At 40.1% G+C, this 72,089-nt stretch overlaps 3 protein-coding genes across 3 annotated transcripts; all 3 read right to left on the bottom strand.

Annotated features, from left to right (window-relative positions):
• Positions 1-5,543: 5,543 nt before the first annotated feature.
• LOC124291517 (sulfotransferase 1C2-like) lies at positions 5,544-25,671 on the bottom strand. The gene is made up of 11 exons (XM_046728518.1): positions 25,537-25,671; positions 22,518-22,695; positions 21,589-21,909; positions 20,731-20,834; positions 19,220-19,382; positions 15,916-16,027; positions 12,664-12,742; positions 11,314-11,491; positions 8,961-9,064; positions 8,309-8,471; positions 5,544-6,581 (listed from the first exon to the last, which is right to left on the bottom strand). Exons 2-11 carry the CDS (start codon positions 22,687-22,689, stop codon positions 6,466-6,468), a joined length of 1,512 nt encoding a protein of 503 aa, XP_046584474.1. The 5' UTR covers positions 22,690-22,695; positions 25,537-25,671; the 3' UTR covers positions 5,544-6,465.
• A 4,475-nt stretch (positions 25,672-30,146) lies between these two features.
• LOC124291516 (sulfotransferase 1A1-like) lies at positions 30,147-39,764 on the bottom strand. The gene is made up of 7 exons (XM_046728516.1): positions 39,524-39,764; positions 38,382-38,485; positions 37,426-37,576; positions 35,848-35,925; positions 33,244-33,347; positions 32,601-32,763; positions 30,147-30,331 (listed from the first exon to the last, which is right to left on the bottom strand). Exons 1-7 carry the CDS (start codon positions 39,762-39,764, stop codon positions 30,228-30,230), a joined length of 945 nt encoding a protein of 314 aa, XP_046584472.1. The 3' UTR covers positions 30,147-30,227.
• Positions 39,765-43,239: 3,475 nt separating this feature from the next.
• LOC124291527 (sulfotransferase 1C2-like) lies at positions 43,240-51,352 on the bottom strand. The gene is made up of 6 exons (XM_046728529.1): positions 51,261-51,352; positions 49,002-49,179; positions 48,064-48,381; positions 47,135-47,238; positions 46,442-46,604; positions 43,240-43,687 (listed from the first exon to the last, which is right to left on the bottom strand). The coding sequence occupies exons 2-6, from the start codon at positions 49,171-49,173 to the stop codon at positions 43,572-43,574; spliced, it is 873 nt and encodes a 290-aa protein (XP_046584485.1). The 5' UTR covers positions 49,174-49,179; positions 51,261-51,352; the 3' UTR covers positions 43,240-43,571.
• Between the last annotated feature and the right edge of the window lie 20,737 nt (positions 51,353-72,089).

Here is a 72,089-nt window from a genome sequence, read left to right as displayed (position 1 = left end):
TTAGATGAGGCTACAGTTAGCCAAATAGATAACGGATTAGAAAGACAGCTAAAAGCTACAATTAAAAGAGATGAGCAGGAGGACGGAGGTGATTCTGCTCCCATAATTAGCCCACGGAACTATATGCACTGCGGTCTGTAAGACTACTCACCTTGGTGATGAATGGGACATTCCGTATCAAGATTTAACAGAACTTGAAGAAACATATGCCAGAATGATAGATTAGGAAAATATGATTGAAGGATAAGTTTGTTCTCTTTTAACTTTAACTGGCAACCACATATTATTATGTGAGCAGAGTGACAATAGAAATGGGCTTCACACATTGTATCCATGTGGGGATTCAAACCGCTTCTTCGGCATGACGAGCGAACGCTTTAACCACTAGGCTAACCCACCGCCCCCGTTATGTGAGCAGAATTGAGTGAACCCTTGCAAATATTTATAGTATAACTGGTATTTTTTTTATCTGATTTGAAATTATTTGAAAAACGGACTGAAATCTTCTTGCAAAAACTTGAAAATGATTCACATAACGTAGATATATAACACATATTTTTACTGAAAAACATCTGTTCCTTAAAATTGGAAAAATCATTAACTTAGGCTCCTTGTAGTGAGTGGGTTTAGGTTTACGCCGCACTCAGCAACATTCCAACTATGGCGGCGGTCTGTAAATAATCAAGTCTGGACCAGACAATCCAGTGATCAACAGCATGAGCATCGATCTACACAAATGAGATGCGATGACACGTGTCAACCAAGTCAGCGAGCCTTACCACCCGATCCCATTAGTCGCTTCTTCCGACAAGCATGGGTTACTGAAGATCAATTCTAAACTGGATCTTCACGGGTGCTGGGCTATTTGATCAAAGCTCTAGAAAGGTTTTGAAAGCACAACCAGTATTGTCCTTTACTGCTAGTAAAAAATTAATAACATAGGTATTTTTTAAACTGAAATAACAAATGGACACATACTTTAAGTATTTCAACTATCTTTATATTTTGCTCAGGAAACGAAAAGATCTCTGAATGACAGAGGGATGACTATATATCCCATGGTATTACATGTCGTTGGGGGTAACTATCATGAAATCAGGTACAATTCAATGTACCGGTAAGTGAAAAACTATTGCAAGCACCGTTGAATCAAATCAAGTTTTGCTTTGAATAGCATTGTCACCAAGCACGATACTCAAAATTAATTAAAATATACAGACTATGAGACCAAGGGTATCTCTGTCAAGCCTTGGTGTTCAGGGTCACCATCACTATAGTTCAAGCCAGCCGATATGTTAATTAATATCTTGTTCATTATTACAATCTCTAGTTACAGAAGAAGGGGCTAAGTGCACTGCTTCCGAAAATGGGTGTACACATGGTCAGTTCATTCAATTTGCAACAGAAAATGTAGATCAACCTGAGAATATGGATTAACGCATACCGATGACGTTTTTGCCAATTAGGTGACTGTTTGCCAAGAATGCTGAGGTGTTGATGCGCTAAAAGGGATTGGTTCATATGTCCTGGGTTCATATGTTACGGAGATACTGAATCAAATTGCTTGGTGTCTTGAACAAATCATGCAGAATATAAAATGAATCACTAGATTGTATCATTCTCAGTACTGAGTTATGTCACCTTCGTGCCTATGATCAACCTGAATCCCAGACCCAAAGCTATATTTGCTCAACTTACGTGTTTGTGAGCGGTCAAGACAAAGACGTACAAGTCGGTACACATTTCGACACACCACATATTTTAGGTAAACCAGAGTCAAGTGATCTACACAGGTTCATATTCACGTGGAAGAAAGCTAGTTGTATTTGACAGATAACATCTCACATAGGACACTGTAATGGATTTACTGTGAGAATTTGTCACCCATATGCTGCCATGGAAGTTCCACCATGCATGATCTGGTCCCCTGTACTTCAATCGGTTCCATGAGGTTAAAGCAGATAAATATTGATTTGGATTTCAATAAATACACTCTTCTCTTAGTAAACCTAAACCTAGTGTCATGGACAAATACCTGGAGAGCAAAGGCACCACTTTCTTAATTGAACTCCTATGGGCTTTGGATATAGCCGTTGCAAGTACATGTATACTACCATGGACAAAGTCAAACGTATTGCCAAGGAAACAATAAATACACATTTCAACATCTTAAAATATCACAGGGCTCAAGTTCATAACTTGACCTCTCTCTCTCTCTCTGTTCAAAGTTTCCCTTTCCCTCTCAGATTTATCATAATTTTGATGAGGCAAAAAGAGGAACTAAATTGCATGTTCCTGAGGTTGTGTTTATTTTACCCTTGAAAATAGAAAATATATGCTCTGAAAAGTCTTTTATTTATGGGTTTATTCAAATTATGACGTTTCCAGTCCATGTATTAGTAGTTCCATGTGTCCTCTTTGAAAGTATGCATATAAAAGTACACTTTGGTCTCAGTATGAGATTTTAAAAATTATTCTCTGAAAAGTTTAACAAATTTACCCCATAATAGGATTTAGCATACATCTATTTGACTTTTACAACCCATGTACAAGTAATACCTTGCGTGCTCTTTGAAATATCCATAAAGAGTACAATTGTGTCTCAATATGAATTTTTTTTATTCTCTGTACATTATATTTATTAACTTTTCACCCCAAAATAGGAATTCGGATAACATTATTTGACTTTTCTAATTCATCTATTGGCAGTACCTTGTGTACTCTTTGAAATATATATAAAAAGGTAAATTTGTGTCTCAATATGAGATTTTTAAAATTATTTACTGAAGATTTTAATTTTTAAACTTTTAACCCCCCAAAATAGGACTAAGCATCATATTTCAGGGGAGGGCTTTTTAGTACTCATCAGTTATAACTTAGCCATGTTGAAAACATTCAGATCATTTCTGTACCAATTATTTTGGAGGTTTTGTCACATTTTGATTGGACTGGTGTAATGAGTTGAGGTGGTGGTGGTGGAATTGGGTTGAACGTCGTGCTTGAGAATATTTCGCTCATATGACGATGTGCATGCGTGTGTATGTGTATGTGCGGCTGCTTGTACTAGCCCAGACTGAAACTGGTTTTATAGTGCTAGCCCACTGTGATACCATGCCGCAGAGAAGCATGAATACCCCATTCAGACACAGTATACTGACTCCGAGCCGACCAGTCCTTGATGTACCCATTAATGCCGAGCGCCAGGCAGGGACCAACAAGTACCATATTTTAACGTCTTTTGGTATGACGCAGTCGGGGACGGACGCTCTAACCACTACACCACGGAGGCGGTCGTAATGAGTTGAGAATGTCACCATTAGTTATGTAGTGGTCATAATCACTGGAAGTTACTTGAATGAACTGGTGTAATGAGTTCAGAATATCACTACTAGTTATGTTATGAGAAATAACGCTAATCATTGTTAAACAGTATATGTCATATAAACACGTTATTTTATGATCAAATCTGCCTGCTAAATTTATAAACGATAGCACTGAAATTAAAAATTCTTTGTCAAAACACATATTATCAAAAAATGAAAAATGTAAAGAAATTCACACAATACCATAATGCTATCAATATATCCCACTTTAATACAAATTTCACTCGTCTCCCTAATTTAGCATGTTGTGATACAGACTATGGCTCATCTGGTCTAGGTTTTATCAAAACACTTACCCAAGTCAGCCAAATCCCACTCTGGCTATGTCAGAGACCTGTTTTGACAGAATCTGGCTAACTGAGAGGACTCCGTTTCTACAATTCTACTTCATGGGTACTAACCAATAATGTGGTGACAATAAGAAGACGCCAGTGGTCCTTTAGGCAGAAACAAAATATACATGGCTGATAAGATTAATTAGCAATTATAGCTGGAGTGCTCTAATCTGTAGTTTTTATCAGTTCATTGTATGCAGAAGGGATGAGACATCCCTGGTCTCTGTTGATTGAGGGCTTGTGTCCCCGGATTTTAACTGCTTCTGCAAGCTTTCTTTTGGCGAAGTCCTGGTGGTTTCTCGATAATATCTGTACATTGTCTCACAGGCTTGTTACACTGAAATTCAACATTTACCATTTTAGACTTTGATATAGCAAATGCAATACCATGATTTAAAGTTTGTGTTGAAACAGTCATACTAAATCTATGAAAGATATCTGTCTGAGTGGATGCATCAATACCTAAAGGATGAAAGTCCTGTTCACACTTGTTTACCAGTGATATGATCTTTAATCTGTCCACAATAGTCAAGCATGACAACTGAAGGTTCCACACTTGATCCTGAAGACTTCATACTAATCTGCTGATGGCCTGACACAGAATCTTCAGCTGTTGGGTTGGCGGCCTTCTTTAGTATGATACTGTCATGAGAGTTTTGTTCACACTGAAATTTTGACAAGTCACTGACACACCTTTTTGGAATGGTGATCATTATCAGGATTAACAAGATAATTGTGTTCAATCTTGAATCAGGGCGAGATGCCAACTTATTTGTATGTATGTATGTGTATGTATGTATGTATGTATGTATGTATGTATGTATGTATGTATGTATGTATGTATGTATGTATGTATGTATGTATGTATGTAGTATGTATGTATGTATGTATGTATGTATGTATGTATGTATGTATTAATGTATGTATGTACATGTATATATATTATTAAAAAAAGAAGTATAATTGATCTCCCTCCCTCTTGGTAATTACGCATAATGTACTACTACTACTACTACTACTACTACTACTACTACTACTACTACTACTACTACTACTACTACTACTACTACTACTACTACTACTACTACTACTGACCCGTTCGTTAGAACTGCCCATGCTGTTGGTCACTGGGTTGTCTGTTCCAGACTCGATTATTTACATACCGCCGCCACACAGCTGGAATATTGTGCGGCGTTAAAGTAAACTCTCTCCCTCAGTAAACTACCTAGCAAACAGTTTCAAACATGATCTCATAGGTACTTGGCCTGCTGGGAACAGTGAAAACTTGACAAGAAGTAAGAATGTAAGAAACACCCTCGTGATATTTGTATCAAGTACAACACTGTATACAAACTTTTCCTGTTTCACGTTTGGTTCCCACAAATCATACTTGTATACTTTTCCTAACAGTACTACAGACTACATTGTCTACGAGTGACATTTTAGGGGTTGGAAAGTAGAACAATGACAAATTGTAAGGATAACATCTACTTTTATTTGGGGCGGTGGGGTAGCCTTATGGTTAAAGAAATAAAATCCGGGTTCGATTTCTCATATGGGTACACTGTGTGAAGCCAATTTCTGGTGTTCCCCGCTGTGATATTGCTGGAATATTGGTAAAAGCGGCGTAAAACTATTCTCACTCACTCTCCTTTCATTTCGTGACTGTGACGTTTCGACACAAATTCTAGTACAGTTGTCATCGCTGCTTGTAGCGACTCTCCGCATTCACTTAATAAAAGAAGTTGTTGTCCACAAAATCTGTCATAATAGAGTATTTGATTAAGAAATAGCCACATCAAGAACATGAAAATGAATACTGAGAGAAGTTGATATATTTTACTCAAATATCGTTTTCGGAAAAAGCTTGTGCATAATAGCGGTATTTGAAACAGAACCGTCCGCTCCATATGACAATTTCAGCACCATCTGCGTTTATATTATGAAAGTTATCATCTGATTGCACAAGCACCATGTCACGAATGATAATACTATTCCTGTAATTCCATTATTTCATTTTGAACCTGGTTTAACTGATTCTGTTCTCAGGTGCCTGACCTCTGAACAGGATCGACCGTCAACATTTTGGTTTTTGTTGGTACTGTACCACGTTTATTTCAATTTGTGAAGCAGTACATGTGTATATGCTTTAAAAAGGCTATAGAACACCCACAGCTCGATGTCTCTGTATATATACTCTTGACTGCGTTGTGCACGTGCATCCCATGCGTTGTGTTTAGGGGTGGTGATAAAGAGAAATGGCGGTGCGTTCATTAAATGGTAAACGTTAAAACATTTTAAACATTTATCCAAAATTCCCCTACTTTTGTTAACATTTACCATTGTACAACATCTACTGTCTCCCAGGAGATATCGATTGATCTCACACAGGCAATATCTCCTGTGGAACACAGTTTTGGATGATGAATTAATATCTCTCTATGCGCCGTTAGGTAAATGAAGGTTTAACACTGATATAGAAATATGAAAGCACATCCACTGTCTACACACCGGCACCTACACCAAAGCACCAGATATTCTCACGAACATCATAACTGACACAAATGGCACATTCGTTTTGAAAATATGTACAATGGAATTGGAATGGATGTTCAGTAAGTATTCAAAATGACATATTCTCTTTTGATAGATTTACTATCAGTCCTGTAGTACTCTGTAGTAATGTGTTCTTGTTCTCGTATCGGCATGGGTATACATTTCCCATCTGACACCTTTGTCTTCGTTCCTTACTTCAGCGAGTATCTAAAGTTTATGTCACAGCCAGCCATGTTTTCCATGTATAGTCTGTCAAAAGCCTCGTTCTGGGCTACGGTGAAGTAATTTTTCCAGTCGCCAACTTCACCTGAAACAAACATGCGTACAGACTCTTACTAATAAACTCATGTTTGTAAAAATGCAAGAATAACGTATTTCAACACATTTGGAAATGGCATTTGTCCACCTGTGATGTTAGCTGTCCTGCAACTTTTATTGAAAATATAAATATTTAGCAGATAAAACCGAAACATACATGAACGTCTTCGTTCCCTAGCAAGTTCTACTTAATAATGATGTGTCCATTTATATAGCGCTAAACTCCACACCAGGTATGCTTAAAGCATAGATTGATGCTGTTGATCACAGGGTTGTCTGGCCCAAACTCGATTATTTACAGACCACCGCCATATAGCTGGAATATTATTGAAAGCGGAATTAAACAACAAACCAACCAAAGTGAAACCACTCGTTGCTGAACTACAGTTCTCTGTTGTAGGTAGAGCCGTACTCTGTGGCAAGGACGAGTTTGATCAGTCAAATTGCCATCTCCGTCAAATCATCTGGCCCAAAGAACTTTCTGACACAGGCAGTTCTTCACCGTCTGATACCCAAATCAAATGAGATGCATCTTCTGCTATAAAGGTTTCAGTGGTGATCCTTGGTAGAAGGTGACAAGCCCGGTTGTAGCGTTCCAGGGCTGTACGCTCTTCACCCGTCTATCTGATCTGCGAGAGTCGGACATTCTCCCTTGTCGGCCAGAATGCTTGGTGAGGCGTGAACCGTGAGAGTATAATTTTACTCCACTTTTACAAATATTTCAGCAACGTTATTACAGGGCTTCAAACCTTGTACCCATGTAGGGAATTAAACCCGGGTCTTCGGAGCGAACGCTTTAACCACCAGGCTTTCCACAAGCCCCAAGACATGAAACGTTCTGACGTCCTAGATTCACCTGTTTCTAAGCAAGTGACAGCATTGTCTTCTCAACACAGTCTCGGTATGTGTTGCTGTTGTGTAATCGCCGAGATAAAGAGGCCTTGTAAACCACAACCCTCCATGTTTAAACACCTTGTCCTAATGTTTCATGTGGCAGATTGCACATGGCGAATTTGCAAGTTTGTGAAGAGCAATAACTTATATAATTTGAAATCCGAATATATCTGCAGTTCAGGGGAGTGTGACAGCACATCAAGTTCTTCAACGTCACCTTTTTCAGATAACCATCCAACAGAGGGACCTGTTTCGACATGACAACGCTACATTCACACGCAGCCTGTGTCATAATCGGCCTCGCAGTCCCTGAACCGCATCATATTCACTTCCGCCCTGCCCTTTTTGCAATGCTTACTCCCCAAATGAAACAACTCTAGATGTCCTCAGGTTTAGGCTCTGAATCTCTTATTCATTCAAAAAAGAAAGATTTGATTCTATCAATATCATATATATTCAGAGACTAAGCATTAGTTGACCTGGGTCAGTGTTGACATCCTTAATTCAAACTTAAATGTCATTCGATACATAGCCGATAGAACATCCATTGGATTAACTCGATAGATGTGTCCGTCAATGCCAACATACGCACCACATACATCACCAACGAGTTGTGGAAAGAATAAAGGAGAGATCCGCAAAACTAGTGGATCACCCTACCCCAACCAACCTAACCACCAATTGTTTTAAAGATAGCCTTGGGGTTTCTTTTCTTTCTGTATATATATATTTACATTGACACGCTTGGGATGCTCGATATACTGTTTTATCAATGAATACCATCACGTCAATAGATGTCGAGGTGCTGGTGTATGTACCCACCTTTTCTGTACATAACAGGTGAACCGTCAGGTGCTGTGACTAAGCTTCCTTTCTTTTCCTTCATTTTGTTGAAACTTGTCAACTCTTTTACTTTTAGGTAGAATTCCTCTGATTTCTCAGCATTCAGAAACTTAGCTAACTTTCTAATACCGGCAAGTGGATCCTGAAAACGACAAACCAATGGCCTACATGAACCTAGTGATAGAAAGATACAGCCAAGCAGCGATGTGTCTAATTTGCAGGGGGCCAACGTATATATTCCAGCAATATCACTGCGGGTTACACAGAAATGCGCTACACACATTGTTCGCATGTGTGGAATCAAACTCGGGTCTTTGGCATGATGTGCTAACGTTTAAACCATATTTCCCACCACCCCTTAATGTATTTAAGTTGCCTACATAATGCTATTCAGTATGGTAACATGAAGGCTTTGCGGGTTTTGGATGGTTATTGTGCTGATGATTATACTTCGACACTTGCAAGAGTTCGACGATAATAACCGTCTGTCATTCGGTGCGACCGTTGGAAATGTCTCTCTCTCTCGTTAGTGCAGCAAAACCTTAAAGGCGCAAATTCAAACTGATTATTTTAATGTAATTTCTTGAAAAGATGTAATTTGCCACGTGGCTACTTGAAAAGTAATTCTTACCTCTTTTAGATCTTCATACACCAAGGTCAGAGTCGGCACCTCGGGATGGTTCGTCCCAATTGCAGCCCAGTCCTTCAGGTATGTGGTAAACGATCCAGAGTCAACTGAAATTAGGGGAGTTAAATATTACAGGTTCATGAAACTCATCTACATTTTCTGCTGTATTTTCTGTTGTATTTTATATTCATTCCTACTATATGTGAGAAATAGCCGTGACCCATTTATTTGCAAATTGGTAAAACTATTATTTCATATAGCCATCTCCTGATTGAGTACTCCTTGAATAAATAGTATATACATGCCGATCCACGGACAGTGGTAAATTTTATGTATGGCTATGAGCAAACACACGATGAATGAAATTTGGCACAATATGAAAGATTATATATTTTCATGACCATGCAGTTGTGGTGCATCTGTTAAAAGCAAACGTACATATAGGATCTTAATAACAATTAGAATGTACCCTTTTCGTCAAATTATGACAAAGCATTTTGTTTGTTTGTTGTTCAACGCCACACTCCAGCTAATGGTGCCAGCTACATGGTGCCAGTCAGTAAATAATCAAGTCTGGACCAGACAATAGGTAATTGGGAACGATGACATGTGCCAACCATGTCAGCGAAGGTGAAAATCTTACAACAAGCATGGGTTGCTGGGTCTTTACGGGACTTTCTGATGCCTCTGGGATACCATAATTTGGCGATAGCGTTACGAGGATCATTGTTCGTATCAGTCAGCTGTTTGGCTGCCTGGAGCTGACTGTGGAATTAAATAAACTCACTGACTCTCTCACAACAGTTCTAACCTTTTCCATCCATCAGTAAAGATAAATGGTTTTCCCATTTCCCATCATATTCATAAGTTAACAGTTTCTTGTGGTGGTGGAAGAACGACACTGCCATGTCCTTGGGGTTTCGGAGGATGTAGACTATTTTGCACTTCTTCTAAAAAATACCACGTGGCATCTGTCCAACAAGACAGTGCGTGTTTAAGATTCGTGGAGAGGGATACGTCTCCAAGACATATTTTCCGAAAAACTCTAGCATCAATTTCTCCTTAATTATAACAGTTTCTGTGTCTCCCGACAAAAGAAGACGGGCCATTTCCCACACCCAGTGAGTGCCTGAAATATGACAACAAAGATCAGTCAATGAGAGGAGATGGAACAGTCGAAGAATCAATTCTCGATCACTACATGGGCACAATGGGTTCAGCCCATTCCTAGTGTCTGCTGATGATATTGCTTGAATATTGCTAAAATTGACGAAGTCGCCCTCAGTCCTATTTCTGATGGTTTTATGTGTACCCAGCACATGTGTCATCATACATACAGCTCTAAATAATGCCCAAACAGTGGAACACAGGTCAGCTGTGTGCGCGTGCGTGCGTGTGCGTGTGTGTGTGTGTGTGTGTGTGGACTCAGTGAGTATTGTTTTAAGCCGTTTTGTGTCCAATATTCAAGTAAAATCACGGCAGGGACACTAGAAATGGCTTTCCCATGGTATACCAAGGTGGTAATCGAACTCAGGTCTTCGTCCTGATATATGGATGCTTTAACCACTAGGCTACCTCAAAAGGACCTTATTAATGAGTGTCCATGATGCATAGCCGATAGCCTAAATCCCCTGACAATGGGTTCTTATTCAGCCGTCTTCCATCAACACCAGTATCCAATGCTCGTAGGTGTCACAAAAGACATATGCATTTTCTGTTGTATTTTCTGTTGTACTTTATATACATTCCTACTATATGACCACAAACACACGTGAATAATATCCCACAAATAAAAGTCAATAGGCCAAACACTAAATGGTGACTGGTTCTGTTTGAAAGCTTATGAATGAGTGAGTGAGTTTAGTTTTACGCCACACTCAGCAATATTCCAGCTATATGGCGGCCGTCTGTAAATAATCGTGTCTGGACCAGACAATCTTGTGATCAAATATCATCGGCATCGATCTACGCAATTGGAATATGATGACATGTATCAACCAAGTCATCGAGTCTGACCACCTGATCTCGTTAGTCGCCTCATACAACAAGCATGGTTCACTGAAGATTAATTCTAACCCAAATCTTCATGGGTCACAAGTTTGTGAAGATATTTTAAATATTTCAGCGAATCAGCCACATCATAACTGTAACAACTAATAACTAGCATATGTTGAAAATCATCCAGAATTTCTTCACACAAGGAAATGTTAATACGACGTGCTGTCTTTTGTAAACGAAGACATTTCCTCTCACAAAACTCTTTAAGAGATTGTTTGATTGAAGGATTAATCAATATTTGGTTTGTAAAAAGAAATGTTAGCAGGGGAAATATAGCACCTATTTCTTGACTGCTCACCACATTTAGGATAGGCACATATATAGACGTCATCCTCTCTGACGGGTAGGTCTCGGATCCCTCTGATGACGTCAGCTTGAGAATCAACGGAGGCCCTTGCGAACAAATGACCATCCACTTTCAGGTAAGTGATGCTCTCCCCACCAGCATCCGGGATCTTTATGAGTGACATCTTCACCTGCCAAAAAAGAGGGGAAAAAGACGCTTGTATTTTGCAATTTGATGTCCCACTGAAGAGTAGACGCCTCTTCTTATTTAAATTTGGAACCGACTGCATTGACCATTCATTTCTGTGACATGACAGTTTCTTGATATCTCGAATTTCGATGACACCATGATATGAAATTGAAATTATAGTTTACTTTTCGTGTGATTTGATTCATGTGGAAATTATAAAGTGTTTTATATACGTTAGCATTCCCATACAATCGTGAAACATGGAACAGTACACAGTAGTACTTTGCACTCATTGACTTAAAAACTCTGGCAAATATCATGTAGGCCTTGGCACTGATGTATGCAGACTTTTTGTTCCCCATGAAATATAATGTGTCCCGCTTACATATCTTGCAGGTTCTTGGAATATAAGGAAGTAAAACGTTAACCACTATGGTATTGATATTGATTTCTGATTTCATAAACAAACAAACAAATCAATAACATGATATTTTGAAAAAGGAAAAGTTGAGATTCGGAAGCAATTGCTGTACCGACATGTAACATGTGAACGCTGTTACTAGGACTAACTCTTACCAACAATCAATCACAGAATTGGTGAAGCCAAGTGCATCAGCAAGTTTGACCTAATGAAGGGATATTGGCAGATTCCACTGTCAGAGCTTGCCAACCGAATAAAGGCTTTTGTGATTCCAGATAGACTTTAGCAATACAAAAATATGCTGCAGCCACCTTCATGAATGTTATCAACACCATAACTAGCAATCTGGTGGGAGCTGGTGCCTGCATCGATGATACCATTACTCATGGGAGGTACACGTGGAGAGGATCCGTGAATTCTTTGAAAAGGTTCACAGAAGGCAAACGAACTGTGAATTTGCACTGACAGAGGTACAATAATACGGTGGGACACAGCTGGTTCAAGTGAAGCTGGAATCTATTTAAAAATTCTTGGATTTCTTGGAATGGCTGGTTCCTATCTTAAATCTTGTCTAAATGTCTCACTTGTGGCAGCCCCTCACACTAATTTGTTTGGCAAAAGAGAGAAATTTGTTTAGGTCCTCACTTGCCAGGCTGATCTTTTCTCCTTGCACCAGAATTTGAAAAACTTATCAAATTGGTCATAAATGCTAGTCACATTGGTGATGGACACGTCCTGCTGCAGGAAAATACCCCAGACTCGTCATCCTTTTTGTTATTTGTCATAGAAATTTCACAAACATCACAAAGATCAGAAAGGTTGTGCAGAAACCTGGAAAAAAAGAAAGGAACACTTGTGTTTTCATGTGATCCCTTATTTTGTTCCCTCAGTATGTCATTGAATGTCACCAATCTTAGCCACGAATAGGCATTGCCAAGATTGCCTGCTTCTTGTCAGTTTTACGAAATTTGGACCTATGTATGACGCGTATATAACGCTTACTACATGAAATAAAAATATTACCCATTTGGATAGAAATTCGATATTTGTACATCACGTCCAAAAATAGATGACATAACGTCATTCCTTTTATAACTCGCCTGCTGTATATAACACTGGTTAACAAGAATAAGATTGTATTAGACATCAAATACCATCAAGTGCCTGCGTATGCATTGCGGGTGTTAGTGGTACTAACAAATATTGAAAGCCCCCAATATTGCTGCACTTAATCGGCCGTGATGATTCAGGTTAGAATCGGTCGCATCAACCCATGCTTGTTGTGAAAGGCGACTTACGGGATCGGTTGGTCAGTTTCGCTGACTTGGTTGACACATGTCATTGTATCCAAACTGTGTAGATCGATGCTCATGCTATAAAATACACAATGCCATTTTAGAAAGTGGTCAAATGTAACAAATGATATATTGGGGATTACACTTTCTTAGCGAAATACTTTACTAAGAAAGTATATTTGGGATTACACTTTCTTAGTAAAATACTTTACTAAGAAAGTGTAATCCCAAATATAACATTTGTTACATTTGACCACTTTCTAAAAATGGCATTGTGTATTTCATAGCTTTCGGACGTGGGGGCCGTGCCAATTAACAATTATCAGAGGGGTACACAAAGTCCGCAGTCTAGACTACCAGTTATCCATTTTTGTGGAAGTCGCGGTGGCTGAGCGGTCTAGGCGTCTGACTTTGTGTGCTGGCGATTAGGTGCCTGACTCTGAGGGTGTGGGTTCGAATCCCGGATGGGACAAACCCCCAAAAGTACTAGAATCTGTACTTTACTAAGAAAGTGTAATCCCAAATATAACATATGTTAGATGCTCATGCTGTTTATCACATGATTGTCCCTACTCGATTATCTATAAATCGCCGCCATATAGCTGGAATATTGCTGAGTGCGGCCTTAAACAACAAACCAACCAACCAACTATTGCCCTTAATCAGTGACAGCATAGGGATAGCATATGTACACTCGATGACCAAAGTAAACCTGCTGCTTGGTAAACGTCACAGGCTGCAACACATTTCACAAATTAGGGGAGAGCGGAAGGTCGCGGGTTCGATCCCCGACCGCGTCATACAAAAAGACGTTAAAATATGGTACTTGTTGGTCCCTGCCTGGCGCTCGGCATTAATGGGTACAACAAGTCTGGGCTAGTACAAGCAGCCGCACATACACATACACACGCATGCACGTCGTCATATGAGCGAAATATTCTCAAGCACGACGTAAAACCCAATTTCACCTCACCTCACCTCACAAATTAGGGGTTTGTGACGTGTTTGTAATTTAAAACATTTTCGTACTGGAATCTAAAGTTAGGCTCTTCCACTTACCAAACGTCTGGTAGAATTCTCAACGACTCCTCACTGTCCCTAGGCTTCACTCACTGCCCTTCACTTTTGCACGCGTCACTAACATATCCCCTTGTGGAATGTGCTGAGTAATCTGTGTTGCGCCACTAGACTGTTACTGACGATCATGTGCAGCTGTCATTTCGATGCACCAAGTATGTCGTATATCATATATGTTCTCAACCCCACGTGTGCGTACATCGCATACGCACTCAGTAGAGATTCATGTTAAGCTAAGTGAGTGAGTTTAGTTTTACGCTGCACTCAGCAATATTCCAGCTCTATGGCGGCGGTCTGTAAATAATCGAGTCTTTACCAGATAATCCAGTAATAAACAGCATGAGCATCGATCTGCGCAATTGGGAACCGATGACATGTGTCAACCAAGTCAGCAAGCCTGACCAACCGATCCCGTCAGTCGCCTCTTACGACAAACATGGGTTACTGAAGATTAATATTCTAACCCGGGCCTTCATGGGTGAGGTTGAGCTGAAATCGGCAGACTTTTATTCAAACTTAGTACAAGAATGCGGCACTCCAAAACATTGGAAAGTAAAGAGTAAAAGTAAAATAAAATAATGTGTTTTTATTCTGTTGTTCATGTGTAATTAATGTGTTAACAAACGCATCTAAAAGGAATAAAACATATCTGGCTTCGACAATTGTCTCTGAGAATTTCTGTGTATGTCCCAAAATGTGAAGAATAATTATATTTGGATCATTTGGTGTTTGCCAAACGTCTCAGCCTCTAAGACCTCGCCCATTCACGTGTGTTGCACTTGTCACCAACATATTAAGAGTGAGTGGGTGAGTGAGTGTGTAAGGTTTTACCCCACTTTTAGCAATATTCCCCACAGCCCCCAACATATAAAGAGATAGCCTGAATCTATATTCCTATATGAGTTTTAAACAGTTTTACTAAACATTGAGTGGTTCTACAATTTGTCACGAGCAAAGCAGCCTGCACCCACAGGGTTTGAAAAAACCTATTCATATTTATTCATAGTTTTGTGTCAGCAAAGTTTCTCTGTATGTTTGACATTTCATTAATTTTCTCTTTAAGGGCGTGTGGGGTAGCTTGGTGGTTAAAACGTTCGCTTGTCACAGAAAAAAAACCGGGTTCGATTCTCCACATGGGTACAATGTTTGAAGCCCTTTTCTGGTGTCCCCGCTGTGATATTGCTAGAATAATGCTAAAAGTGGCATAAATCAAAACTCACCCACATTTTCTCCTTTCAATGACATTTTGTAATATAGAAAGCAGCCCATCCAAAGCTCAGAATGAATGCTGTAGCTCAATGGCCAATGAACAACACAATTTGTTTATTAACTACATTGAAAAATCGGGTGTAACGGTTGTTGTTTTTTGAAACATAGAAACATGAAAATATGAAAACACATCCATTGTCTACACACATTCACCTACACTAAAGCGCCAGATATTCTCGTGAAAACCATAATTGGCACAAATCGCACATTTAGTTTTGTAAATATGTACAATGGAATGTTCAGAATGTATTCAAAATCATATGCTAGACTTAGTCCTGTAGTACTCCGTAGTAATGTGTTTCTTATTCTTCTATCGGCATGGGTATACATTTCCCATCTGACACCTTGGTCGTCGTTCCTTACTTCAGCGTGTATCTAAAGTTTATGTCACAGCCAGCCATGTTTTCCTTGTATAGTCTGTCAAAAGCCTCGTTCTGGGCTACGGTGAAGTAATTTTTCCAGTCACCAACTTCACCTGAAAGAAACATGCGTACAAAATCTCACTAATAAACCAATGTTTGTACAAATGGAAGAATAACGTCACACCAGGTATGTTCATAGAACTAGCAATGAATCAAAGCACAGCACATTATTGCCCCGATAACCCAAGCTCCCTGTTAGGCGCTAGAAGGTTATAGTCATATGACTTATCCCACCGGGTACCCATTTTCTGCTGGGTGAACAGAGGCAATTTTGAACAAACACACTTGCCTAAGGTGAGACCACATGTATCACATGTGCTTCGCTGTGGAGCAGGACTGAAGTCCTAGAAACTCTCAGGACTCAATAGAAAGTACATGCAAACAAACTATAATACAAGTGCAGATTTTCATCTTTCAATGTTTGTGCTGCTAAGTTGTCCGTCCCGAACGTGAACCAGGCTGGCGCTGTGCGAGATTGCTGCTCACACCTCCGCTGAAATTGGTAGACGTCTACACACCTGATATCTTAATTTTGCACAAACAACAGACCCGTGAAGATCCGGGTAAGAATAGGTTTTTAGCAACCCATACTTGTCGTAAGAGGTGACTAACGCAAGCGGGTGGTCAGGCTCGCTGAATTGGTTGACACATATCGCGGTATCCCAATTGCTTTAGATTGATGCTCATGCTGTTGATCACTGGATTGTCTGGCCCAAACTCGATTATTTACAGACCGCCGCCATATAGCTGGAATATTACTGAATGAGGAGTTAAACAACAAACCAACCAAAGTGAAACCACTCGTTGCTGAAATACAGTTCTCCGTTGTAGGTGGAGCCGTATTTTGTGGCCTTGGGCGAGTATGGTCAGTCAAACTGACATCTCCGTCAAATCATCTGGCTCAAAGACCTTTCTGACACAGGCAGTTCTTCACCGTCTGACACAGGCCCTCGTGTCTTTGCGAAAATTATAGATAAAAAGCAACAACAAACAATCAAATAAAACAAAAATAAAAAAACAAACAAAAAACAACCCAAAAAACAAACAAACCATAAATAACTTTTTGGGATGACCCCAAACTCCAAGTGCTTCACAGTACACTAAATCATAAAATGATTTATTGTCCTGTGAAGGATTTCGAGTCGGGGGGCATCTCAATATTTTGTCTTTAATCGTTAATCCTCGCAAACACACGAGGGCCTGTGCGCCTGATACCCGAATCAGATACCCGAATCAGATGAGATGAGTCTTATGCTATAAAGATTTCAGTGGTTGTCCTTTCTAGTTGGTGACAAGCCCTGTTCTTGTGTTCCTCGGCTTCATCTGTCTACCTGATCTGCGAGAGTCGGACATCGATGATATCGTCCCTTGTCAGCAAGGATGCTTGGTGAGGCGTGAACCGTGAGAGTATAATTTTACTCCACCTTTACAAATATTCCAGCAGTATTATTACAGGGGACACCAAAATGGGCTTCAAACATTGTACCCATGTGGGAAATCAAACCCGGGTCTTCCGCGTGAGGAGTGGACGTTTTAACCACTATTCTACCCCATCGCTACAGACGTGAAACGCTCTGACGACCTGGATTCACTTGTTTCTAAGTAAGTGACAGCATTGTCTTCTCCACAAGGTCTCGGTTTGTGTTTGCTGTTGTGTAATCGCCGAGATAAAGAGGCCAGGTAAACCACAACCCTCCGCGTTTAGAGACCTTGGTCCCGTTTCACAAACCTCTCGTCACATAGCAGATCCAACAAATGGCAAAGGCGAATTTGCACGTTTGTGAACTGCATGTCGCTTCACCTGTTTATGCACATGTGATGATAAGTTTGAACCACTACAGTCCGTTTGACTCAAAAGCGGACCGATGAATTGCAATCTAACTAATAAACATGTTATATTCAATGAAACGCTGATCATAATCAAAACATCAGACCAACTCTGTGAGGTTTTTGCAGAATTTATGTCAAAGAATAAAACAAGTTGTTTAACAAACTATCATTAAAATATTTACACAGTTCACTATTTGTTACGAGGGAGGAGTACAAAGAAAGGGACAGCCAGGTGTGCGAGAAAGAATGGAGACGGCACAGCACAGGTAAATGAATCAATAACGTTGTCGGCACTTGTGCACGTTCTCCTCGAACACCTGGCTGTCCCTTTCTCTGCATTCCTCCCTCGTAACAAATAGTGAACTGTGTCAACATTTTGATGATAGCTTATTAAACAACTTTACTGCATAAATTCTGCAAAACCTCACAGAGTTGGTCTTATGTTTTGATTATGATCAGCGTTTCATTGAATATAACATGTTTATTAGTTTCGAGCTAGATTGCAATTCATCGGTCCGCTTTAGAGCCAAATGGGCTGTAAATTACATGATACTCATGAGTCATCGCTATGTGTAACATTCTGTCAAGAATTAATTCATTTTGCGTGTCTTCCTGTTTAGTGGGTGGGGCTAGGGGCTTTATATATTTAGCAAGGTGGCACACTGGAAACACACAAGCACCGTCAAAGTTCTAAGTGAAGACTGCTTACACTGTACTGACTCAGGTCAGAAATGGCACGTAACAGTATCTTAACGTTAACCCTGACCTAGGTATTAGAATAAGAAACGTACGAATGGGAGATAATGAGAATTATGATTTAGTATATTCATGAAACGTAATTATTTTCAATTGAACAATGTTATTTGCATGTTCGTTAACTTGTGTTGATAAACTAATAAAATAAGTTTACAGAGCAACATCGACCAACGCGTTAGGAATAAAGGAAAACTAGATATGACAGAATCAGTATGCTTATGGTGCGGAGTAATGATAATGATCGCAACTCTCTCTCTCTCTCTCTCTCTCTCTCTCTCTCTCTCTCTCTCTCTCTGTCGTCACGATATGGCTCTCTGACGTTAAATTAACTCACTCACTTTCTCTGTCTGTCTGTCTGTCTCTCTGTCTCTCTCTCTCTCTCTCTCTCTCTCTCTCTCTCTCTCTCTCTCTCTCTCTCTCTCTCTCTCTCTCTCTCTCTCTCTCTCTCTCTCTCTCTCTCGTGACTATAACCACGATAAATGTCACTCTTGTGTAAATAAAATTAAATTAAATTTCTAAATGTAACACTATTTTTCAAAGTCAGAATATAGGCGTCTCTTTCCTGTTCTGTATGTCTATTGACAATCTGCAGGGTGCTCGATATTGTTTTTAGCAATGAATACCATGAATGATGTCCAAGTGCAGGCGAGTGTACCAACCTTTTCTGTACATAACAGGGGAACCATCAGGTGTGGCGACTAAACCTCCTTTCCTTTCCTTCATTTTGTTGAAACTCGTCAACTCCTTTACTTTAAGGTAGAATTCTTCTGATTTCTCAACATTCAGAAACTTTGCTACCTTTCTAATACCGGCAAGTGGATCCTGAAACAGACCAAATTAATGGCCTACATTACCCCTGTGGTAGAAAGATAAGGTCAAACAGCATTGTATCGAAGGATGTGTGTTGAAGGTAAATACTTCGAGATTCGACACAACCGCAAAATGATGATATTATTATTTGTTCGTTTGTTGTTTCACGCTGCACATCCAGTGATCAACAGCATGAACATCGATCTACGCAGTTGGGATACGATGACATGTATTACAGTAATACTAGTTCGTGAATGATTCACGATTTTTCCCTCCAACGCCTAGATGAAAATAAATAGACTAAATAGAGTTCCTTTACGCGCTAGGTGTGGCATTCGAGCTCACACCGACTCAGTACCTCTCACAAATCCTACAACTCGTGAAGGTCCGGGTTAGAATATTGGCCTTCAGTAACCCATGTTTGTTGTAAGAGGCGACTAACGGGATCGGGTGGTCAGGATCGCTGACTTGGTTGACACATGTCATCGGTTTCCAATTGCCCAGATGGATGCTCATGTTGTTGATTACTGGATTGTCTGGTCCAGATTCGATTATTTACAGACCGCCGACATATAGCTGGAATATTGCTGAGTGCCTACATAATGCTATTTGGTATGATAAACATGTCTTACTTTGACACTCGCAAGTGTTCGACTCCTAATAGAGTCCGTCTTAGTGTTTCGTCTGTGAATCAGGCGCGACCATTTCAAATCAAGATAAGATAAGATGCAGTTCTCCATTTTTTCTTTCATAAAGCAGCCATATATAACATATATAACATAACAATATATAACAAAATAATCAGGATATGAATACATCAATTTAGTAAACATTGATATTGACTAGAATTTGGACAGTTGGAAGACAAGTCATTCATTGAGTTTGTTGTTAATACATCTAATACTAGCTGGAACAAATGAATGGCGAACCCTGTTTGATCTAAAACTCGGTATACACAGCCTGCGTCCAGAGGTAATGATGAATATACCGAAAAAGGTATGTGAGTAGGATCACTTAGAATTTTGTTTGCCTTTTTTGAAATTTGCTGCTCATAACAACTGCCGATACTTTCGATAGGAAGCCCAATAATTTTAGACACAGTGTTTACGATTTTTGAGAGTTTGCTTTAATTCTGGACAGACAGGTTCCCGAACCAACTCAAGAAATTAAAGGTCATGACACTTTGAATAAAGGTAATAAATATTTGAATAAATGGTCTCCCTCATTTACGCAGCAAAACCATGAAGGCTCAGTTCAAACAAAGCATCTCAGAGATCCAGCTAATGGATTTCTCTTTCTCATAAGCCCAAGTCGACTGCTCTGTGCAGTTTTAAGTAGATCACGTGAAGTTAATTGTTACCTCTTTTAGATCTTCATACACCAGGGTCAAGGTTGGCACCTCGGGGTGGGTCTTCCCAACCGCAGCCCAGTCCTTCAAGTATGTGAAAAACGACCCGAAGTCAACTGAAATGAGGGTTTAATATTACGGGCTTATGAAACTCATCTTATATTTGCTGTTGTATTTTACCTAAATACTTTCTATCGATTCTATGCATGAGAAATACCCTTGACCCATTTACTTTGTAAACAGTAAAACAATGATGTCATGTAGCTATTTCCTAGCGGAATACTACTCAAGGAGTAGGAATGAATAGCGTATACACGCCGATCTACGGACAGTGGTAATTATTATGTATCGCCACGGTGAATGAAATTTGGCTCATTAGGAATTATTATATATTCTACTGAAAACGCAGTTATGAATGTTAAGAGCAAACATATGTTGCGTCATATTAACCATAAGAATATACCCGCAGGGACAAATCATGACAAGCGTTTTTGTTTGCTTGTTTATTGTTTAACGCCGAACTCAGCAATATTCCAGGTATATGGTGGCAGTCTGTAAATAATCGAGTCTGGACAAGATAATCAACTGATCAACAGCATGAGCATCAATCTACGCATTTGGGATACGATGACATGTGTCAACCAAGTCAGCGAGTCTGACCACGCGCTTCCGTAAGTCGCATGGGTTACTGTTGACAGTGTGTAACCCGGATTTTCACGGGACCTTCCGATGTTTAAGGGATAGGGTAATTTCGAAAAACAGTCCACAACTCCCTGGCGATAGATTTTACGGGTATCATACTATCTGTCACCTGGAGCTGACTTCGGCATGAAACAGCTCACTCACTAACTCTCTAGCAATAGCTCTAACCTTTTCCATCCATCAGTAAAGATAAATGGTTTTCCCATTTCCCATCATATTCATAAATTTTTGGCAGTTTTGTGTGGTGGTGGAAGAACGACACTGCCATGTCCTTGGGGTTTCGGAGGATGTAGATTATTTTGCACTTCTTCTCAAACACACCACGTGGCAGCTGTTCAACAAGACAGTGCGTGTTTAAGACCCGCGGGGACGGGAAATTCTCCAAGACATCTTTTCCAAAGAACTCTAGCATCAATTTCTCCTTTCTTATAACAGTTTCCGTGTCTTCCAACAGAAGGAGACGGACCATTTCCCAGACCCAGTGAGTGCCTGAAATATCACAACAAAGATCAGTCACTGTTTTGAGAAGAGATGGAACAGTCGAGGAATTGGCATCGATAACATACGCGTTAACAATGGGCTAAGCCTGTGTCTGGTGTCCGCCGCCTTGATATTGCTAGAATATTGCTAAAAGTGACAAAATCACCTTCTCAGTCCTATTTCTGATGGTTTTATTTGTGCCCAACACATGTGTCTAAATAATGCCCAAACAGTGGAATACAGGTCGGCTCGGCATTCTGGAACTGGAATACTCACGCACAACTCACCCACTAACACATGAGAATGTTATCTACAAATGTAAATCAGTTGACAATATTCTTCAAGATAGGTGTTTCTGTTTGAATGCTAATGAAGATAGTATCAATTCAGACACATCATAACTGGAGGAACTAATAATTAGCTTATGGTGAAAATCATCTAGGATTTCTACATACAAGGAAATGTTAACTTGACGTGCTTGCTGTCCTTCCCCGAGACATTTCCTCTCACAAACACTTCTATAAGAGGAAAGTGTTTCATTCAAAGATTGATCAATATATTCTTTGTAAAAAGAATTTTTAGCAAGGGAAAAATAGAAGCTACTTTTGACTGCTCACCACATTTAGGATAAGCGCAGATAAATACGTCATCTTCTCTGACGGGTAGGTCTCGGATCCCTCTGATGGCGTCAACTTGAGAATCAACAGGGGACTTTGGGTACAAATGACCATCCACTTTCAGTAAAGTGATGCTGTCCCCACCAGCATCCGGGATCTTTATGCCTGACATCCTCACCTGCAACAAAAGGGGGAACAAAAACCCTCTTGTGTTTTGAAATTTGATGTCCCTTTGAAGAGTAGATACATCTCATTTAAATTTGGAACCGACCGCGATGACCATTCAGTGTTTCTGTGACATGTCAGTTTCTAGATTTCTCGGGTTTCAACTACGGTGTGAAAGAACTTTGACATTTGTGACCCTGGCACTTTTTATAACATCGTATTTTACTTTTCGTGTGGTTTGATTGAAGTGGGAAATTATCGAACATCGTTTTATCGTTTTAGAAACGTTAGCATTTGCATACCAACATGAAAGATGGAATAATACACAGTAGCACTTTGTATTCATTGATTCATAAACTCTCGCAATTATTACGTAGACCTTGGCACTGAAGCTGCAGACTTAACTTTACTTGTGTACCGGTGTTCTTTTTTTCTTCCCCCCTGAAAAGTCATTTCGCAGTTAATATGTACTGGTTACAAATTTTGAAGGTTCTTGGAATATAAGGAGGTAAAATGAGTCGATGATACAGACTTCTGATTTCATCAACAAGTGGACAAATAGATAGCATAAAACATTGACGTCACTGAGATCATATGTCTAGCTTAGCAGTCTGAGGTGCAGTGGTTGGATATGCTTCAGTTTGGCACCCCAGGAACTTGTTACAATGAGATGTCAACAGCAGTTGTGAATGTTTGAGGGGTCCCTTTCCTACAGGCATATCATTCGGAACTAATGTTTTGGACCAGCACATTCTAAAGTAATCTGCATATATTATTACCTTTTAATGAGGAGTCTCAGCAACAGACACTGGGAGCTTGTCAGGAATAGAACTTTATATCTCACTAAATTATTTGTCATTATTACTGGATGTTAATTGTTTTGTCTGACATTGAGTGAAAGCAAATATCACAGTGATGTTCACTATAGAGAAGTTTGTCAGCCATCCTCTAAAGAACAAGTCCTTTTGAGAAAGTAAAAAGGAAAAAGAATAGTTGAGATTGGAAGCAGATGCTCTACCGACATGAAACTTGTGAACGCTGTTACTAAGACTAACTCTTACCAACAGAATTGGTGAAGCCAAGTACGTCAGGAAGTTTGAAGTAATGAAGGGGTATTGGCAGATTCCACTGACAGCTTACCAGGTGGATTACAGCTTTTTAGATTCCAGATAGATTTTATCAACAGAAAGGTATGCCATTTAGTCTCAATAATGCTGCAGCCACCTTCATGCCTGTCATTAACGATATTGCCGGCAATCCGATGGGGAGTTGGTTCCTATATTTTTGATACCATCACTCATTCCATTGGATGGAAAGTACACCTGGAGAAGATCTGTGCCCCCTTCTAAAGACTCATCGAAGCCAACTGTGAATTTGCACAGACACAATTGTTAGGTGAGGTCAGGTAATACACAATTGGTTGAAGGTGGAATCTATTTCAAACATCCCAGTTCTCCAAAGCAAGAAGGAACTTGGATTCCTTGGAAATGTCTAAATGTCTCACTTGCTTGGCAAAAGAGAGAAATTGGTTTGGGACATCAATTGTCAGGCTGCTCTTGAGAAAAATTAAGGCCATTCTGACGAATGTTCCTTTACTCCAGGCACCAGAATTTTGAAAAAACTAGCCACATTGGTGCTGGACACATCCTGCTGCAGGAAGATTCACCAGGTTTTGATTACCCTGGGGTAATTTTTTTCAGGGCAATCATTCCACTGTTGAAAAGAAACTCTTTCATTGTCCTAAGGTCTGCAGCAGTTTGAAGTGTACCGTCGTCCTACATTATTTCCTATTCACGTACACACTGATCACAATCCACTGAGTTTATGCAGAACAATAAAACAACGCCCATTGGACTGTTCCTTGTCTTTGCAGGGATTTGATATAAGCATGGAACATATTGAAGGCAAAGACAATATTATAGCTGATGCATTATCACCAGTTGGCTCAGTGTAATCAGTTTGACTGCAGACATGATTTGAATTTTGTTTAAACATAAATCAATGCGCACTCCCTGCCATGCCCTCTTTTCCAGTTTGGATTTTGATTGAACTTCGTTACTTTGTGAATGTTTTAGTTAGTTACAGCACATGTCTTTGTTGTTTTTTGATTGTTTGTTTCACACTTCCCAGTTGACTGTTTAGTTTCAAATTTGGAGTCAACAAGATGCATGTCATCGTATCCGGATTGCTGAGCCTGGTGCTCATGATGTCAATCACTGGATTGTCTGATCTAGAGCACTCAAGCCCTAGATCAGACATCCAGTAATCAAGTAGACTTGATTACTTGCAGACAACACTGATATAGCTGAAATATTGTTGAGCATTCACTAAATGAGAAAGGTATGATACTTTATGGATAACAACTTTTTTATTATATTATCATGTCTCGTTTCCGCATAGATATACTGAAGAGTGAAGTAACAACACACAACCGACTTATGCACATCTAACAGGGATTAAGTAAGACAACATGAGGTCTCAAAGGGATTAACAACAACAACAACAACAATGGGTATTAGTAATAATGCACTAACGATAGAAGGAAGCCAGCTGTTGAAGAGGTGGAACAAAGTATATATACACAGCAGATGGCATTAATTAGCAAGGATGGCTTGAGTGCTCTGCTCCGTTGCTTTTATCAGTACATTGTAGGTGGCTGGGATGAGATATCCTTGGTCTCTGTTGATTGAGGGCTTGTAATCCAGTTGTTATCCATAAAGTATCATAACTTTCTTATTATTCATCAACTTCTAAAATGCCAATCAAACAGATCCCGACGTTGAAGAAAGAATGTTTTGTGGCAAGTTTGTAAACATTGTGGTACTGAAATCTCAAGTTATGTCCTTCTACTTACCAAATGTCTGGTAGAATTCCCAACGACTAAATCTCTAGGCTTTCGTCAAGGGTATATCCTCTTTTCATGAGTCACAAACTGTGATCATTCGTAATATGTGCTGAGTAATCTGTGTTGCAGATACGCATTGCATGACTAGACTCGCTGTTACTGATAATACAGGTAGCTGGCAGTCGATGCACCAAGTCCGTCACATATCTCACGGCCCTCTAATCTAAGTATACTCTCCCAAAAGAGAAACGCATCATGAAAAAAGCAATTTCATGTGGCAATGAATTAAAACGTGATTCATTTTACAAAAGGTTTTGGTCTGTTTATGAGTCCTATGGTGTTTATGTTTTGAAACATCACAACAAAACGCACCATCCGTGAAATACCCGTATTTAACAGCATGATTTTCAATTTCGGTGTGTAGTGTCACAGAATACTCAATTCACATGCAATGCACGTGAAAGTTGGGGATCATATTGTCTCAATGATGGGTATAAAAGGTTGATCGCTGTCTGTCGATTATTTGCTGTATTTGGAATATTGTTGACGAACGCAAAATGCCAAGTCTAAATGAAGCCAACCGTCATATCGCCATTGGTTTGCTTGATGCTGGCCAGTCTCAACGTGCAGTTGCCCGACGCATGAATGTTCACCAAAGCACCATTTCACGGCTCTGGGAGAGATATCGCTGGCAGAATGCAGTAGCAGATGCCCCTCGTAGTGGGCGACCTCGAGCGACCACTGCGGCGCAGGATCGCTACATCCGGGTACATCACCTGCGTCATCGAACAGCTATGGCAACCAGTACCGCTCGACAAATACCCGGATTGAGGAGGCTTTTTGCACAGGCCGTCAGGAACAGGTTGAGAGAGGCTGGTTTATGTGCCAGAAGACCTTAATTTGGCCCTGTGCTTCGACAACAACATCGTCGACATCGAGTTCATTGGTGCACCAATGTTCAGGCCTGGAACTTACCGAATTGGCGTAGAATCTGGTTCAGTGATGAAACACGATTTCTATTGGAACGACGCGATGGAAGAATGCGGGTGTACAGACGTCGACGTGAACGTTTCGCTGACGCTTGTGTTCCCTAGGTGGACAGATTCGGCCGGGGCAATGTTATGATGTGGGGAGCGATCACCTGCCATAGAAGTGATTTGGTGATGATCCAGGGCAACCTGACAGCTCCATGGTACTGTGACGAAATCCTACGCCCACACCTCCTTCGAATCATTGATCGCCAGAGGGAGTTGTTTCAACAGGACAATGCCAGGCCCCACACAGCACGTCACACTAGAGACTTCCTCCAGAACCACAACATCAATGTGCTCCCCTGGCCCTCAAGATCACCGGACTTCAATCCGATCGAACATCTGTGGGATGCCCTGGACAGATGGGTGCGGCGCTGTAACCCTCAGCCCCAGACACTTCAGCAACTCGCACAGGCACTACAGGCAGAGTGGGCTGCGACTGGGCAACACGAGATTCTGCGACTTATTCGTTCGATGCTGAGGCGTTACCGTGCAGTTCTGGATGCCCACGGTGGTCACACGAGGTATTGACTTCAGCGCCACCACACGTCTCCATGTGACACTCAAACTGACGTTCCTCGAGTTGGTGCCAAAGACGGATAAGTCTGCATTCCCAGTGTGCAATTTCGCTATATTTCATTGACTCATAAAGCCTACAAGATGTTTCAAAATAAACATAAAAATACAGTTGGAATTCCTATATGCGTTTCTTTTTTGGGTGAGTGTATGTCGTACATCGCACCTGTTCTCTACTCCAAGTATTTCATATGTCGCATCTGCTCTGTACTCCAAGAATGGGGTATATCTCATAGCTTTCTACTTCTAATATATTGTATATAGCATACGCTGACTACTCCATGTATATGGCATACGCTCTCAACCTCCGGTATGTTGTATATCGCATACACTCTCAACTCCAAGCATGTTGAATATGGCATACGCTCTTTACTTCAAATATGTTGTATATGGCATACACTCTCTACTTCAAGTATGTTGTATATGGCATACGCTCTCTACTTCAAATATGTTGTATATGGCATTCGCTCTCTACTTCAAATATGTTGTATATGGCATACGCTCTTTACTTCAAATATGTTGTATATGGCATACACTCTCTACTTCAAGTATGTTGTATATGGCATTCGCTCTCTACTTCAAGTATGTTGTATATGGCATTCGCTCTCTACTTCAAGTATGTTGTATATGGCATACGCTCTCTACTTCAAATATGTTGTATATGGCATACACTCTCTACTTCAAGTATGCTGTATATGGCATTCGCTCCCTACTTCAAGTATGATATATATGGCATACACTCTCTACTTCAAGTATGTTGTATATGGCATTCGCTCTCTACTTCAGGTATGTTGTATATGGCATTCGCTCTCTACTTCAAGTATGTTATATATAGCATACACTCTCTACTTCAAGTATGTTGTATACAGCATACACTCTCTTCTTCAAGTATGGCGTATATAGCATACGCCCTCTACTCCCAGTATGCCGTATATAGCATACGCTGTCTAATTCAAGTATGTCGTATATAGCAGACGCCCTCTACTCCAAGTTTGTCGTATATAGCATACGCCCTCTACTCCCAGTTTGCCGTATATAGCATACCCTCTCTACTGCCAGTATGCCGTATATAGCATGTGCTCTCTAATTCAAGTATGTCGTATATAGCATACGCTCTCTACTCCCAGTTTGCCGTATATAGCATACGCTCTCAACTCCCAGTATGCCATATATAGCATGCGCTCTCTAATTCAAGTATGTCGTATATAACATACTCTCTCTACTCCCAGTATGTCGTATATAGCATACGCTCTCAACTCCCAGTATGCCATATATAGCATGCGCTCTCTAATTCAAGTATGTCGTATATAGCATACGCTCTCTACTCCCAGTTTGACGTATATAGCATACGCTCTCAACTCCCAGTATGCCATATATAGCATGCGCTCTCTAATTCAAGTATACGTCTCTCTACTCCCAGTTTGCCGAATATAGCATACGCTCTCAACTCCCAGTATGCCATATATAGCATGCGCTCTCTAATTCAAGTATGTCGTATATAGCATACTCTCTCTACTCCCAGTATGTCGTATATAGCATACGTTCTCTACTCCCAGTATGCCGTATATAGCATACGCTCTCAACTCCCAGTATGCCGGATATAGCATACGCTCTCTAATTCAAGTATGCCGTATATATATAGCATACGCTGTCTACTCCCAGTTTGCCGTATATAGCATAGGCTCTCTAATTCAAGCATGCCGTATGTTAGCATACGTTTTCAGTAGAGATAGATGTCTAAGATGAAATCTGCAGGCTTTCATTCAAACTTGGCACACGAATCTACGACTCCCAAAAATGGAATGTATGAAAGTTGCTAACTTTCGTTTACAACGGACAATCTTCTATAGATACATAGGTTAGGAATCCGAGAAGATCCGGGCTAGAAATGGTCTGAAGGAGCCTGTGCTTATTGTAAGAGGTGCCTAATGGGATTGGATGGCCAGACTCACTGACAGGGTTTCTGCGTTGTTGTTTTTGTCAGTCGTCCTTCTGTTATTATCCAATCAAAAAATATCAATTCCTTACACGTGCTTTCAACGATGTTCAGTATGTTATGAAGTTTATCATCTGATTACACAAGCACCATGTCACGAATGATAATACTATTCCTGTAATTCCATTATTTCATTTTGAACCTTGTTTAACCAATTCTGTTGCCTGACCTCTGAACGGGATCGATCGTCAACATTTTGTTTTTTGTTGGTACTGTACCACGATTAATTGAATTTGTGAAGCAATACATGTGTATATGCTTAAAAAGAGACTATAGAACACCCACAGTTGGATGTCTCCGGATATATACTCTTAACAAAAGTAGGGAAACCTGACTTTTCATTTTGGATAAACGTTAACAATATTTTAACATTTACCATTTAATGAATGCACCGCCATTTCTCTTTATCACCACTCCTAAACACAACGCATGGGATGCACGTGCACAACACAGCAGCCCCATAAACGGGCATTGGGTGTTATTCTTGATTTTGACGGTTTTAAAGAAGGTCGATAAATCACTGTAGACCATTATTCCGACAATCATCTTGCAACACATAGTTGTTAGTGTTTGTTTCTAGGCGTTGTTTTGTTTGAAAATGAAAATCGTGCAATGCAAATTTCACGTAATACACCAATCATCTTTCAAGAGCCTAACGGCCTCGGTCAGATATTGGTGTCTCGGCAAGATATGAAAAATGAAGTGTAATAATCTCTACATCTCACACAAGCAATATCTCCCGTGGAACACAGTTTTGGATGAAGAATTAATATCTCTCTATGCGCCGTTAGGTTAATGAAGGTTTAACACTAATATAGAAATATGAAAGCACATCCACAGTCTACACACCGACATCTACACCAAAGCGCCAGCTATTCTCACGAACATCATAACTGGCACAAATGGCACATTCGTTTTGAAAATATGTACAATGGAATTGGAATGGATGTTCAGTAAGTATTGATAATGACATATTCTCTTTTGATAGATTTACTGTCAGTCCTGGAGTACTCTGTAGTAATGTGTTCTTGTTCTCCTATCGGCATGGGTATACATTTCCCATCTGACGCCTTTGCCTTCGTTCCTTACTTCAGCGTCTATCTAAAGTTTATGTCACAGCCAGCCATGTTTTCCTTGTATAGTCTGTCAAAAGCCTCGTTCTGGGCTACGGTGAAGTAATTTTTCCAGTCGTCAACTTCACCTGAAACAAACATGCGTACAGACTCTTACTAATAAACCCATGTTTGTACAAATACAAGAATAACGTATTTCAACACATTTAGAAATGGCATTTGTCCACCTGTGATGTTAGCTGTCCTGCAACTTTTATTGAAATATAAATATTTAGCAGATAAAACCGAAACATACATGAACGTCTTCGTTCCCTAGCAAGTTCTACTTAATAATGATGTGTCCATTTATATAGCGCTAAACTCCACACCAGGTATGCTCAAAGCGATAACAAATTATCGTTGTATCCCATTTGCATAGATCGATGCTGTTGATCACCGGGTTGTGTGGCCCAAACTCGATTATTTACAGACCACCGCCATATAGCTGGAATATTATTGAATGCGGAATTAAACAACAAACCAACCAAAGTGAAACCACTCGTTGCTGAACTACAGTTCTCTGTTGTAGGTAGAGCCGTACTCTGTGGCAAGGACGAGTTTGATCAGTCAAATTGCCATCTCCGTCAAATCATCTGGCCCAAAGAACTTTCTGACACAGGCAGTTCTTCACCGTCTGATACCCAAATCAAATGAGATGCATCTTCTGCTATAAAGGTTTCAGTGGTGATCCTTGGTAGAAGGTGACAAGCCCGGTTGTAGCGTTCCAGGGCTGTACGCTCTTCACCCGTCTATCTGATCTGCGAGAGTCGGACATTCTCCCTTGTCGGCCAGGATGCTTGGTGAGGCGTGAACGGTGAGAGTATAATTTTAGTATAATTTTACTCCACTTTTACAAATATTTCAGCAACGTTATTACAGGGCTTCAAACCATTATACCCATGTAGGGAATTAAACCCGGGTCTTCGGAGCGAACGCTTTAACCACCAGGCTTTCCACAAGCCCCAAGACATGAAACGTTCTGACGTCCTAGATTCAACTGTTTCTAAGCAAGTGACAGCATTGTCTTCTCAACACAGTCTCGGTATGTGTTGCTGTTGTGTAATCGCCGAGATAAAGAGGCCTTGTAATCCACAACCCTCCATGTTTAGACACCTTGTCCTAATGTTTCATGTGGCAGATTGCACATGGCGAATTTGCAAGTTTGTGAAGAGCAATAACTTATATAATTTGAAATCCGAATATATCTGCAACTTGTCACAATCATGTGCAGTGACAAACATTGTAAAACGTCAAACGTTGGTCAACGTTTTGTCATACACTTGTCGACTTATTGGGGGTGAGAAAAGTCCCCACCCCTGCATGAGATCGTACATCCGGGTCTTTAGTCTTCATGGCGACATGCTAATAACACCAAGATTGCAGAACCTTAGCCTTGGTTTGAGCAGGATATGGAACCAAACATTCAGGAGTCAATTATTGTAGGAGGATTGGATTATACCCAGAAGACAGTTTTTTGTCCCTGAATTTGTGACGACTTCTTTAGCAGTGAGATGAGATGAAGCAACGTCGACTCTAGCAGCGAGTCTCTTTCAGTGATGAATAACGATTTCTTCTCCAACGCCGAGATGGAACACAGCGTGTCTACCGACATCGAAATGAACGTTTTGCACCGACAGGTCGACAGATTCGTTGGGCTTGCGTGGTGGTGTGGGGACTCATTTAATTCACACAGAGGTCTGACTTGGTAGTAGTTCAGGGGAGTGTGACAGCACATCAAGTTCTTCAACGTCACCTTTTTTCAGATAACCATCCAACAGAGGGACCTGTTTCGACATGACAACGCTACATTCACACGCAGCCTGTGTCATAATCGGCCTCGCAGTCCCTGAACCGCATCATATTCACTTCCGCCCTGCCCTTTTTGCAATGCTTACTCCCCAAATGAAACAAGTCTAGATGTCCTCAGGTTTAGGCTCTGAATCTCTTATTCATTCAAAAAGAAAGATTTGATTCTATCAATATCATATATATTCAGAGACTAAGCATTAGTTGACCTGGGTCAGTGTTGACATCCTTAATTCAAACTTAAATGTCATTCGATACATAGCCGATAGAACATCCATTGGATTAACTCGATAGATGTGTCCGTCAATGCCAACATACGCACCACATACATCACCAACGAGTTGTGGAAAGAATAAAGGAGAGATCCGCAAAACTAGTGGATCACCCTACCCCAACCAACCTAACCACCAATTGTTTTAAAGATAGCCTTGGGGTTTCTTTTCTTTCTGTATATATACATTTACATTGACACGCTTGGGATGCTCGATATACTGTTTTATCAATGAATACCATCACGTCAATAGATGTCGAGGTGCTGGTGTATGTACCCACCTTTTCTGTACATAACAGGTGAACCGTCAGGTGCTGTGACTAAGCTTCCTTTCTTTTCCTTCATTTTGTTGAAACTTGTCAACTCTTTTACTTTTAGGTAGAATTCCTCTGATTTCTCAGCATTCAGAAACTTAGCTAACTTTCTAATACCGGCAAGTGGATCCTGAAAACGACAAACCAATGGCCTACATGAACCTAGTGATAGAAAGATACAGCCAAGCAGCGATGTGTCTAATTTGCAGGGGGCCAACGTAAATATTCCAGCAATATCACTGCGGGTTACACCAGAAATGCGCTACACACATTGTTCGCATGTGTGGAATCAAACTCGGGTCTTTGGCATGATGTGCTAACGTTTAAACCATATTTCCCACCACCCCTTAATGTATTTAAGTTGCCTACATAATGCTATTCAGTATGGTAACATGAAGGCTTTGCGGGTTTTGGATGGTTATTGTGCTGACGATTATACTTCGACACTTGCAAGAGTTCGACGATAATAACCGTCTGTCACGGCGCTGGTCTGCGAATTCGGTGCGACCGTTGGAAATGTCTCTCTCTCTCGTTAGTGCAGCAAAACCTTAAAGGCGCAAATTCAAACTGAACATTTTAGAGATGTAATTTCTTGAAAAGCAATTCTTACCTCTTTTAGATCTTCATACACCAAGGTCAGAGTCGGCACCTCGGGATGGTTCGTCCTAATTGCAGCCCAGTCCTTCAGGTATGTGGTAAACGATCCAGAGTCAACTGAAATTAGGGGAGTTAAATATTACAGGTTCATGAAACTCATCTACATTTTCTGCTGTATTTTCTGTTGTATTTTATATACATTCCTACTATATGTGAGAAATAGCCGTGACCCATTTACTGTGCAAATTGGTAAAACTATTATTTCATATAGCCATCTCCTGATTGAGTACTCCTTGAATAAATAGTATATACATGCCGATCCACGGACAGTGGTAAATTTTATGTATGGCTATGAGCAAACACACGATGAATGAAATTTGGCACAATATGAAAGATTATATATTTTAATGACCATGCAGTTGTGGTGCATCTGTTAAAAGCAAACGTACATATAGGATCTTAATAACAATTAGAATGTACCCTTTTCGTCAAATTATGACAATGCATTTTGTTTGTTTGTTGTTCCACGCCGCACTCCAGCTAATGGTGCCAGCTTCATGGTGCCAGTCAGTAAATAATCAAGTCTGGACCAGACAATAGGTAATTGGGAACGATGACATGTGCCAACCATGTCAGCGAAGGTGAAAATCTTACAACAAGCATGGGTTGCTGGGTCTTTACGGGACTTTCTGATGCCTCTGGGATACCATAATTTCGAAAATAGTCTTTGCCAGTATTCCTGGCGACAGCGTTACGAGGATCATTGTTCGTATCAGTCAGCTGTTTGGCTGCTTGGAGCTGACTGTGGAATTAAATAAACTCACTGACTCTCTCACAACAGTTCTAACCTTTTTGTCGTACATCGCACCTGTTCTTTACTCCAAGTATGTCGTATATTGCATCTGCTCTCTTACTCCAAGAATGGGTATATCTCATAGCTCTCTACTTCTAGTATATTGTATATAGAATACGCTGACTACTCCATGTATATGGCATACGCTCTCAACCTCTGGTATGTTGTATATCGCATACGCTCTCTACTCTAAGTATGTTGTATATGGCATACGCTCTCTACTTCAAGTATGTTGTATATGGCATACGCTCTCTACTTCAAATATGTTGTATATGGCATACGCTCTCTATTTCAAGTATGCTGTATATGGCATACGCTCTCTGTTCCAAGTATGTTGTATATGGCATACGCTCTCCACTTCAAGTATGTTGTATATGGCATACGCTCTTTACTTCAAGTATGTTGTATATGGCATACGCTCTTTACTTCAAGTATATTTGTATATGGCATACGCTCTCTACTTATCAAGTATGTTGTATATATGGCATACGCTCTCTACTTCAAATATGTTGTATATGGCATACGCTCTCTATTTCAAGTATGCTGTATGGCATACGCCTACGCTATCTGTTCAAGTATGTTGTATATGGCATACGCTCTCTACTTCAAGTATGTTGTATATGGCATACGCTCTTTACTTCAAGTATGTTGTATATGGCATACGCTCTTTGCTTCAAGTATGTTGTATATACGCTCTACTTCAAGTATGTTATATATAGCATACACTCGCTACTCCAAATATGTTGTATATGGCATACATTCTCTACTCCAAGTATGTTGTATACAGCATACGCTATCTACTCCAAGTATACCATATATAGCATACGCCCTTATTCCCAGTTTGCCGTGTATATGTCATACGCTCTCTACTTCCAGTATTCCGTATATAGCATACACTCTATACTTTAAGTATGCCGTATATAGCATACGCTCTCTACTCCCAGTTTGCCGTATATAGCATACACTCTCTAATTCAAGCATGCCGTATGTAGCATACGTTTTCAGTAGAGATAGATGTCTAAGATGAAATCTGCAGACCTTCATTCAAACTTGGCACACGAAATCCACCACTCCCAAAATGGAATGTATGAAAGTTGCTAAATTTCGTTTACAACTGAAAATCTTCTATAGATACATAAGATTAGGAAGCCGAGAAGATCCGGGCTAGAAATGGTCTTAAGGAACCTGAGCTTATTGTAAGAGGTGCCTAATGGGATTATTTGGCCAGACTCACTGACATGGTTGACACATGTCATCCAATTGCGTAGATCGATGCTCATGCTGTTGATCACTGGGTTGTCTGGTCCAGACTCGACTATTTACAATGGGTGGAACACTGCTGAGTGTGGCGTTAAACAACAACAGAAAAAAGCAAAAAAAGACAGAAACAAAGTAACAAAAAGTACCACCAACTTTATATTGACCTTAGCAATACTAGAACCAAAAGTTCTCCATGTAACATCAAGATAATACGGGTTCGACTCGGATATAAACATATGAGAACAGATCCATTGTATAAACACAAGCACCTACACCGAAGGACCATATATTCTCGTGATCCTTCAAAATCGCAAATATGTCAATGTAATTGTAATCAAAATTCAGCAAATATTCAAAATAAAATATTCTCTCCTCTTGAGTCCTGTAACACTCTGTAGTAATGTGTTTCTTGTTCTTCTATCAGCATGGGTATACATTTTCCATCTGACACCTTGGTCTTCGTTCCTTACTTCAGCGAGTATCTAAAGTTTGTGTCACAATCACCCATGTTTTCCTTGTATAGTCTGTCAAAAGCCTCGTTCTGGGCCACGGTGAAGTAATTTTTCCAGTCGCCAACTTCACCTGAAACAGGGAAAATACGTACAGAATCTGGCTAAATAAAAATCGAGTAAACTACCGGTTAGAACGAACTCAAAGGGACCACAGGGTTTAAGTTCGTTATAACCGTAGTTCGTTACACGCAGTTCGACTAAAATAAAGAGCATGCACCCGGGCCCATAACAATAGTTCGTTATAACCGTAGTTCGATATAGGTATTTCGACTAAAACGTACAGCATATAGCCGGGACCCATAACAATCGTTCGTTATATCCGTCAGTTCGTTACAGGCGTGTTCGTTAAACACGTAGTTTAATACTGGTATTAGGAGGAATATGTAATGACCATATTTGGGCATTTGTCCATTTGAGCTACCACTGCTCAATTTAAAAAAGATGTACGTAAAACATTTTGCCGATTAAACTGAATCATAGATCCAAAGTTACAATTCTTCATGTTTGATAAATTTCTAAATGTCCGTTCCAAACGGTTCGTTCTGATACTTGTTCAAAAATCAAAATATAAGGCATACGTGAATGGGTGGATTCATGAAAAGGATCAATGGAAAACAGCTAACTGTTCACATGCGATACACACAACACAGTTGACCCTTGTCGCTGATGCAGACCTGACGTGTCAAACGTCAAGGCCATCTGTAGAAAGTTTGGCCAACCTAGGAGCGGAGACATAACCTGTCTATGAACGCAATGATGTTACGATTCGGACCTTGGGAAATGCTGACTCATTCAGCATGTAGTGTGAGTACACGGTCACGCTGATACTGTAGGCTGACGCGATGGCCTCTAACCAAGGTGACGAGCTCTGATGTGACATTCCTCCATTACATGATAGTCATCTCCCGGAAAGGCGCTCGTTGACCCTCAATGAAGATCCATAATCCTTCGTGTTGGTTGAGGGACAGAACGTTCTAGGTACCACCGACCTGGATTCACTTGTTCCCAAGCAAATAATAGTAACTGTTGTTGATTGTTCTCCCTATAGTCTCAGTGTGAGCTTGCTGGTCGAGATTAAGAGGTCAGGATAACCACAACCCTGCACTTTTAGAGACTGGCAATGGCGAATTTATGTGTGTGTTTGTTAAGAAAGAGATTTATGGATGCCACCTTCTTCATTATGAGACGTTATCATAATAAAGTGTTGACATCCATAAAACTCTTCCTTAAGTGAATCACTTTTAAATGTCATTCAAAGACCTGTGTGTTTGTTGTTTAACGCCGCACTCAGCATCATTCCACCTATATGGCGACGGTCTGTAAATAATCGAGACTGGACCAGACGATCCAGTGATCGACAGCATCAGCATCGATCTACACAATGGGGATAGGATGACATGTGTCACAACTACATCAGTGAGCCTGACCACCCAATCACGTTTGTCGCCTCTTACGACAAGCATGGGTTGCTGAAGAACAATTCTAACCTGGACCTTTACCAGTGGTCAATTACGATCACCAGATTACTTTGATGTACAAGTGCCGGCAAATGTACCCACCTTTTCTGTACATAACAGCAGAACCGTCAGTGCTTTAGAGAATTTGCCCTCCTCTTCTTTCATTTTGTTGAAACTCGTCAACTCTTTTACTTTGTGGTAGATTTCCTCTGATTTTTCAACATTCAAAATCTTTGCTAACTTCCTAATGCCGGTTAGTGGATCCTGAAACAGATGAAATATTGCCTGACAATATCACAAAAATAACTACACAGAATCATTTCCTTGACGAACCGTTGCTGTGAATGTTTTACACAGAATGGAAGTGTTTGAGTGCCGGATAGTGGATCCTGAAACAGATGAGTGAATGAGTTTACTTTTACGCCGCGTTTAGCAATTTTCCAGCAATATCTCGGCGGGATACATCAGAAATGGGCCTCACATCTTGAAACAAATTAAACATTACCTGACATTATCACAAGAATAATATACACAGAATCATTTCCTTAATTAACGAGCCGTTGCTGATGATCTCTTACAAATGTTGTAGAATAGAAGTGTTTGATTGGCATTCTCAGATTTAGTTCAGTAAGTCGTTCAGTATCAACAGTTTTAAGAGTCTACCATGGTTTAGTTAATCATAGAGTGTGTTGATGTATTTTCAGTGGTTGAACGAACATAAGGAGTTTTCATCATAACACGTATCTATGCAGTATGGTGAATATGAGGCACTGATTGAAAGACAGGAGGGAGGTCATACTAATAAAATAAATAATTAAACCTAGTTTACTTTGACAATCGGATTTTATAATTATTATATCGTGCGTCTTTAATAGCGCAGGTCAACGGACCATATAAGATGATTCCTTTCTCACTTGTGTAGCAAAAGCATAAATGATTAATTCAATAATCTTTAAAATCCACTTGATGTCTTCTATGAACAGAACCAATTCAATACTGACATTAGCCTGTATATTTTGCATAATGCATTTTCAAAACGATCTCGGGACCACGTAACGTTAACGCTTACCTCTTTCAAATCTTCATACATTAAGGTCAAGGTCGGCAACTCGGGGTGAGTTTTCCTAACCGCTGTCCAGTCCTTCATGTAGTCGAAAAACGCCCCGAAGTCGACTGAAATGTTGAAGGTGTAATTGTATTAATTTTGATAAAAGTCATCTTCTATTTTCTGATGGTTTTTTTTCCAATTCTGTGTTACAGAATACTCAGTGAATAACTTCACTTTGCTTAGGCCACACATGTGCGTCCTTTTACTATTCCACTAGAAGCGGGCCACTGGGTAGCCTTGTGGGTTAGGCGTTCGCTCGTCACGCCGAAGGCCCGGGTTCGATTCGATTTTCTAAAGTGGGGGGTTCGAACCCCTGAAACCCCCTTCCCCAAAAACCCTTGGATCCGCCATTGCTCATTCACTCACTCCTCTCGAAACATGTATACTCAACTACAGTATTTACGCAACAATCGTGATTTTTACCAATCGTGACATGTTATCGCACTGCTAACATTAAACATGATATATACTGATAAGAATCATACATCCTTCAGTTACAATCAGTTATATAATTGTTGTGAATAACATAACGAATTAAACTGACGTGAAATACATCAGAAATCATCCTCTCTGAAAGTACACCTACATTGTAAACATTGTGCTTCACGTGAGCCCCGATTGAGGACGGTGTTACTTGGTATGGCTCGGTCACTAGATTTCGAAACAATCTTAGTTAAAAGAAATCTTATCAACGTTCAAAGATAAGCTAAAGGTATACTATCGAAACTATTCTAAACTGTCCGTATGTCGCACAAAGATAGGATATCGAGCCGAACTCTCACTCAGAATTCATTTCTGTTGGAGGCTGAAAGAGCCGGGTGTCTGCTAACGCCGTTACGATATCTTTGGGATACGATAATTTCGAAAATATGCTGGATACAGTGCACGCTTTACTCACGATAGCTTTACGATAACTTGGGGACGAGACGGCGTGCAACGTTCGTGCGACGTTCGTACGGTCAGTCAAAAGTTTGTTATTCTGGAAATTAGATGGCTTTGACATAAAACAAAATTCAATCACTCACTCACTTCACGTAATTCTAACACCTCCGCTCACATTTCCCATCCATCTGTAAAGACAAATGGTTTTATATATTCATAACATATCAGTTTCTTGTGGTGGTTGAACAGCGACACAGTCGTGTCCTTGGGGTTTCGGAGGATGTAGATTATTTTGCACTTCTTCTCAAACACACCACGTGGCAGCTGCTCAACAAAGCAATGCGTGTTCAAAATTCGCGGCGAAGGGAACTTCTCTAAGACCTCGCCTCTGATAAACTCTAACATCAGTTCATCCTTCTCAATGACAGCGTCCGTGTCGCTCGACAGAAGAAGTCGGACCATTTCCCAGACCCAGTGAGTGCCTGAAATGTCAACACAGAGACAGAGCGAAATTCAGATCTATGTTAAAACTATTCAGTGGTTAAAGCGTTCGCTCGTCAGGCCGAATACAGGTTCGATTCCCCACGTGGAAGGATTGCCAGCCTTTTTCAGGTGTTCCATGACCGCCTCCGTGGTGTAGTGGTTAGAGCGTCCGCCCGGAGAGCGGAAGGTCGCGGGTTCGATCCCCGACCGTGTCATACCAAAAGACGTTAAGATATGGTACTTGTTGGTCCCTTCCTGGCGCTCGGCACTAATGGGTACAACAAGGACTGGTCGGCTCGGAGTCAGTATAATGTGTCTGAGTGGGGTATTCATGCTTCACTGCGGCATGATATCTCAGTGGGCTAGCACAATAAAACCAGCTTAAGTCTGGGCTAGTACAAGCAACCGCACATACACATACACGCGCATGCACGTCGTCATATGAGCCAAATATTCTCAAGTACGACGTTAAGCCCAATTTCACCTCACCTCAGGTGTTGCATGATATTGATATGATATTGCTAAAGGCGGTGTAAAACAATACTCACTCGCACAGTGTTCTGATGGTGTACGTGAACGTACCAGGATCCGCTAGTCATTGGTTCTACTCCAACATTCTGCTGCCAGCGCCACTACCCAGTACTCTCAGGTTTTGGCAACAAAGTGGTAAAAGGCTGCAGCGACCATTCGCTACTCGGTATGTGTGTTCGCGCGTTTGTGCATGCATGTTTGTTCGTGCGTGCATTTGGCGCGCGTGTGTGTTGGTGTCTGTGCTTGCGTGTGTGCGTGTGTATATTACAAAAAAGGATGCTATCTCCCCCACCATCCGGGATCTTTAAGACTGGCATCTTCAGCTGGGGTTGTTAATGCACGGTACATCACCAGCGATGTCTAATGACACGTTACTCCATGTATAATTTTATGAAGAATTATTTGAAAATTAATGATTCATGATCTACAAATTCAAACTTGGAAACTAATTGGAAACATATAGTTTAGGTAGGCAGTTAATTAATCCGTCGTTGATGTGACGCTCGGCATTCCACTGAATGAAGTTTTGTGAATACAGCCTGCCTCTTGCCAATTTTACGAACTTTAGACCTATGCATGTCACGGCGAATGTACGTGAGACGTTAACCACATTAATGGAATGAAAATATTACCCGTTTTGATAAAAAATTCGATATTTGTACATGACACCATGTTGGCCAATTTAAAGAAACATGATATTACGTCAATCCTTCTAGAACACGCCCGTTGTATATAACATTGTTTAATACGAATAGGATTTGTTAGACATCAAATACCAAAGCATCTGCTTATGTATTGCAGGAGCTGTGCCAGAAATAAATATTGAGAGGCCTAGGGGTGGGTATTGCAGAGAATTTTCATATGCGATATATTACGATGCGGAAGCATATATTGCGATATGTATTGCAATTTATTGCAAGGATTATTTTTTTAACAAAAACTGCTTCTAATCGAGTTAATGCTTGATTATAAAGCAAAAACACAACAAAATCACTATGATTGATTAACCTTTTATTAAAAACTTTTAATCATGACAAAATAAAAATGTAAGTAACATTCGGCACTAATGAAACAGGGAAAAGAACAAATAAAAAAACGGAAATATCCGAAGATTTCCGAGTGTTACGAAGTTTTCCGAATGCATGTCAAAATACCGGTTTTCGATCAGCGTATCGCAATACGTATCGTTTTCATGTCTGAACCGGTAAATACCGGTAAACCGGTTATATTGCGCAGCCCTAGAAAGGCCCCAATATTACTGGGCCTATTCAGCGACGGTGCATATGAGCAAATGCGCACTCGATGACCTAAACCAAACCTGTGCCTGGGCATTCGGTGAACTGCGCCATTGCTGTCCCAACATCGCCTATTTATACCTATTGGAAATTCGTTTTATATCAACCATATCACATCAGAAGTTGCTAGCAGAATAATGACCTCTTTTAAGGAGGAGTGGCGGGCGACATTGGAGAACCCGAACAGTAAGCACGGCAGTGGTGGCAACAAACTACGACTGTACTACCAGTTTAAGCGCTCCTATGATGTAGAACCGTATGTACAGAGTTCCCTCCCTAGGACACATCGTCGTGCGCTAGCCCTCTTCAGATCTGGAGTTGCCCCTCTACGTGTGGAGAGTGGGCGTTACAACAATCTACCTCTAGCTGAACGAGTGTGTTTTAATTGTGTGAATTGTGTTGAAGATGAATGTCATGTTTTATTGGATTGCTCTATTTACACTGATGTCGGGAAGCTGAATGTAGTAGTATTTGTGATAATTTTAATCTTTTGAGCGCCTGTGATGATCAGGTTTATATTGTCTAACCCAGATATTGTATTTTTATCGGCCAAAACCTGCAAGTTTATTTTAGAAAGAAGGGGTATTTTATATAGTAATGTGTGAAACACTTTATATATTTTACTGATACCGTTTTCTAACTGTTTATGTGTCTCTCGTAACCCTATATGGGTGGCCCGTCAATGAATTTATGTATAATAATTTATTTTTATGTTGCATTGCACGAGGTGAGACCTAAATAAACTATCTGTCGTTTTGCCCAGCCTAGATGTTCATTAGGGTTTACCTGTGCCAGATCGACCCAACATTAGGATGTCGGGCACGAAAATGGGCAGCATGCAAACGAACCATGCTCTACTCAGCCAGAAACATGCCAATTACAAGTTCATGTTCAACATGTGTAAGTCGTGGCATTGTTTATTTCTGAAGATTGTTAACGTGTGTTTTTTTTCTAATCATCAGCATAAATTGAATCTGCACACGCTTTAGTCATCATGCATATGAAATTTGGGTCACGCTTTCACCACAACTGAAATGGACGGATGCGTCAGGTTAGACGTGGCCATTACGGTATTCGCCCATTTTCAATATAATTCATTTCTCCATGTGTGGCGTTTCGTTTTTTGTTTGGCATATATAAGTGAAGGCAGCTGACCTTAAACTTTGTTTACTATCTGTGATGACACATAATGACGATGGACCCGTGGAGATCCGGGTTAGATTTGATCTTCAGTAACCCATGCTTGTCGTAAGAGGCGACTAACGGGATCGGGTGGTCAGGATCGCTGACTTGGTTGACACATGTCATCGTATTCCAATTGTTAAGATAGATGCTCATGATGTTGATCACTGGATTGTCTGGTCCAGACTCAATTATTTACAGACCGCCGCCATATAGCTGGGATATTGCTGGGTGCAGCGTAAAACTAAGCTCACTCATTCACTCATAATGACGATGGAAATATTCGGCATTACTGTCATGGTTGACGCATGCCATCCAATTGCGTTGGTCGGTGTTCATGTTGTTTATCACTTAATTGTGTGGTCCAAGCTCCTTTGGCAAATAGCTGGAATATCGCTGAGTGCGGCGTTAAACAACAACAGAAAATAAAAAGAAACAAAATAACAAAAAATACCATCAACTTTATACTGACATTAGCCATACCAAAATATCTCCATGTAACGTCAAGATAATACGAGTTTGACTCGGATATAGAAACATGAAAACAAATCCATTGTATAAACACAAGCACCTTTACCAAAGAACCATATATTCTCGTGATCCTTCAAAATTGCCACAAATCGTGACTATGTAATAGTAATTGTAATCAAAATTCAGCAAATATTCAAAATAAAATATTCTCTCCTCTTGAGTCCTGTAACACTCTGTAGTAATGTGTTTCTTGTTCTTCTATCGGCATGGGTATACATTTCCCATCTGACACCTTGGTCTTCGTTCCTTACTTCAGCGAGTATCTAAAGTTTATGTCACAATCACCCATCTTTTCCTTGTATAGTCTGTCAAAAGCCTCGTTCTGGGCCACGGTGAAGTAATTTTTCCAGTCGCCAACTTCACCTGAAACACGGAAAATTGGTAACAAAATCTCACTGAAATCGAAACATAGACGTAAAGTTATCATTTTTCACGTTCTGACAATTCCTAAATGGACTCCACCAAATGGCATCCAGAAAATGGTTCCTTCTTATACCCCGGTATTTGTTCAAAAACTAAACGCAAACGTACATGGTGGATTCATGTTATAGATCAATGGAAAACAGCTAAATGTTCACATGTGATACACAGAAGAGTTGACACGTGTCGCTGACGCAGATCTGACGTGACAAAGGTCAAAGCCATCCGTAGAGACAATTACAACCGCAGCTGAACAAGGATCAAGGGGTGTACCTTCTGTAGGCGATATGAGGTCAGGCCACCTCCCCAGTGCCTGGGAAGTCAATTAGGTCATTACTGGCTTCTACCCACATCTGCTAATCACTTGTATAAGCTCTTCCCTTGTATAAACATACCCATTATCTGTACACCTCATTCTTTCACCTCCTATTTCTTATATAATACATTGTATATACATGCAACACTGGCTTCTCGTACATTTGGTATATATATTCATGGATGTATCTTGGTTGTTTCAATTCACCCGTGAAGACCCGTGTTAGAATTGGTCTTCAGTAACCCATGCTTGTCGTAAGAGGCGACTAACGGGATCGGGTGGTCAGGCTCGCTGACTTTGTTGAGACATGTCATCGGTTCCCAAATGCGTAGATTGATGCTCATGTTGTTGATCACTGGATTGTCTGGTCCAGACTTGATTATTTACACCCCGCCATATAGCTGCAATATTGCTGAGTGCGGCGTAACACTAAACTCACTCACTCACTCACTCACTGGTTCAATTCACCTGACGAAGGGGCCAGGAACAGCCCAGAGACGTTGTGATATACAATAAAGATTAAGTCATCCATAATATTTGCGTTTTATTTGAGTACCAACTTCTATATGTCTCTCAAGAACCTCATCTGTAGTCTGGTCGACCTGGGGGTGGAGACATATCCTGCCTATGAGTCAGTGAGTATGGTTTTACGGCGCGTTTAGCAGTATTCCAGCAATATCACCTGAAATCGGCTTCACATATTGTACCTATCTGGGGAATCGAACCCTGGTCTTCGGCGTGACGAGCGAACGCTTTAACCACTAGGCTACCCCACCGCCCTCCTGCCTATGAGGTTAGGGAAATGCTAACCCATTCGGCATGCAGTGGGCGTACACGGTCAGGCTGATCCTGCCAGGCTGACACACGATGGCCTGTAACCAGGGTGACGAGCTCTGATGTGACGTTCCTCCGTTACATGGTAGTTACTCGCAATCTGACGGAAGGTCGCACGTTGCCGTTATGGAGTCCTAATCTTTCATGCTGGTTGGAGACATGAACGCTCTTGGTACTGCCGACCTGGATTCACTTGTTCCCTGGCAACTACTAGATGTTTTATTCTTCTCTACACAGTCTCGGTATGTGTTTGGTGTTGTGTAATCGCCGAGATAATGAGGCCACCCTGCACTTTTAGAGATTGGCAGTGATGAATATTATTACGAGAGTGTGTTTTTTTGTAATTTGTATTATCGTTGATTAAGTGATAGTTATTATGGGTCACAATGTTTAAAGTTTTGAGTGTCTTGTGTCATGTATGTCCAATGGCAATACTATTTTTAGCGGTACGCCTTTTTTGATAGCGCTCCAGAGTTGCCTCCATTGCTATAATTTTGTTTTGACTTCCATGTCGTACTTTCCACAGATTTCAATAAAGTTTACAGTGGATAAGGAATGATCTAGACTCTGTGTCTGTATATATAAAGGCTGGTTCTTGTGTTGACACACACGGGGACTGACACACGGAATTACACGGGATTTTTCATATCACAGGAGTTGTGTACCTCTTTCTGCCGTTACCTGTCTACCGTCGTTGTCTGTCTGTCTGGCATCGTCTGACCTACATTCAAGACAGTGCGAGCCTGATTGCTCTCATTGTAAACTACCTTCAATTAGAATATCTGCTCTCATTGTAAATATCAAGGCGAGTTAATATTTCATATTTGTGACCCATTACTTCAGATTTGTGACTCAATTGCCTTTTACTAAATATATATATTGTCATTCATTGTAGCGTGCTCATTGTTTGCTCAATATATTATTGAATATTTTAGACTTGTCTGTGTTATATTTTGCTGGTTCAAAGGGGACTCTTAAACCTTTTGTCACGGCATTTATTACCGTAACAATATCCACGTACATGTATGCGTGTGAACTAGATAACGGAATATTTATTTGCTTGTTTGTTTGTTAAGGAAGAGAGACACTATCATAATGAATAAGTTGACATCCATAAAACTCTTTTCCTTATGTGTTTCAGCACTAAATGCCATCCAAAGACCTGTTTGTTTGTTGTTCAACGCCGCATTTAGCAGTATTCCAGCTATATGACGGCGGTCTGTAAATCGAATCTGGACCAGACAATCCAGTGATCAACAACATGAGCATCAATTTACGCAATTGGGATACGTTGATGTGTGACACAACCACATCAGCGAGCATGACCATCTGATCCCGATAGTCGCCTCTTACGACAAGCTTCTGGTGTCCCCCGCCGTGATATTGCTGGAATATTGCTAAAAGCGGCGTAAAACCAAACTCAGTCAGTCAGTCAGTCTTACGACAAGCATGGGTTGCTGAAGAACAATTCTAACCTGGACCTTTACCAGTGGTCAATTACGATCACCAGATTACTTTGATGTCCAAGTGCCGGCAAATGTACCCACCTTTTCTGTACATAACAGCAGAACCGTCAGGCGCTTTAAAGAATTTGCCCTTCGCTTCTTTCATTTTGTTGAAACTCGTCAACTCTTTTACTTTGTGGTAGAATTCCTCTGATTTTTCAACATTCAAAAACTTTGCTAACTTCCTAATGCCAGTTAGTGGATCCTGAAACAGATGAAATATTGCCTGACAATATCACAATAATAACTACACAAAATCATTTCCTTGACGATCTGTTGCCGAGGATCCAATACAAATCTTGTAGAATAGAAGTGTTTGATTGGCATTTTCAGTTTTAGTTCAATGAGCCGTTCAACATTAGCAGTTTTAAGACACATTGAGTGTGTTGATGTTTCCTTTTCAGCATTTGAAAGAACATGAGGAATTATCATCGTAATAAGTACCTATGAATGAAGTGCTGATTGAAAGACAGGAGGGAGGTTATACTAAAAAGTCAAAATTAAACCAAGGTTACTCTGACAATCAGTTTTCTTACTATAATATCGTCCGCCTTAAAGTAGCGAGGGTCAACGAGTCTCCTATCTTGTTTTGCGAAAGCATAGATGGTTTAATTCGAAGAATCTTTAAAATCCACTTGATGTCTTCAATGAACAGACTCAATTCGCTTCGCATTCAATACTGACATTAGCCAGTAAATGTTTGGAACCACGGGACCATGTAAAGTTAACTGTTACCTCTTTCATATCTTCATACATTAAGGTCAAGGTCGGCAACTCGGGGTGAGTTTTCCCAACCGCTGCCCAGTCCTTCATGTAGTCGAAAAACGCCCCGAAGTCGACTGAAATGTCAAAGGTGTAATGGTATTGGTTTTGTGAAACTCATCTCCTATTTTCTGATTTTTTTTATCCCAATTCTATATTGCAGAATAATTAGTCAATAACTTCGCTTCTGAAGGCGACACATGGGCGTCCTGTTGCGATTCCTCAAGAAAATACATACTCACCTGCAGTATTAACACAACAATCCGGTCATTTCCCAATCGACAGCTGTTATCGCACTGCGAACATTATACGTGATATATACATATATACAAGAATCACATATACACCCTTCATATCCCTGGCAGTTAAAATCAGTTATATAATTGTCATGAAAAACATAACGAACTAAACCAACGTGAAATACATTCAATAATCACCCCTCCTGAAAATACACCTACACTGTAAACATTGTGCTAACCAATGCTTCACGTGAGCGCCGATTGATGAGGATGTTACATGGTATGGCTCGGTCACTAGAAACAATCTCAGTTAAGACAAATCTTAACAACGTTCAAAGATAAGTTAGAGATACATACTGTATACTTTATCGAAACTATTCTAAACTTTACGTATACCGCGCAACGATACGATATCTACTCAGACATTCACTTTTGGTTGGAGGCTGAAAGGGCCGGGTGTCTGCTAATGCCGTCACGATTCTTTGGGATACGATAATTTCGAAAATATGCTGCGACAGTGTACACTTTACTCACGATATCTTTACGATAAGATGGAGGCTACACGGCGTGCGACGTTCGTACGGTCAGTCAAAAGATTGACATTCTGGAGATTAGATGGCTTTGGCATAAAACAACATTCGATCACTCACTCACTCCGCTCACCTTTCCCATCCATCAGTAAAGACAAATGGTTTTCCCACTTCCCTTTATATTCATAACATATCAGTTTCTTGTGGTGGTGGAACAGCGACACAGCCATGTCCTTGGGGTTTCGGAGGATGTAGATTATTTTGCACTTCTTCTCAAACACACCACGTGGCAGCTGCTCAACAAAGCAATGCGTGTTCAAAATACGCGGCGACGGGAACTTCTCTAAGACCTCGCCTTTGATGAACTCTAACATCAGTTGATCCTTCTCAATGACAGTGTCCGTGTCGCTCAACAGAAGAAGTCGGACCATTTCCCAGATCCAGTGAGTGCCTGAAATATCAACACAGAGATCAGAGCGACATTCGAGGTAAAAACAAACAGTTGCAAAATTAGAGGTAAAAACCCAGTCCTTAAATCGTTCGCTCGTCTGGCCGAGGACAGGTTCGATTCCTAATGTGGATGGATGGCAAGCCTTTTCCAGGTGTTCCAAGATATTGGTGTGATATTGCTAAAAGCGGTATTAAACCACACTCACTCGCACAGTGTTCAGATGGTGTTATATGTGCCCAGCATGTGTGTCATCATGTATACATAACACATAAAGCAAATTCAGAGGAGGTTGGCTCAACAATTGGAGACGACAGGATTTGCGACCCAACAAGAAAGAAAGATCGAAACACACCTCACCCTCTCACACTAGTGAAAATTGTCCTACAAAATAATGTACGTCAATCGGACAAATACGTAAAGATAATTGTTTCTGTTTGAACGCTTATTGGTACGGTTGAAATGAGTTTTCCGAGGCAGTCACGATGCGATGTCTGTGAGTGTGGGGGTGAGTGAGTGTACACCGGGGGACACCGGAAATGGACGTCGCGCATTCTACTCATGCGGACTTCTTTAAGAGACCTTAACAAGGGAAGATTATAAACTGTTTCTCGATTGCTCACCACATTTAGGATAGGCGCAGACAAAGACGTCATCCTCTCGGATGGGAAGGTCGCGGATGCCTTTGATGACGTCGGCTGGGGCCTCAATATCTGAATTGGGGTACAAATAACCATCCACTTCCAGGAGAGTGATGCTGTCTCCCCCACCATCCGGGATCTTTAAGACTGACATCTTCAACTGTAACAAAAGAGGGGGTTATTAATGCACGGTACTGTAGTTCGTCAGAACTCCATGGATGTCTAATGAAACACTATTCCATGTAAACATTCCAGAAGAAATATTTGAAGATTATTTATTTATGATCCATAAATGAACCTAACCCTACCAGTTATAAAACTGTTGGGGTAATGGGATAGACTAGTGGTCAAAGTGTTCGCTCCTCACGCCGAAGGCCCGTGTTCGATTCCCCACATGGGTACAAGGTGTGAAGCCCATTTCCGGTATCCCCCGCCGTGACGTTGCTGAAATCTTGCTAAAAGCGGTGTAAAACCAAACTCACTATATAACTGTCATTCACAACACAAACTGAACGATATTGTAGACTGCAGAATGAAAAGTAAGTTTATGTTCAACAAGAAACAAAATATAAGGTTAGCTGATGATATATATATATTCCAGCATCTTCAGATTGAAATTAAAGAGGCTGTTTTTTTATTTGTCGTGACTACAGAACAGGTAAGAAAGTAACCGGACATTGTACATAGGCGATCCAATGTATTACAGATAAAATGATAACACTTTTATTAGTTTTAAATGCAATACTGATGGACACAGTCTCATACAAGGTTCTTACCCCCAAACGGCTATTAAGAGCCTGACATTTGGACATCTTACCCCCAAACGGCCCTAAATTCGTTTCAGGCATGAAAAGGACCTCAGTGTCAGTGATTTGCCCCAAAGAGGCCCTGAATTTACCAAAACTTGTCAAGTCATGATTTCACAGGAAACTAATACATGTACATAATAAAAATACCTTGCGATGACAATGGGTGTTAATTAATCTCCATCGCTAAGCCAAATTTTCCCAGTGCAGCGATGTAGCTGAGAGTTATTTTCCTCTGATGGTTAGTCCATTATGAGACCAACCCTGTGTGCATGTTTTACCTGGTTTCTATAGTTCCTTAAAATTGTTGATTGGGCCCTGAAAGCCCCTCAAAGGCTTTGAATTTGATGGCTGGTACTCTGCGACCCCTGTTGTAACATTCGACTTCGACACAGCGATGTTCGACTGTTATACTGTTTTATATATACGGATATACATATTTGACCTTGAGCAAGGTCACATATGTCACACATAACTAACACTGAAATCACAAGTATTTATTTCATGACAGTAGAATACTATGTGAGTGTTATCGATTACTTAATCCACTTACATCTAAGATTGACAAATAGTATTTATGATATATTGTTAGAGTGAGTTTAAGCACTATTCCAGCAATATCACGTTGTACCCATTTTGGGAATCGAACCTGGGTCGTCGGCGTGACCAGTCAAGGCTTTAACCATAGGCTACCCCACCGCCCCTGCTCTATTGAAGAATGACATCAATATTCCAAAACCATATTGAAAGAAAACGAGATACATCTAAAATATGAACATAAAACAAAACACTCTCATGGTTCAGTATATATCACCGAAAAGTAGTTTAAGGGCGCCATCAGATGACATTAACAACAGTGACATAAATGAATCGGGTGTTTGCTTTTGATTGATATTATAATTAAAATAGAACTTTAAATGGCATTTAGAAGTGATACACATGAGAAAGAGAGTTTGTCTGGATGTCAACTTCTTTATTATGAGGAACACAACGTTTCGGAGTATAATCTATTCCTTCATCGTATGAATAAAAAAACTCTTCCTGAAAAATAGAGCAAAACAATACAGACTGAAATTTCAGTCTGTTTCATTTCATGAATACTCGCAAAAAGTATATTTCGCAGACGACAGAGCGTTATCAAAGCAAACATCGCCATGTTGACACATGTTGTAACTAGGCCATCGGTCCTCGGGCTGATCATATGTTTATACACGCTGTATAACCGATAGAATCACAGGTAGCATATTGTCTCTTGGTCAAATGTAGGTGGTGCATGCCGATCAGTGAATACACACACATCCCTCTCTATACCTACCTGACCCACTTAACCCGTATTATCACAATAATCATCTGTTAAAAAAGTTTCGATCGTGTTCATTGGGTCAAACATCTGTCAAACATGTGAAATAACATCATGCACACACCTGACACTTACCTGAGATCGGTAGATGCTCGGCTTTGCCTGCGAGTTCGGTGTACTACTCACTGGACCACGGAAGTATGAAAAGTTAAGTTGTAAAGGGATACTGGTGTTCTAACGTTTTGTTTCCTGTGAAAATAGCAACCTTCTCATAGGCGCCTGGGTCCGATCTATTAGCTCTTGTGTGCGTTGAATAAGATATAAGTTGAAAGACTCACACATATTTCCCACTTACCTGAGATCTGCAGATGTTCGACCTTGCCTGCGAGTTTGTTATACAGTATGGTAATGACAAGAGCTACAGAGTATGGCACTTGTATTTGTAAGGTGTACCGGTGTTCTAACGTTCTGTTGCCTGTGGAAAATACCAACCCGGATATTGCGTCTTACTGGGGCATTTTCAGATTTATTTATTTCATGACTACCGCCCCCAATCGTTCCAAGCATCGGTGATCTATGTACAAATGTACATAAATACATAAAGAATTATATTAATATGCATTCTAAGATGCTTCGGTGAAAGATCAAAGGCGCCGACAGTACTTTCACAATGCATAGGCGTCACTGCGCCATTCAAATATGCCCCCCTCGTAATCGAACACTTTTGCATTACGTCACAATCTAATCGACGTCACGATGCATGTCAGTTGTCATCGCCTCGTACAGCCTCCTACAGTAAAGTTAAAACTACTCCGTGGCACCCCGTTTCTTGGTTTGCATTTGCTTCACTCAGCTAACATCACTGGTGGAAACATTACGTTTATGTTTTTCGACGGAAAGAAATGTCTCAGTTCGACTCAAACAGAGACACGGCAACGTTCGCAATGTTTACATTCCCACAATGCATCCGTGGAATGTCGCGTCAGTCAGCTTCATCTAGTGTGTTGTAAGGATGGTAGTGCGGTTTATATAGGGGAACAGAGGTATGAAAAGTATTCGCACTGGCGTACCTGTGATCTGTTGTTTTGTTCCCTGTGTCAAGGGGGCACGGTGACCAGGTTGCTATCCATCACTGGGAACAAAACAACAGATCACCGGTACGCCAGTGCGAATACGTTTCCTACCTCTGTTCCCCTATATAAATCGCACTGTCATCCTACAACAAATCAAGATAATTTATGGATTTAAGCTTCTTTTTTCTTTCCCACACAACGTTTCGGGATCATTACAGATCCCTTCATCAGGTGAAGTGACAGTTGACACAATATAGTTGACTCATAAAATCCATAAACCATCTTGGTCATCTATAACAACTTCTAAATGCCGCTAAAACCAAACCATAAAAATACACTGTTTATAAGCATATCTTTGTAGGTCATAGGGGCGGTGGGGTAGCCTAATGGTTAAAGCGTTGGCTCGTCACGCCGAAGACCTGGGTTCGAATCCCCACATGGGCACAATGTGTGAAGCCCATTTCTGGTGTCCCCCGCCGTGACGTTGCTGGAATAATTCTAAAAGCGGCGTAAAACCAAACTCAGTCAGTCAGTTGTAGGTCATCGTGTGGGGTGGGAGTGGCAAAGACTGGCTTAATTGTCCTCGTGAAAACCTGACGAGTCAACGGCCCTGACTTTACTATTAATTCTTCCATTACATATTCCATGTTGCCTGGCAACCAGACGCCTTGTCGCGGCTAGTGCCACATCGGACAAAAGCATCAAGAGCAATTGTTTCCAATTTCAAAACCACTCTGAGAGTGTGGGTTCGAATCCCGGATGGGACTCAAACCAGCAAAAGTACTAGAATCGCCGTTTAACGTCAGTACGTATGGCCTCAACGCTCGGCGTCCCCACAATGGTCCCATATTGACCCCCAGATACCGACACCGTCGATTAGACTGGACTAGAACCCATCGAAGATGCACGCAACGACAGTGGGAAGGTGTGCTCTTCACTGATGAATCTCGTTTTCATCTCAGTGACGCAGATGGAAGAGTTTGTGTATGGCGACGTCGTGGAGAACGCTATGCGGATTGCTGTGTGCGACAGGTAGATCGTTGGGGTGGGGGTAGTGTGATGGTTTGGGGTGACATCAGTGTTCATTCAATAAAACCACTACATGTGTTCCGAGGACGTGTTAATGCCATCACCTACACAAACGACGTCTTACGAAACCAAGTAATTCCGCATCTGAACGCCAAACCACGTATCCAAATCCGCGCACAATATGTTATATCGTCCGCACGAAATGAAGAGAGACAGGATTTTAAAAAATGATATATCGTGCACACGAGATACTAACTTGTGCGCACGATGTAACAAAGTGTTACATCGTGCGCACGCTATATTATATCGTGCGTACACTACATTACATCGTGCGCACACTTTGTTACATCGTGCGCAGACTATATTACATCGTGCGCACATTTTAGTATCTCGTGCACGATATAAAAAAATAAAATTCTCCTACTCATGTCCCTTCAGCGCTTCCGTAGAAGTGGTATTCCGAATGCCAAGAATATTTTGAACGTTGGCACCCTCTTCCATCCGTACACGTGTCAAACAAGTGTAGAATTGAGCATAGCTCACATACCCGCGCTTCCCGCTTTGGGACTTGGAACTGCATATATATTGATATTGATATATATATCACATGTTGATGACATGAAGGAAACAACTAGTCTAGATACAGAGAATAAGCCACATATTAGTACATATGTCATCAAGAAAGACCATGAAAAGTGAAAAGTTAACATCACACTTTGAATAATCACATTATGCAAAATAAATAGCACAAGGCACATCTATAGGTCATGATTAACTTGTGTGTTACATTTGGTGAACATAGCATGTATAGTTTCGGAGAAATGCTCCGGACAAGATAACCATCAAACACATTTTGCACTAAGCCCTCATTCCATGGAAACGGCCAAAACTAAAATTCTGTTAAACTTCAAAATGGCAAAAGGCACATCTATGGGTCATGATTAACATGTGTGTGAAGTTTGGTGAACCTAGCACTTAAACTTTAAGAGATATGCTCCGGACAAAGTTTCGGGACGGAAAGATGGACGGACAGAATGAACACTATGAACACTATATACCCCCGTTACTTTGTAACGGATGTATACCGAGCAACAAGCTACTAAGGCCCATTGTGCACCCCATCTTGCTCTCCACATAACCTGCATGTTCTGAACATGAGTGAGTGAGTGAGTTTATGTTTACGCCACACTCAACAATATTCCATCTATATGGCGGCGGTCTGTAAATAATCGAGTCTGGACCAGACAATCCAGTGATCAACAGCATGATCATCGATCTGCACAATGGGAACCGATGACATGTGTCAACCAAGTCAGCCAGCCTGGCCACCCGATCCCGTTATAATATAATCGCTTTTTACGACAAGCATGGATTACTGGAGATCGATTCTGACCCAGACCATCACGGGTCTCTGAACTTGAAATTACCTGTTAACATTGGAAATATAGGGTTAGTCCTGTGAGTTAGCTTCAACAGATTCCACACCGTAGAAGCGGTGAACGGCAGGAAATATTTAATGATAAATCGTTCTCTTCCTGCTGTTAAATATTTCGTGCCCTTCACCCTCTTCACTCATTCTCAGTTAACTGGGACAATTGCTGTCGCCGACTTTTTAGCTGTCGGTGATTTCAAATTTGATATTAAATCGAGGTGTATCTGTGCAGATATTCTAAATAACACTGTTTACAATCAGTCTCAACCTTAAAAAATATTGCACCAAGTCTTATTGCAGCGTCAGAAGCAAACATTTGGTTTTATGTCGGCATTTTTGCTATGTCGGTAGTGCGTATTCTTTACATTTAAGCTTGCTGCAAAATTTTATCCCACGGAAGTTTCGTTATATTTAGTGTCATGAAAGAACCAAAATACATACGGGTTAATTTGCCCATGTTAGCATGTCGATGGTTTACCAAGCAAAACACAAAACTCACGTTTAGATTATATCGGTAGAGTCAGAGTAATTTACGTTACATTGTGTTTATTTACAGCTTTTCTTGTGGTAAATCATCGCACAGACCCACATGATAACTTTTCTATTTTTCCTGTTCATCCATTCTCGATATGTAAAAACATATAGTTTCGTAAACATTGATTTTTCTTACAATATGGAAAAATATTCTCGACATGAGTAGAGATTTTTTTAAGCAAGTAATCATACGTTACCGTTATAACTCAAATCTAGCATCCCAGTAATAGTCTTCTTCACTGTACATTTGGGGCCCGGCGGTCTCGTGTTATACATGTGTCCCAACCAGGCCATTCTGTATTTATTCATCTTGCCATAACATTTTTCATTGCCAGAACTAATTTACGTTACTGTAATTTACGTTACCGCCATATTTGGAAATTTGGAAAGTTTCGCGAAACTATTGCATGTGTTTTGTTGTCTGGTATTGCCGAAATATCAACAATGTGAATCAAACATTGACAAGTGAAAGACGTTTTAGGTAGTTATCGCCCTTTATGTATAAGTAACGTAAATTACATTGCGCTAACGTAAATTATGTCGATGAATGCTTAACGATGTTAGTTTTCTATGCACGATATTTTCAATTCTTTTAGTGTTAGGAAATGTAATACAATACAAAATTTTGCAAGAGTTTCGTATGACGCACTTGCTCGTGTAATAATCTCTATTTACGCCGCTTTTAGCTATACTCCAGCAATATCACGGCGGGGAGACCAGAAATGAGCTTCACACATGCACCCATGTTGGGAATCGAACTTCGGCGTGACGAGCGAACGCTATGATCACTAGGCTTTCCCACCGTCCCTTGACCAGCTTGAAAATGTGTAATATGTCGGTTGGCGCTAACGTACACTTCTTATCAAGTATTGGTCAATACGGTACCCGTGACTTACTTGTCCATATGTAATCATATATTATCTGAGTATAATCTCGCTTTATATTTTATCATTTTATTTTATTTCATAAATATCCATAGCTACACCTTTACAAAAGGTCTGCCCAAACCGTACTGTTTACATTTTGAAAGCACTCAGACGATTCGCTGGCGAACACTCTTCTCATCCAATCAAAATAGAGCTTTCTAACAGGCACGTCAATAAACAACTTCCTGTTTCATTCAGCTGATCGCTTCCCGTGTACCGTTTGCAGCTTTTCTGCGAGTGTGTTTTGTTCAGAGACCCCTTGCAGGTTGTTTCTCCAATAACATACCACGAACAATATGCCATATCTTGGCGAAAGAAGGCCAAAAAAGCGCAAGTTTGGGACAAATTTGTGCGTCGAGATTGAGAGCGACGAATCGACGGACAGCGACAGGACGGTCGATGTCGACCATGACGATGTGCTCAGTGAAAACATACCTGAAAATGTCATGCCCGATAGCGTGAATGGCAGAGAGCACAAACCAGGTGTCAACTGCCTGACAGATACACACGAAAACAACATAGCGACAGAGAATGTCAACAGTGAACAGAATACACCAGTTGCTAAATCTACCGGCGACCCTAAGAACAAGCTGATTGTAAAAGGCCGGGACGAAATCAGTGGATTTCGTTTCGTGGATGTCAATTTGCTGGTGTCATTTATAGCCAAGTTTCCCTGTCCCTCGTGTGGGAAGGCACACCTCGGATATTCTGACCCCAGACTGATCGACGTCACCGAGGAGACAGTTGGACAGGCAACGACACTGGAATTCACATGTGGAGCTTGTGAGTCAAAACAGTTATTCACCAACTCAGCCAAAGCAGGTCCTAATTTCGAAGTGAACTCGCGTTTTGCAGCCTCTGTGTTTTCTATTGGAAATGATTATGACAAAGCGAAACAATTATGTGCCAAGATGAAGATGCCAACACCCCTTCAGTTTAAATCCTGGATGAACAAACCTTTAGCTGCATGCCCAAACTCAATTCCAGATGTCACTCAAAATGTCACTAAGTAATAGTGGCCAGTGACCGGTCTTCATTAAGACAGTTTCATGATTAATTCATTATATATTTATGGGTCCAATATGCAGACCCTGGTCAAGTATTATTTCCAGTAGTTTCATCATATTACACATTTGGTGATTCCAAAAATGGAACTAGAAAACTCATGGTGGTAACAACATAATTTCCCTAATCCTGTTATAGTTTGGAAATGTTGCCAGATGGATGATTGAGTCAAATTTGCTTTTGGGGCGGTGGGGTAGCCTAATGGTTAAAGTGTCTGCTTATCACGCTGAAGATCCGGGTTCAATTCATCACATGGGTACAATGTGTGAGTCCCATTTCTGGGGTCCCCACTGTGATATTGCTGGAATATTATTAAAATGTGGTGTAAAATCATACTCACTCCTACGTATCATAGTCCGCTGTTGGTTCATGTTATTTGATACATCATATGTGACCTCTGTTCACATGATCATTTATTCATTCAGTTAATTATATAATTAAAGTACAGCACACAAAACCATTTCACTACTGGATCCTCAGTTTGCCTACAAGGACCCTTAAAATGAACAATTCTGGCTTCCCTGGACCATTACAGGTCCATTATCAAGTAAACCTTCATGTTTACTGCACCTTATTACAGCATAACTGTTATTCCCTGTAACCATGGTAACACAGTTCACCTTTGAATTTTCTTCTTTTAGTGGTTTAGAGAACATATTTACTTTAGACAATGAAAAGGCCATTGTCACCATGTGAAAGCAGTTTCTAATGACGCATTGAAATGGATCAGTAATTTCCCTTAAAATTGGCCTCTGAGGTGACTTGTTGCCTTTGAGGGGTGATGGGGTAGCCTAGTGGTTAAAGTGTCTGCTCTTCATGCTGACCTGGGTTCGATTCCCCACATGGGTACAATGTGTGAAGCCCATTTCTGGTGTTCCCCGCTGTGATATTGCTGGAATATTGCTAAATGTGGCATGAAACCATACTCACTCACTCACTGTATTTGATTCGTTATTGTGTATTTGGCTCATACAACTTGCTAGCACCTGACTGTCACATGACAGAAACATCCCATCTTGATGTCGATAGCCATCTTAGTTCAATGTTAGCCACAATCACTATATACTCCTTGTTTGCACATGCAAGTCAGTATGTTGGAACTGTATTTTCACAAGTTTTTTTACAGAAATATCTTTTGAATATATTCAGGGAAAACTGCTAAAAACTACAGATGCGGGTATATGAGACAAATTGCAATTAAACACAGAACAGTTAGTTCCCAAAATATGCTTATGTGTCTATAAAGACTTATTAACAGTATGTAGCAATTGACCCATATGGTCACATCTCAAGGTAATGCCCTAAACAGGTTATTTCTGGGAACAGCAACAACATGTCAAGGCTATTTTTATTTTGATTAGTTTATCTATGACATTATATGGTTATTATGATATCAGTAGTTCATTCATTTTTCTGTTCATGTTTCAAGCACAATTCTTAAAACTCTTATGATTTCCTGCGCATTGTATTGATGTTGTTTAGGTTTTTGGTACAGAGTGAATGTGGCTGTCCTTACCACAGTATAATGTACCCTAATCGCTTGTAATTTTGAAAGTTATGCAAAATAACACAAATTTTAGAAATACAGAGAAAATGAGAAAATACCTTAAAAAGGTTGTATCCTAATTGCGTAGATCGATGCTCATGATGCTGATCGCTGGATTGTCTGGTCCAGACTTGATTATTTACAGACTGTCACTGAGTCAGTGTCATCATATTGCTGGAATATTGCTGAGTGCAGCGTTAGACGACAAATCAACCAACCAACTTAAAATGTTTTTCCTCTATGGACGGTTAGACTAAGGCTTAGTCTCTGAATATATATGATTTTGATAGTAACAAACAAGCCCATTTAAATTGAAAAGGAGCCCTAGGGAGACCAGAGATTCAGGTCCTGAACCTGAGGAAATCTAGACGTGCTTTACTTAGGGCTTTAGCACTGCAGAGAGAGCTTGGCAGTAGGGGAAATAATGTGGTTCAGGGATTGTGAGACAGACTAATGGACGGTCAGCAGGCATCTTTAACCTTGTTGAAAAACTGTATGACATCACATTCTTTACAAGTATTGTTTTTTTTCAATCTTTTTATGTTTTTTACTTACCTCAGGTGTTTTGGTGTTTGACTGAACTATGTACAGGTTACCTGTATCACTGTCAGTAAGTTGTACGCACAGGTCTTTCTGTTTTTGTCTGCCTCACTCTTAGCTGAGTAATCTGTTTTTAGTATCACAGTACATGACTAGACTTGCTGTTTCTGATAACACCTTACCTGCCACAGCTGTTATCTTAGTGTGCCAGACAATTTTTATAGCCCCTAAGGATTAACCGCTGTTGATATTGGTCCTTCAAGTCATAAAAATTTTCCTTTGTGTATTATTGGGGTCGGTGGGGTAGCCTAGTGGTTAAAGCAATCGCTCATCACGCCAAAGACCGGGTTCGATTCCCCACATGGGTACAATGAGTGAAGCGCATTTCTGGTGTCCCCCCACTGTGATGTTGCTGGAATATTGCTAAAAGCGGAGTAAAACTAAACTCACTCACTCTGTCTTTGTGAATTTGATATGTACTACTCATGATTGGTTAAAGAACAGAGGTAACTGCAAGGCTGTGTGTTGTGATACCCACCGTCTATGATAGTTAAACTATTGTTATCATTGTTATGTGAACAAGTTGTGTGTCCATAAGCAATGTTCATGATAATAATGATGATAATGTAAGTGATACATATTTAAAATACATATTTAAAAATATTTGCTTTTGATTCTGTCCATGTGCAATCCCAAGTGTGTCGACGCCGTGATGTTGCTGGAATATTGCTAAAAGCGGCGTAAAACCAAACTCAGTCAGTCAGTCAGCCAAGTGTGTCACATATCACAAAGCCCACTACACTGGTAAGATGTATCTGAAAATAGTGCTTCTTCCTTCTATAAACTTAGTTCATAAACCTGCCATCTGGCAAAAACTGAAACATGATTTTGCCTTGATTGCTTCCTCTTAACTTAAAAACTTCCCCAAAAAGAGTTAGGTGTTACATAGCATTTTGTGGGGCGGGGTAGCCTAGTGGTTAAAGCGTTCGCCCGTCACAACGAAGACCCGGGTTCGAATCCCCACATGGGGACAATGTGTGAAGCCCATTTCTGGTGTCCCCCGCCGTGTTGCTTGACTATTGCCAAAAGCGGCGTAAAACCAGTCAGTCACCATAGCATTTTGTTATTATTCTCTCAAGTAGAGTTTATTTGTATGTGATGACTGCATTCAGTCAGTAAAGAAAGGTCTGTAAACAATTAGTAAAGACATACAGCATTGCCAGCTGAAAAGGCAGACTAACATACAACCCTGAAATAAACATAAACTTTTAGGAAAAATGGTTCCAAAATTATCTTCATAAAATATCATAAAAGGATCCCAGGGACTATCTCCATTTTCATGATCTAACGTACCACATATTCTAGACTTGCATGGGCGGACATGTCTGTTTTAGGGTCTATATGACAGACTAGCTGAAAAGGGTACTTGGGTAATTACAAATGTTAGTTATACACTAGTATTATTTTAAAGAATTCTCATGACTATTTATACTCAGGCAGCTAAAATTTATTGGGGTTGTTTACAATTTATTGTGCATATCTTATGCAAATAATCATGTCTGAACTCTATGGCATATGGGGCAATGGGGTAGCCTAGTGGTTAAAGTGTTTGATTGTCACACCAAAGGCCCAGGTTTGATTCCCCACATGGGTATAATGTGTGAAGCCCATATCTGGTGTCACCCACTGTAACATTGCTGGAATATTGCTAAAAGCGGCGTAAAACCATACTCAGTCAGTCAGTCTGTGGCATATGTCCTCTTCTGATTGTAATAACGGGCATTGTGCATGTGTTGTGGTACATATAAGAGTTGGTTTCTATACCTATTGGTCTTCAGTATTTTTGTGTCTGTGTATATAGCAGAGATGCCAACCCATACGAATTTATTGTATTCGTTATGAAAAAAACAACACAAAATACGTGCCTACAATAGCAGTCAAAATATGCAAATTTTTAAAAATAATACATTAAATTAAATTATCAAATATCATATGTACCATGCACAATAAATTTTAACCATTTTTTATTCAGTATCAAGCTACATGTAGATACTTACTACTGATTTAGGTAAGTACAGTGTTAAGAACAAGGTCTTAGACTATATATTTACATTTTTTATTTAATTATGAAAATTCTTTGGAAAAGTTATTTCTAATTTTGGCCCCAAAATACTAATTTTTGCATCAGTTTTTGGCCAAAATACTAATTGGGCTGAATTAGGGTTAGCATCTCTGATATAGTGATGGTAGTGTTGTCTTGCACCCGAGCACCTAGACTCACCGATGTAGGCTAATGGTGAGATTAGTGAGACCGTCACATTTTTCTTCTCTCGACAAGGACTTTTATTTAGGTCATTGTCATATTAACAGAATTAGGTCATAAATGTTCCTGATAATAAGTGGCATTGTTGCACATCTTGTTCAGGAGGGCTGACACTCAGTGTACAATACATTAAATGTAGTGTGTTATGAGTAATGCCAAGTAAGTGATTCTAGATTCTAGCCTTTGGAATTAAATGTTCATTATGACAATGGGCGTCCCAAATGGGTCACTATCTCAGGGAAATAGAAGACCCACCATCTAAGAGACTGATTCACTGTATGGAGTCACATCCCTTAGATGTTGCCAGGATCTGCTGACTGGTTTAGATTCCCGGAGTCACCCTGATTTTGATCCTTAATCTGTCAGTAACTAGTTTGTTACTGCAACAGTTTAACTGATCTGCTACATATATAGACATATCTCAAATCTAGTTGTATTAGTTACACATTCTGAGGAATATTAAAGTTTTTCTAGAGGATTTTATCAGATGAACATTGTAAACAGCCAGTCAGCATTGGAACAACTAAATTCTTTGTATGAGGAAGCAAATCAGTCATCAGCAGTATATATACGTCAACCTGAAAATACCATAAACAGGCAGTTCCAAATGGAAAATAATAAAGGTTGTGTGTGCATTCCTTCATTTACATTTGGATGTCAAAGATTGCATTGGGATGAGTGAGCGATCAGATTTTAATGAGATTGGATTATCATGGCAGGGATTTGCCAGGGTTACATGTTTCAGATGTTCAATGAAATCATAAAATGTTTGATTGTAGAAGTCAGATTGAAAAATGAGGGTCAATATTGAATGCTGTAAAACGTCTTTAGTCAAGAGCCCTGTTAATCTGCAAACCCGCCCTCTGTATGATCACTGTTTAGGATGCTTACATGTATACAAAGTTACATTACTTCCTGAAAATGATTCCTAATCCAGAAATTTGAATATTTGCTCATGTCTGTTTGTATTTGAAGATGTGCTTGACCTTCCCCTGCTGAAAATTTGCACATCTTCTGTATATGCCACAATAAACACCTCAAATCAATCAATTCTTGGAATGTGAAATTCCTCATCTGAACATTTTGTAATTATATTTTTTATATTTTTTTTGTTCTTTATATTTATTATTTTCAAAATTGAGACAGAAGGGTTATAGTATCTTTTTCATATTTATTTTGTAATGACATGTAACAATATTCAGTCTTTACATAGTAATTTCATGCAAATGAAGTAACTATAAAGTCTGTGTATGAATATAGCATCAGAGTGAACCGCCTCCGTTATCATGTCGTGCCAAATATTGTGCCGCCATGTTTGTTTATATGACCACCCAAAAATTAAGAAATCCCTGTCTGTACTAATGTTGGGAATCAGTTAAAATCTCTTAATTGATGATTGGGTCATTGATTCAACTGATCGGGGCGGTGGGGTAGCCTAGTGGTTAAAGCGTTGGCTCGTCACGCCGAAGACCTGGGTTCGAATCCCCACATGGGTACATTGTGTGAAGCCCATTTCTGGTGTCCCCCGTCGTGATGTTGCTGGAATATTGCTAAAAGCGGCGTAAAACCAAACTCAGTCAGTCAGTGATTCAACTGATCAATTATCAATAATAATTGGTTTGCTTAATTTTTCATGTTATGTTTGTTCCTTGGTTTGTTTTGTTTTTGTTTTTTTTGTAAATTGCCCAAAATGGATTTGCAAGAGGTCCTGTATGTTAGGAACATAATTTTCCTGGAATCTTTAAGAAATATTCAATCATGACTTGGAACGAGTTTGTAGTGCTTATGAAATGTAAATTTAATGACACAGACAAAAACAACCTTGTGAAAAATATTGTTAATGCAAACAATTGTTCCAAAATTGTTTGTGCTCGATTATGAGAAAACATGATCAACTGCTTGGTGGTTTAGTTCTTGCGACCAATCTTCGATTATTTCAATTAATCGGACCACCACTAGTCTGAACTTCTTAGTAATGTAGGTTTACCATGTTAATAGTTGACTTGTGAACCCTGCGTTTGCTCAGGAGATTCAAACTTGTCGGTTTATTGCTCAGTGTTACCTTTGTTGTGTATTTCATAAATTAACTACCCGTGAAGATCCAGGTTAGAATTGATCTTCAGTAACCCATGCTTGACATAAGAGGCGACTAACGGGATCGGGTCGTCAGGCACGCTGACTTGGTTGGCACATGTCATCTTTTCCCTATTGCGTTGATCACTGGATTGTCTGGTCCAGCCTCGATTTTTTTACAGACCGCCGCCATATAGCTGGAATATTGCTGAGTGTGGCATAAAACTAAACTCACTCACTCATAAATTAACTTGTGTTTATGATGCTGATGGGTAAGTTTTCATGTTCTAGTTGTTATTGTGTTAAGATATGTGGCGCCAAAATAGCAGCATGTCAATCAAATTGTGACTAGATAGTTGTCCTTTAGGACATCTAGTATTGTCTTACACAGTCTATTGTCGGTTTGAATTGACTAGTTTTGTCAAGCGTTACCAATATTATCTTGAATTGTCTAGCATTATCTATCAGTGTCTACCATTGCCTAACAGTATCTAGCATTGCCTAACATTGTCTAGCATTGCCTAACATTGTCTAGCTTTAGTGTCTCGCAATTTTGTTATCATGCAGTATTTACTGTAGTCTCCAGTCAGTTTGCTTCACCAAGTTAGGTCTAGTTTTTTTCTGGCATTGTCTACCAAAAATACACAATGCCTTTTGGTAAAATGTATTATGTTATATTTGTGACACTTTCTCTTTGAAGTACTAATTCTAGTACTGTTGGGGGAAATAACTCAGTTTACACTTGTCAATGAGTACATAAAGTACATGGTATATACTACCAGTTGTCAGATGTCCATTCCTGTTGAAGCGGCGGGGCGGTGGGGTAGCCTAATTGTTTAAGCGTTGGCTCGTCACGCCGAAGACCCGGGTTCGAATCCCCACATGGGCACAATGTGTGAAGCCCATTTCTGGTGTTCCCCGCCGTGATGTTGCTGGAATATTGCTAAAAGCGGCGTAAAACCAAACTCAGTCAGTCAGTCCTGTTGAAGCTATGGTGGCTGAGTGGGCTAGACGGCTGACTTTGTGTGCTGGTTATTAGGTGCCTGACTCTTACTCTTAGAGTGAGGGTTTGAATCCTGGATTGGATTCTACAGCAAAAAGTACTTCACTGAGAAAGTGTAATCCCAAACATAACCTGTTGCGGTGTCTAAAGTATCTAGCATACTCTAGTAGTTTCTTGCATTATCCAGTTTTCACAAAACATGTATTTTATTCGTACACACATGACAGTACAATGGTTCAAGTGTTCGTGCTGTATTATATTTTCTGTTTCATTTTGTCATACAGCAATGGTTTGGGTAGTGTTCGTTGTGTTCGAGAGTTTGACAGTCTTTCTGTTGATCTCCATCTTTCCCTGAAGACAATGCCAAATAAGAGTTTCTCGAATATTTCTCAGAATTGATTGCACAGAATATGTTCATAATAATTCAATGTATATTATATATTCTTCTCAAAATATGTTAAAGAATACTCTCAGCTTGAAGACTCCATGTTGCCATACCCTCCAACCATTACAGATTATCCGCCATTATAAGAGCAGATTGGGTGTTCTTAAACTTCTTTCAAGGAATATATGTGTGGTTTTGATTACTGAAAACTAAGCACATGTTTCAGCCATCAAAATTCGCACTATTCCGCTAGTCTGAGACAACTGCATTTTTATGTATGTGAATTGAAATCCAGTGATTGCAGTCCTCATTGACTAGATGCATTTTAGGACTGTCAGAGCTTCAATGGTAATGGAAAATGTTGACAGTAAACATGTTTGTCTGGTTCCGAAACTAGTTACAGACTCCATGACAGTGAAAAATGGTTTCTAATTGTCCTTCAGGATAATCTGATAATATCTGAGCCTGTTAGATCGTTCAGTTTGTTTCAGAGTAAAACGTTTTTGGTTTTTGGGGTCACTTGTTTCATTGAGGCTCCATATGCTTTCAGTTTAAAATATGATGAAATATAAAAGTTTTAACCAGAATACTGCTAAAAGATGTTTTGAGTAACCATTTCAATTTTACAAGTTTGTCCTCCCTCGATCCTGAAAAAAGTTAATAGTTGCATTTCTTCCTAAGATGGGGGCGGTGGGGTAGCCTAATGGTTTAAGCGTTCACTTGTCACCCCGAAGACCCGGGTTGGATTCCCAGATGGGTACAATGTGTGAAGCCCATTTCTGGTGTTCCCCGCCGTGATGTTGCTGGAATATTGCTAAAAGCGGCGTAAAACCAAACTCAGTCAGTCAGTCTTCCTAAGATTTATTAAATGTTAATGTTTTGTTATGGTTATGTCAATAGTTCTGTCTAAAGGTTAACTGACAGTTTCTTTGTTAATGAGAACTAAATATGTTTTTATTATTTTCAAAACAAACACTTTTCTGTCAACCTTTTGGTGAATAGCTGCCTCTTAGCTCACTAACTTGGCACTTTTGTTTCATTAAAACTTCAGTTATCCTTATGTTAAGACTGCACCATCTTGTAAGAGACACTTTTCATGAGGATTTTTGTGACTTTGTCATCACCTCAGACTCCTGCTGTGTTGTGAGAATGTGATTATTGTGTCACAGAGGTACAGATAAGCTGCGTATCTGCATAAATTACGCAAATATTTATGTGAAAACTCAATTACTATTAAGTCTATTGCGTACAAGTACGCTTGAAGTTTTGTTAATACTCAATAAATGTGATCTTACAAGCGTACACACAAAAATGTCAAATCGTAACTTGCAGTCTTTCTTATCGTTTCCCATATTACAGATCAAATGTAAATCACAAACAATAACATTTAAACTTTATTATATTTTTTAAATTAATGGAAAATGGCAAAATACCCAATTGAGTTTGAGTGAGGTGAGTACAATTTATTTTGTTACTCAAAGGAAAATTAGGATACCCAATTGAGATGAAGACAAGCGAGTAAATAACTCAATGATCCAAAAAGTTATCTGTAGCTCTGTGTCACTTTACATGTTGTACAAAACTATGTTATTGCTGAGGTGATCATTACTCCCACACCTTAGGCCAAAACAAAATATGTTCGTTTCCTATTACATGCTTTTTAGAAATAGGGTAGGTGGGTCGATTTTATCTTCTTTTTTTTTTTACTTTTTAAAAATGTTTAGTAGCACCAGGTGGGCACCTGAGAATGTCTTCAAGGATACCATATCATGTTGTGACAATGCCTTGTGATGAAACATTGAAAGTTTCTATATCAAATCATTATTCATGTTATTTATTTGCAGGTTTTGTCAGTGAGAGCCCATTATGGCAATTCAATTCAATCCATTTTATCCCTACGTACACTGAAAAACATGAAAATATCATACTCGATTTGGATGAAAATGATGAGTTGAAATGCACTCCAGTCATGATTTTGACTTGGTTAAAAAAAGATTTAGGGTAGGGGATTAGGATAGGGTCGGATGGGTAACCGGAAACGGACATATTGTTGGGGGGCCTTAGCATACACTTACCGCAGTTGTTTTGTGCAACGGCACCGGTTCTTTTTGTTGTTAAAATCACCCATCCTCGGTGATCCAGGACATTTATTTATTCTGTGATCAGAAAGACCCTGGATCAATTCACCATCATGCATTTGTTGTGAGCCTTGTTACAAGTATGACGGGGTGCTGGGGTAGCCTAGTGGTTACAGGGTTGTCACGCCCAGGTTCGATCTCTCAACGTCTACATGATACAGATATTTATATATGATAATGTATGATATTTAAGATACCAAAAATAACTCCACAAATTATTTATTTGAATGGTGTTGTCAGTTAGAGATTGTCTTGTGGTCACGTGGAACTGTGTTGAGTTTATTCTGTTTCTAACTGTGAAGAAATTGTATTAAACTCCAGCAACATGCTGCAATACAGCCTTCCCTCAGAATGTCCACTTACTTTTGACCATAAGTATACTGGCACAGTTAAATACCATAACAAACTCTAAGGGACAACTAATTTGGACCGGTGCAGAGAACATGTTTACGAGAAGTAGGCGGTGCACGGCAATAAGCAAACCCATTTGGTTTGTGAAAGGTAGAGCAGATGTAGGCTATTGCACGTGCATTGCATGACGATGAAATTGATTCTGCGCGTAGCTGCACACTCCTTGCTCATGACTCTCACGTCGGTGTAGCAAGTCGTACTACCCTTGATCACGGACAACCTGGGCCCCCTTCGCTAACAATGGCAAGCACCAGTGGGCGGCACTCATACATGCTAATACAGGTCAATTGTCAGGTCGGTGCTGAACTTCTACTTGTTTGCCAGTAGTTATTTATACACATTTCGACTAAACATACAGTAGGTGGGGAAAAAAACCCAATTTGTCATATCCATTAGTTCCAGAGAAGTGTGTTCGTTATGAAAATAGTTTACTCTATATGTTGGGTTTGTCCAATGCTGTCAGAAATTAAGTATGACTGCTGATATACCTTGGCTATATTTTGTAATGTTAGAGTCTATGGTTGTAATAATGAAGTGCATGTACATTAGATAAAAGTGATTATGATTTGTCTGGTGGAATATTTCATGTTCATTGTTATGCAGTGGTGTAATAAATAATGTTATCAACTTTATTAGATTTTGTTTTGTTTTGATGGATGCTGCGTTGCTGATGCGGCTTAAAGCAACATTTAGTGTGTTGGAGTAACCTAGTGGTTCAGGTGTTATGTGGAAACGATTCCCCACATGGGTACAATGTGTGAAGACCATTTCTGTTGTCGCCACTATGATATTGCTGCAATATTGCAAAAAGCTGAATAAAACCGTACTCACTTATTCACACACTAAAGCAATATTTACTCACTGACTCTTTTTTTCTTTTGAACTAAGCTTGTTATTTGTGTGTCATTTCATTAAAACGATGTTGAATAAATAAGAAAACTTACAACTTCATGGCTAACAACTTTGGTTTATTGATTGTAGGGTATTCTGATGTAGATTCATATACCACCATAGATAACTGTGCTTTGTAAGGTTGAAACTGGATGTGTGCACAAAACCAGAATAAAGTTTATAGAGTACAAAATTCTATTTTCAGCTGTGTTAGCTCACATTAGAATTGTCATTGTTTTAAAAGAATAATTTCATAACTAGAGTAATATATACTCTTCAAAAAAGGAAACTTGACATGCTGTTTGGAGTTTACTTACTGAGTGCATATAACTGATTCAAACATGACAACATTGCTCAGTTCCAGTATAATCATCACTTTACAAATGTCCAAAGCATGATTATCCAGAAAGTGTTTGGTAGAACCACAGAGGGCTATTTAAGCCACTTGGTCAGAGTAAAATGTCAGTATCTGGTGTGACCACCATGAGCATCGATAACAGCTTGGCAGCGGTGACCCATAGATGAAAGGAGATGCCGAATGCTGCCTTGAGTAATGTTTTGATACAGTTGCTGAAGTGTTGTGTGCAGTTCTTGTAGTGTCTGAGGTGGCGGATTACGCTGGTCCAGTTGCCATGTTTGTTTGAATCATTCTATTCAATTATCCTTTTCGATGAAACTTTGTTTCTCGATGTATAGCATTGGTCCAGTTGCCATAAGCTGTTTGTTTGAACCATTCTATTTAATTATCCTTTTCGATGAAACTTTGTTTCTCTATGTATAGCATTGGTCCAGTTGCCATAAGCTGTTTGTTTGAACCATTCTATTTAATTATCCTTTTCGATGAAACTTGTTTATCGATGTATGACATTGGTCCAGTTGCCATAAGCAGTTTGTTTTTGAACCATTCTATTCAATTACCCTTTTCGATGAAACTTTGTTTATCGATGTATGACATTGGTCCAGTTGCCATAAGCAGTTTGTTTTTGAACCATAACCAGTTTGTTTTTGAACCATTCTATTCAATTACCCTTTTCGATGAAACTTTGTTTATCGATGTATGACTTTGGTCCAGTTGCCATAAGCAGTTTTGTTTTTCAATGTAACATATGTTAAATGGCATATTATGACATATATGATTTGCTGTAGAACAAAAAAAGTGGAATGAAAAAAACAAAAAAAACCATGATAAGCACTCAAAAAGAAGAAGAAAAGAAGTATCCTATAGATGTTCAATGGAAGACAAATCCGGTGATCGAGAAGGCCAAGGTAACAATTGAACATTGTTTTGCAGGAGAAAGACATGTCAAACACGTGCAACGTGAGGTCGACCATTGTCATGCTCGAAAGATCACGTTAATGTAGGGAACGATGTGACGTTGAACTGGTCTTCTGGCAAAAAGTCTGGCTTTCCATAGCCAATTGCGCACTGTCTGGTCGGAGATTCGGAGCAGTCCAGGGATTTGAAATTGTGGACGATGCGGCCGTTGTCAGGCCTACCATACAAACGGTGAACAAATCCTCAAAACTGAACTCATATACACCAAAACAGAACAAAAATCACCAAAATAGGAAAATAAACTTCCAAAACTGCAACAATATCCTCTAAACTTGAAACAAACGCATCTGTAATGGAAAACTAATCGTTTAAAATGGAAACAAAACTCGCGTATCAGCTACAAAAGCGCTTGAGAACGGTCGCCGAGCCTACAAAACGGCAGTGATAGCATCCGAAAACGGCAGTAATAGCATCCCGAAGCGGCATAAAATCGTCAAAGATGGCGGCGAGGAGAGACGAACAGGCTTTGGTAAATTATGTTATATAACTGAAGAGAAACAGTAGCACGACATGTCGACAACAAAGTACAAACTCTCTTCGGCCGAACTAGGAACCACATTGTGCAGAATCGCCAGCCTGACACTCAGAAGTATGAACATAGGTTTGAAGCTTACTACAATAGTGGGTTAATGCGCTACACCCCGATATCAAATTTTCAAGATTAGATTCATAGTGACGAAAAACATTATTTACCAAAGCCTGTTCGTCTCCCCTCGCCGCCATCTTTGACGATTTTTATGCCGTTTCGGGATGCTATGACTGCAGTTTCGGGATGCTATGACTGCCATTTTGGGATGCTATGACTGCCATTTTGGGATGCTATGACTGCCATTTCGGGATGCTATGACTGCCATTTTGGGATGCTATGACTGCCGTTTAGTATGCTGGTCTGCCATGAACACTCCCAGTATTTTTGTATCGGGTCCATGGGTTTTTAGATGATCTGCTTGGACACGCTGAGGTGCCTTGCCACATCATACTGCGATGTCCGTCCTTGTGAACGGCCGATGGCGTTGTGTCGTTGAGCTTCTGTCAGTCTTTTCATTCTCTTGTCGCCTATAGTGGCTTAAAGTAATGCATGTGGAGTACCATTGATTTCTCTTTTTAAAGCCTACAGTCATAGGCTTCAGCTCAGGGTGATACACAATTTCATGATGCTCGTGCATTTCATGTAGGGTGCATTTTAGGGATTTACTTCAGACGTGAGTGTAACGTTACGTTTTTGTTAAACGGTTCTTTTTTCAAACGTTTTGTCGTCGGCAACCATTCTCCAACAAGTTGGTATTCAGCATGGATTGGTTTGTGTCAAATATTTTCCTAAAATTCAAATTTGTCCAATGTCTGAAGAGTATATAAAACTTTCAAAAAGAAAATAAGGTACATCCTTGAACATATTTTAAATGAGGAAATTTCACTGGTGTTTCAGACCCGAGAAGGTCCGGGTTAGAATATTGATCTTCAGTAACCCATGCTTGTCGTAAGAGGCGACTAACGAGATCGGGTGGTCAGGCTCGCTGACTTGGTTGACACATGTCATCGGTTCCCAATTGCGCAGATCGATGTTCATGCTGTTGATCACTGGATTGTCTGGTCCAGACTCGATTATTTACAGACCGCGGCCATATAGCTGGAATATTGCTGAGTGTGGCGTAAAACTAAACTCTCTCACTCACTGGTGTTAATGTCATTCAAAGACTGTAAGTGTAAATGACCTATAATTTACACATAATATGAACTCACTGGATGGTGATTTTACAAACTTGAGATTGATAATGATTTTTTTAAATACAGCACTTTTAGTCTATCAACGCATCATCGTCAGTTTCTGTGAGGGCGGTGGGTATCTAGTGGTTAAAGCGCTCACTCCCCATGGTGAAGACCCAGGTTCGATTCCCCTACATGGGTACAATGTGGGAAGCCAATTTCTGTTGTCCCCCGCTGTGATATTGCTGGAATATTGCTAAAAGCGGCATAAAACTAAACACACTCACTCATTTTCTGTGAACCAGCAGTTTCTTGTTTTAGATGCCAAGGCTGTGTAATATCTCCTGTTCTTTTCACCCTCTACACTAATGATTGTGCAAGCTCGAATTCAACCTGTTCAACTGTAAAGTTCGCAGATGATGCAGCAATTGTCGGCAAACTGAACGACACTGATTCTGAAGAACTGTATAAAGAGGACATTAATCATTTTACGACTTGGTGTGCAGAAAACCACTTACTCTTAAATGTCACAAAAACAAAGGAACTGATAATTGA

Source organism: Haliotis rubra, unplaced genomic scaffold (assembly GCF_003918875.1).
Source record: "Haliotis rubra isolate DU_JTF1 unplaced genomic scaffold, ASM391887v1 Scf494, whole genome shotgun sequence".
Taxonomy (NCBI): Eukaryota; Metazoa; Mollusca; class Gastropoda; order Lepetellida; family Haliotidae; genus Haliotis; species Haliotis rubra.
Note: the sequence above shows the minus strand (reverse complement) of the source record. Positions and strands in the feature narration are given on the sequence as shown.

What these genes read in the sequence shown, in the direction of transcription:
- LOC124291517 (XM_046728518.1), bottom strand. Translation starts at nt 22,689, where the DNA reads ATGTCAGGCATAAAGATCCCGGATGCTGGTGGGGACAGCATCACTTTA. An exon ending in TTTACTGATGGATGGAAAAG is followed by an intron (nt 20,835 to 21,588) that starts GTTAGAGCTATT and finishes CCCTCATTTCAG; the next exon opens with TTGACTTCGGGTCGTTTTTC. An exon ending in AACTTTAGATACACGCTGAA is followed by an intron (nt 12,743 to 15,915) that starts GTAAGGAACGAC and finishes CTTTTTTTCCAG; the next exon opens with GTTTCTGCACAACCTTTCTG.
- LOC124291516 (XM_046728516.1), bottom strand. Translation starts at nt 39,764, where the DNA reads ATGGTCCGACTTCTTCTGTCGAGCGACACGGACGCTGTCATTGAGAAG. An exon ending in TGTATGAAGATTTGAAAGAG is followed by an intron (nt 37,577 to 38,381) that starts GTAAGCGTTAAC and finishes CATCTGTTTCAG; the next exon opens with GATCCACTAACCGGCATTAG. An exon ending in ACTGACGGTTCTGCTGTTAT is followed by an intron (nt 35,926 to 37,425) that starts GTACAGAAAAGG and finishes TCCCTGTTTCAG; the next exon opens with GTGAAGTTGGCGACTGGAAA.
- LOC124291527 (XM_046728529.1), bottom strand. Translation starts at nt 49,173, where the DNA reads ATGTCAGTCTTAAAGATCCCGGATGGTGGGGGAGACAGCATCACTCTC. An exon ending in CTGCGCCTATCCTAAATGTG is followed by an intron (nt 48,382 to 49,001) that starts GTGAGCAATCGA and finishes TTGATATTTCAG; the next exon opens with GCACTCACTGGATCTGGGAA. An exon ending in TTTACTGATGGATGGGAAAG is followed by an intron (nt 47,239 to 48,063) that starts GTGAGCGGAGTG and finishes TTGACATTTCAG; the next exon opens with TCGACTTCGGGGCGTTTTTC.